Source organism: Podarcis raffonei, chromosome 6, assembly GCF_027172205.1.
Source record: "Podarcis raffonei isolate rPodRaf1 chromosome 6, rPodRaf1.pri, whole genome shotgun sequence".
NCBI lineage: Eukaryota > Metazoa > Chordata > Lepidosauria > Squamata > Lacertidae > Podarcis > Podarcis raffonei.
In genome coordinates, this window is record NC_070607.1 from 85,241,675 (window position 1) to 85,313,020 (window position 71,346).

The following is a 71,346-nucleotide window of genomic DNA, read 5'->3' on the forward strand; positions in this document are numbered from 1 at the left end:
ACTTAATAGTCAAGGAAGCAGTCAAAAGTGGGAAAAACTTTAGTATTTTTGGCTGCTCAAACCTCCCAATAATACCAAACAACCTGGTGTTTTGGCCAAAGAAGTGTGTGTGTGTGTGTGTGTGTGTGTGACTGAGAGAGAGAGAACAAGAACTGGAAATAGAAAGGAGATACTTGTAAATATGCAGTTTTATTACTCTGGGATGCTTAGAAAGTTGGAGTCTGTTAGCTAAGACTCGATTGCTAATAATTTGTTAGCTAGCCCGACTGAAAGAGGGCAAGAGTGGTGAGGAGAGACTGAATAAAGAAATGTCTTACCACACAGGGATAGCTAGTGTGGTTCTCCCCACCCCCAAAACATTACGGACTACAACTCCCATAATTCCTATTGGGCATCCTGGCTGATGGGCATTGTAGTCCCTATCATCTGTGTTGACTACCCCTGCGGGGAAAGCTCAGATGGCTACTTACAGCTTTCCTTCCAATATCACCAGGTTAGCCCATGGCTTGGGCAGCGGGGTGGGGGCATTCACCTATATACGGGGGCGGGCACCAGGGGACGTATTGCCAAGGGTGCCCTTCAATCTGGAGCCTGCCCTTTCCTCCCCTACAAAGTGTTAGGACTGGTTCAGATGCAGGTCAGCACTCGAGACGAGCAGAGAAGTTAACTCTTTATTCAAGGAAACACCATACAAGGCAGCAATCCCTACAAACAGGGCTGTCCCCTAGGAAACAGCTGCCAGGACTGATGGTCTTCGTCTGCTGTTTTCCTCTGAGTCTCCTGACCTGCTGCATGTTTTCCAAGCAGCTTCAAATTATGTGGGGTTGGGATGGGGAGGGAATCTGTGCCACTTGTTCTGTGACACACATAGCCCTCCCTGTCCTTGGAGACAAGGGGGCAGAGGAGCTTAGTACAGTAGGACCAGCAAGCTCCTGGGATGCTTCTGCAGCCTCCTTTCCCTCCTCCTCTGCTTCATCTCCTGAGTCTGAACTGCTTTCTGCACCTGGCTCCTCTTGCTCACTAAAGCCTGTTGCTTCTTCAGCATCCAACCACTCCTCCCTCCTTCTCCCTCTGACCTGTGCTCAGTGTGCCACCACCACTCCCCGGCCTCTGAGCCTTCCTCCTATGAGGCTTCCTTAGGGGGTTCCCCAACTGGTGCCTCCCACCACTCCTTGTCATCCAGCTAGTCCGTGACACAAAGTTATGGTTGTATACTACCATGGCTTCACTCAAAGAGTCCTGGGAATTGGGCTCTTAAATTCTCTTCACTTCTGAGACATCCCCACCCCTCTCCTTGGGACCCTTCCCCCTATTCCATTATCATTTCTTTGCTTGTTCCACCAAACAGCCTGCTCAGGAAAGCGAACCAGGCTTTGCTTGATATGGGATTCCGTAAATTAACTTACAAAGTTTAAATTGGGGTTGAGACTTCTTACAGCCTGAAGTCCGCTTTCCGTTCTGGTAAACTTTCTGGGGTCTGCATGCCAGTCATGACTGGGTCCAGAAGCAAAAGCGGAAATGCGAATATTACCCTTTATGCAGTAGACTAGTTTTTACACACGAACTCACACACACTCCATCCAGGCAGAAAAAAAGAAGCATTATCAGAGTTCAAAGACACATACTTAGGAGAGTGCAAAGGAGGCTGGTGCAGGCTGTGACCTAGGGAGGGGAGGCATGGCTGATGAGAGTCCTAAGGGCCAGGCAGAGCGGTTTGGAGGGCCACGTTAGGTTCCTGAGCCAGATGTCCCTCACCCATGCAGTGTTTCTCAACCTTGGGTCCCCAGCTGTTGTTGGACTACAACTCCCATCATCCCAGACCCCGGATCCTGCAAGTTAGGGATGATGGGAGTTGTAGTCCAACAACAGCTGAGGACCCAAATTTGAGAAACACAGGCACTTTAAAGCAATGACCAGGGAAGCAGCTTCCTTTTCCTCCAATTGATGCTCCCAAGTGCTCTAACCACCCTCACACTTCTCCGCCTCTCTTTTCCTCAGGGGGCCAACTTCTGAAGACCATGAAGGTCCTCTCCAGCAGCAAGAGACTGTGGAAGGAGTCGCTGCTGCTCAGAGGCCGCAAGAAGCTCTCCAGCATGCGCTTCCGCTGCATCGTGGACCCCGTCAAAGTCACGGTGAAGATGAGCAGCCTGCAGGAGCCCAAAGCGTGCTGCTCGCAGGGCGGCCGCAAGAGCAAGGCCTACTACTCCGGCGAGTGGTCCAGCCACCACGACACAGACGACAAGAAGGCCAGTTGGTGCAGGAGCCCGCAACGCCGTCGAAGCAGCCAATGCAGCTCCCATCCCTCAGACACCGAAACCCCCCAGCCGGCGTGCCCCGCCGGGTCCGTCGCCTCCTGGGTGCGTTTCAACTTCAGCCCCCCGCAGCGTGCCGCTGAGGCCGCAAGCAGCTCGGCCCGCTGCGGGGCCCACGCGCGGAGCCACCAAAGAGCCACCGGCGACAAGCAGCACAGCTCAGACATCACCAGGGAGGGTGCCCAGGGCCAGAGGTTCCTGCAGCACTCGGTGGGCATGAACACCGAGGAGCCTGCTCCCCGCTGCCCGGAACCCCCTCACGAGCACTTCAACCGCCAGTCCAGCGAGACAAATTTCATCCCCAGCCCCATCTTGCCGGGCCCTAGGCGGGTGGTGTACTCTGCCCTGGCTTCGGATGCGGCGTCCAGGACCCACCTCAACGGCGAGGAGTACCCCTACCCGCATTCCCCAAGAGGGCCGCGGCACCGCCTCGGGCCAGAGTGGCAGCAGCGCTTGCCCGCGGCGCAGCAGGCCGAAGTGTATGTTTACCTGGTCAGCCCTCCGCTGCCCAGCCCGGAACACAACCCCGACCAGCCCAACCACCCCTTCTCCGCATCCCAAGGCATCTCCAGAAAGGACGTTCTGGCCAACAGGATGTCCCTCAGCCACAGCAGGGGCAGTTCCAGCCAGGGACCAGCAGGGCAGGGGGGCAGCGACCCCCACAAGCAGCGCAAGAGCATCTGGGAGAGGAAGCACCAGCAGAGGTCCCTGCAGCCGAATCCGGACTACGAGAAGCTGGCAGCAGGCAGCGGTGGCGCCAGCCTGGGCCACCACGATCCCTTCTCCCACAATCCCCCTCTCTTGGCGGACAGGGGGAGGGGAGGGCTTGATGCAACACCACCCGCCATTGCCGCTTGAAGGTGCCTTTAAGTGGGGACGGACTCCTGAAGGGAGCAAACCGTAACCTCTCCCGTTTCGTTGAATACCCTTTGAGCGTGCTCGGGTCAATAAAAATTGAAGGCAAGGCATGAACATTTCTGTATGGAGATTATTGGAAGTGTCTCAGAGTTTGCGACTGGTTATTAAGTAAAAGAAATTGCTGTCTCCCTAGATCTAAACACATGGCAGAATACTATGGTAGAGAGAGTCCCAGAAGAGGTGTCAAAACACAAAACATGCAGCAAAGTGAAGCATGGGAATATAACAACAACAATAACAACAACAACAATTTTTATTTGTACGTTGCCCATCTGACTAGGTTGCCCCAGGCACTCTGGGTGGCTTCCAACATACAGTGGTACCTTGGTACTTGAACGGCTTGGCTCATGAACAAATTGGCTCCTGAACGCCACAAGCCCGGAAATAAGTGTTCCGGTTCGCAAACGTTTTTCGGAAGCCAAACATCCGACCCGGCTTCCGCTTGAGTGCAGGAAACTCCTGCAGCCAACCAGAAGCCGCACCTTGGTTTTCAAATGGTTTCGAGAGTCGAACGGACTCCCAGAACGGATTAAGTTCGAGAACCAAGATACCACTGTATATAAAAACATAATAAGGCATTAAACATTAAAAAGCTTCCCTATACAGTAGTACCTCGGGTTACAGAAGCTTCAGGTTACAGACTCTGCTAACCCAGAAATAGTACCTCGGGTTAAGAACTTTGCTTCAGGATGAGAACAGAAATCGTGTGGTGGTGGCAGTGCCTCACGGACCTCCAGAACAAATTAAGTTCTTAACCCGAGGTACCACTGTACAGGGTTGCCTTCAGATGTCTTCTAAAGGTTACATATAGGCTTAGACCTGTTAAATATTTTGTTCTAAGTCATAGAATCATAGTACGAAAAGGAGAGATATAGTATAACACAATGAGTATAATCAGTTACATTTCCATACATATATACAGTATATACCCAGATATTCATAAAAGGTTATTCAGAAGAAGCACGGCTGAGCAAAGGCAAGATTATGAACTTTTTCTGCTCTCATAATTCACTAACCACAATGTGTGTGCGTGTTTGTGTTTTTAAAAGAGGCTCATTATTTATAGCAGCAGCGCTGAGATCTAAAAGGCCACAGTGCGTTCAGGGTAATCGGAAAATGCAGAGACAAAGGAAGAGACCTTTGGATACAGCATGATCACTGCTACAAACGAAAAAGGATTTAGGGCATCTCCTCCCAGGATGCTTCACAGCCTCAAAGGGTGGCAAGCATCCAGATCTGGCATTAGCAAAGCCAACAAGCCTAACTATTCCCACAGTACTGTACAAGCTTTCAGAGAGCGGATGGAGGCTACAGTCTACAAGCCACAGTCCAAAAGAGATGCCTTTTCTATCCCCAGCCCGGCAACTCGAGAGCTTAATACCTGCCCTGGAATTGGGGTTTTATTCCATGGAATGCAGGCACCCCACTATAGTCTCAGGTAACAAGCAAAAAAAAAAAAAGGTGTTTTGGTCTGGTCCTACCATTAGGCAGATTGTGGCAGCTGCCTCAATTTGGCGGTGGATGCTGAGAGGTGCAGAGCAGTAATGAGGCGTTGCCGAACACAACGCTGTATGCCATGTGGTCTTCCCTGCAAGGCTTAAGGCAGCCTACTGTGAGGTGGAAGATGTTGTAAAATTCAGTTGCCAAGCTGGTTGGGTTTTGGATACGCAGGCAGTGGTGGTGGGGAAGACCATATTGTCTTTGCCTCAGGCAGCAAAACGTCTGTCCCAGGTTTAACTCATGTCCAAGCAGAGGGGGAGAAGTCTGACTATCCTATTTTTTGGCCTGATCTACACTAACAGTGGATGAGGGAGGGACACTGAGAGTCATAGCTGTCAACCTTCCCTTTTTTTTGCGGGAAATTCCCTTATTCCAGCGCCGTTTCCCCGCTGCTATCCCGGATTGTTGGATATCCCGTAGACTGTCCCTGGGACAGGTGAGGCTGCTGATCCCTTATTTTCAAATCTGAAAGTTGACAGCTATGCTGAGAGTAGAGGCCCCAATTCCCCTCACAGAGCTGCAACTCACAGGATAACCTCACAATCAATCCTTCTTTCCAGGCAATTCTTGAAATTGTAGCTCTGTGAAGGAGAAAGAGTTTCCTAACAGCTTTCAGAACCCTTAACAAACCACAGCTCCCAGGATTCATGGGTTGTTTTTTCGCCATGAAGTGGTATGATACTGCTGTAAATATATAGTGCAGACAGGGCCTTATTTTGGTCCATCTAACAGGTTGCCTGTTCTTGATGGGGTTCCACTCCCTTTGAAGGAGCAGGTATACAGCTTGTGGGTACTTTTGGATGCTTTGCTTGTCACTTGAGGCTCTGGTGGCCTCAGTAACACGGAGGGCCTTCCACCAGCTTTGGCTGGTGGTCCAGGTGCACCCCTAACTACTGTTGTCTATGCTCTGGTAACCTCTAGGTTAGATTATTGCAATGCGTTGTATGTAGGGTTGCCTCTGAAGACGAGTTGGAAACTTTAAGCGGCACAGAATTTGGTGGCCAGGTTGCTCATCGGGGCAAGACTGATCCTGGCACAACTAATAAAAAAGGTAAAGGTAAAGGTACCCCTGCCCGTACGGGCCAGTCTTGCCAGACTCTAGGGTTGTGCGCTCATCTCACTCTATAGGCCGGGAGCCAGCGCTGTCCGGAGACACTTCCAGGTCACGTGGCCAGTGTGACAAAGCTGCATCTGGCAAGCCAGCGCAGCACACGGAACACCGTTTACCTTCCCGCTGGTAAGCGGTCCCTATTTATCTACTTGCACCCGGAGGTGCTTTCGAACTGCTAGGTTAGCAGGCGCTGGGACCGAACGACGGGAGCGCACCCCGCTGCGGGGATTCGAACCGCCGACCATGCGATCGGCAAGTCCTAGGCGCTGAGGTTTTACCCACAGCGCCACCCGCGTCCCTGGCACAACTAATAACTGAGCTCAATTCAAAGTGCTGGTTTTGACTTATAAAGCCTTAAAAAGCTCAGGACCGCAATACCTCAAGGACCGCCTCTTTCCATATAAGCTGACTCAGACCTTGAGATAATCTAAGACCCTTCTTTGTGTGCTTCCTCCAGAGGTCCTGAGGGTGGCAACACGAGAACAGGCCTTTTCTGCATTGGCACCCTGTTTGTGGAATGCTCTCCCCAGGGAGGCACCAGGCAAAAACATTCCTTTATAATCAAGCCTTTGGGTGATATTATTACCTTTTAAATGTGCTTCTGGAAGGGGCTTATTGATTTGTTTTTTGTTTGTTTTGTTACATATTTTCTGTTTTTATTTTGTACTGTATTTTTATGTTGTGAATCACCATGATCTTCAGATCAAGGGTGGTATACAGATTTAATAGTAATAAAAAAGTATCGCCCACAGAGAGCAACTAATTTTTTTTGTAGGGGGCCGAAGCCCCCACAGCTCCTAGGAGCCGGCTCTTATGTGCATGATTTTTTATTTAAGTGTTTGCTCTTTCCTTCCTCTTCCCAAAGGCGCAGCTTCGTAAACATCTGCGGCCACAAAACGCATTAAAACCAAGGAGGGACGGAGGCTCCCCGCCCGATGACCTTCTCCAAATGCCAGCACTTGCAATTATTTGCAATCGGGATTCCTGCAAAGTTCAACATTTAAAAAACAGGCGCGCGCGCTGTTAGGCGGCTTTCTCTGGCGGGCTTCTCGGCACAAAGATTTGCTTTGCAAACTTGCATTTCTTAGTCAAATCCAGCGCTCCTTTCTGCCGCCTCTCGCCACCCCTATGCAAATCGACCGTCCGTTTGCAACGAGCGGCAATATTCTCCAGGGTGGGGAGGGGAGGAGGAAGAGGCTCCCGCAGTGCCTGCTGGGGGATGTAGTTTCAGTGGGAAGCAGAAGCGGCAGGCTTGGAGAGGGTAGTGCTCGCTCCCTGCAAAAGCCACTGTTTGGGATGGGTAAATCCACCAGCAAATGTATCTCAGAAGCGCACAAATACCCCATGCCCAGTTATCAGGACTGAGTTTCAAGAAGCCTTTGACAAAAGTCCCTCACCAAAGGCTCCTAAATATTAGCTTAACAAATTCAGTTCAGCTGTAAAAGTCATGCATGTTGGTGCAAAAGCAAGCAAGCAAACAAAACAAAAGAACACTTAGTTTCACATATACGATCAAGGCGTCTGAACTGGAGATGACTGACCAGGAACAAAACCTTGGGGTCATTGTAGATAGCTCAATGAAGATAGGGATCCGCTGTGTGGAAGCTGTGAAAAGGGGTGAACTCCATGTTACGGATCATTAGGGAAAGGATATTTTAGATGTGGAAAAAGTTCAGAAATAGGCTACCAAAATGAACAAGGAGCTGGAAAAGTAACAACATTTAAATCTTATATTCTAGGGGGGGGGGAATAGCTGCAAGGGGGCATTAGTAAAGTAAAGGGACCCCTGACCATTAGGTCCAGTCATGGCTGACTCTGGGTTTGTGCGTTCATCTCGCTTTATTGCCCAAGGGAGCCGGCGTACAGCTCCCGGGTCATGTGGCCAGCATGACTAAGCCGCTTCTGGTGAACCAGAGCAGCACATGGAAACGCCGTTTACCTTCCCGCTGGAGCGGTACCTATTTATCTACTAGCACTTTGATGTGCTTTTGAATTGCTAGGTTGGCAGGAGCTGGGACCGAGCAATGGGAGCTCACCCCGTCACAGGGATTCGAACCGCCAACCTTCTGATTGGCAAGTCCTAGGCTCTGTGGTTTAATCCACAGCGCCACCCATGTCCCATAAGGGGGCATTACAGAGGTGTAAAAGATTGTGTATGGAGTTGAGAAAGTGAATAAAGTGTTTTCCTCCCTCTCTATATACTATATTTACTTACTATATTTAAATCCCATCTTTCTGCCAAGGCACCCAATACCCAGGACCATCCAATGATGCTGAATGTTGGAAAATTCAAGAAAGAACTTCACACAGCACATAGCACGTTGTTAAACTATGGCATTTGCTCCCACAAATTCCCAGTGGCTAACCAAATGCTTCTGGGAATCTTACAAACAGAGCATGACGGCAACAAACGTCTTCTGCTGTTGGTTTCCCAGAGAGTGGTGTTGCGTGGGTACATTGCTTCTCAACAGGGAGATATCTTTCAGCTATCTCATAACCTAAGTGTTGAATTTAGTGGTTAACTAACAAGTAGATTAAACTTGTATTCTGCAAATCCAACAGAAGCATGGGAGGGGAGAGGTGCGCTGATGCGCTCGCCATGAGAAACTACACGTTTGGTGCGTTTGGTGTAACGTACACATAGTTGGTTACTTGGCCAGATCAGTTCTCTGTTCTCTGACAGCCAGTGGGCAAGTGGCTACTAGGAAAACAGTCTTTTCTGTGGTTGCACATCAGCTGATATGCTCTCCCACAAGTTGACTTACCTGGTCCCTTCTTTGTTGTATCTAAGACCAGGCTTAGCCAAATACTGATGCTTTTCAGACATTGGACTCCAACTCCCATCAACCCCGGCTAGGGCCTGGGGGACTAAAGGTCAGGGATGGTTGTAGCCTAGCAACAACTGAAGGGCCACAGGTACCTCACACTCACTTTAGCCTCTAGGCAAAACATGTTCAGTTTCAATGGGCTTTGACAATTTAATTCAGGTGTGTTTATTACGTTGGGCTTAATTTTGATAGGCTTATGTTCACCTTCTGGCAGTACAGTCGTACCTGGGATCCTGAACGCCTTGTGAGTCAAACGTTTTGGCTCCCGAACGCCACAAACCCGGAAGCGAGTGTTCTGGTTTGTGAATGTTCTTTGGAACCCGAACGTCCAACGTGACTTCCGCAGCTTCCAATTGGCTGCAGGAGCCTTGGTTTCCGAGCGTTTTGGAAGTCGAAAGGACTTCCAGAACGGATTCTGTTCAACTTCTGAGTTACCACTGTATAATATTTGAATCACTGCTTTTTGTTTGCATCTCCTGTATTCTTTGGCTGCACTGCAAAGGGTTTTGGAATTCAATCTCTAGGATTCTACACTTGATTTTCTGGAATGCTTCTAACTGTGGGAGCATAAGCAGCGACTCTAGTGATAGGCAACAGGTTCTGATTTTGCTCTCAGTGCAAGCTAGCCATTTGGAGTGGTGGGATTCTGCCAGCGTGTGGAAAGTTAAAGATGACAGATCAGACATGAAATGTAGGCAGAGCCAGAATTTTATAGTGGTGAGCCACATTTTGGTTTCCAGCAGCCTTTGTCCAGTTTCCAGACACATGGCTGCGTATGGCACACAATTTGGCAGCCACAGGATTTTGCGCTGAAATTTGGATTGGATGCGATCCAACGATTGGTTAACTGCACCAATCCACAATGGAATGCCATACAGGAGTTTTGGGGCTACTTTGGAGTTAAAGACCTTTAGTACTTTTTAAAAAATGTATGTATTAAAAGACGGCTTGGGAATTTTGTAAGTGTGCGCGCGAATGGGAAGGTGGAATTTAAGTTTTTAAAATCAAAAAGCAATATTCTCCACAGGACTTCATTCATCTAAGCAGAAATAGGCTCCGGCTCCGGTAGTCCACGGACGCTTCTGCCGAGAGACAGGTCTTGCTACTACGTGCGATCCCGTCTACTCAGAAGTAAGCCTCGCCAACGAGCTCCGCGTGACTTATTCCCAGACCCCACGGGATTGCACGATCAGGCTTCGAAGCGCCTCGAAAGTCCGCGTCGCCGTCCTCGTTTTTGCACTGCCCCAACGGACGAGGCGTCGGCGGCGAAGAACTACGAAGCCCAGGGGCCTCTGCGGCCGGCCAGGCTCGACGTTTCCCCCAACCCGGCGGCGGGGAGGCGTGGCTGGAGCCCGGCCTTGGAAGGGGCGGAGAGGGAAGGATGGGTACAAAGGCGCGCGAGCGCTGGGGAGCACTGTCACGCTCCGCGGCTCCAGGCGAGAGGTCGTGCTGCTGCTGCTGCTCGACGGGGCGGGGGGCTGGCAGCGCTTTGGGAAGGCGGAGCGCTCTCATTGCCCCCTGCCGTCGATGCTGCGGTTGCTTTAGCCGCTGGAGCTGCTGCATGGGGCGCGGAGCTGCTGCTGCTGCTCCTGTGGTCGCTGAGTCGCTGTTGCTCGGGGGAGCGGGCTCCCCCGGTCTTCTCCTCCTTCCTCCTCCTGCTCCTCCTCGCCCGTGGACCGCTCGCTGGGTCGCGCGGTGACCTAGGCGGAGTAGGGCATCTCCTTCCTTCCACCCTGGACGTCTTTCCTCGCGCCTCGTCTCGCCCTTTCCTCCTTTTGGATGCTTATTCCAGCCTCTCCCACTCTCCGCCGCCCTCCTCGTCCTCGTCGCCCTTCTCCTCCTGCTCTCCAACTAGCAGCTGCGGCCATCGCCGTCGGGGCTGCTCCGGCGCCATGCACACGGTGCAGAAGGACACTACCTTCACGAAGATCTTCGTCGGGGGGCTGCCCTACCACACCACGGACTCCTCGCTGAGGAAGTACTTCGAGGTGTTCGGCGACATCGAGGAAGCCGTCGTCATCACGGACCGGCAGACGGGAAAATCCCGGGGATATGGCTTCGTAAGTGCGGATTTGGGGGGCGGGGGGGTCGCTTTTCGGGAAGGGCTGGGAGGGGCTGTTCTCGTCACCTGACGTCGGGGCACCTCGCCAAAGGACCTCGCCACCCCGCCTCTTGCAGGTCTTGCCAATGAATTCGGAGTAGTCGACACGTCGGGGCGCTCACCTGCAATAGGAGTCTTCCGTTTTCTGCCTTAAGCCTGCGTGGAAAGGTTAAAATTTCAGCGGCCGAAAAGGGAGACGGGCCGTGGGGAAACCGTACAGTATTTTTAGCTCCCTCTTTCTCGAACTTGGTGATCCCTTTGAGCCATAACCAGTCTGTATTGAATGAGATAGTAATAAAATTGTAGAGCTGAAAGGGACCCTGAGGGTCATCTAGTCCAGCCCCCTGCAATGTAGGAATCTCAACTAAAGCATGACAGATGGCCACCCACCCTCTGCTTAAAATCCTCCAAGGAAGGAGAGTCCACAACCTCCATTCCACTGTCAAACAGCTCTTTGTCAGAAAGTTCTTCCTGATGTTTAGTTAGAATCTCCTTTCCTGTAACTTGAATCCATCGGTTTTGGTCCTACCCTCCAGAGCAGGAGGAAACAAGCCTGTTCCCTATGTGACAGCCCTTTCGATGTTTGAAGATGGCTACTGCATCTCCTCTTAATCTCAGGCTAAGCATATCCAGCTCCTTCAACCATTCCTCATCAGGCTTCGTTTCCAGACTCTAGAGCATGTTGAGTTTGATGCCCCTCTGTTATATAAACTTGCAAGGAAATACGGGGAGGGGGGATTAAGGAGGTGGGGTGCAATTTGATGGCTTAGGGAAGCAGCCCACAGACCTGCAATTGCTTCTTCAGGCTTATGAAACTGGAGGAGCCACATCTAGAGGGACTTCGTTGGTTCCAAAGGTGGTTTGGGAGTCTGGTAGCTTAGAGTTGGGGTGCTATGTGGGTGGAGGGAGCAGAAAGTGGGTAGTCACTCCTAGGGGAAGAGATGGAAGCCATTGGCTGGAGTCAGAGGATGTTGCTTCTAGAATGGTCCTTGGAGTTGGGGTGTCCAGTTCAAGATTACTCTGCAGAGCTGAAAACTAGGTTCCAAAGGGGCTGGAGAGCTCTTTGCATTGAAGTGAAGTGTTCTGCTTAATTGGCGTTTGTGTGCTCTTGTGGGGTATGTCGTTGTTAACAGTACTGTAATAGTAAAAACAATGTATTTGGTAAAGGAGAAGAGACTCCTTGCAGACATATAGCTGGGAGGTGGAGACTCTGCTTGGATTATCTGCTCAGTGTGTTTCTGGGGAAATGGGGTTTTGGGTCGCACGAACTCTTTGCTGTAGTATTTACGGCATCTCTTCCGTGCGTGTGTGTCTTGTGTTGTCTCCCTCATCCTTTCATACTGGGTGTGGGGAGTGGGGCAACCTCCGAAATTGTCTCCCATCAAGGAATCCGTTCTAGTGGTTCTACGGTGGTCCTGATCCGTAGGGAATTTGCAGCAGAGTGGCAGAAGTGCCGTGCGGGTCCGGAAGTGGAGGGTGTCTCTTGGAAAAGGAATCGGGCTTAACTGTTGCAGGAGCTATTGCGTGAGCAGAGGTTTTTGCAGGTTGCGTTACTTCCTGCTGCTTTCTGACTTTGTGACCTCTAATCGGTGTAGAACGGCAACACTTAGCCTGGTACTTTTTCCCTCACCCTGTCAAATGAAGGGTACTCAACTCTGTGGGGGGGGGGAATGGTTTTGTATCCTAGTGTACTGCTGCCCCACTGCCTTTGATCCTTGTTGTGTTGTTCCCAGTTCACAAAAATCAGGGTGGGAATATTATCCTGTCACGTTCCCCTCCCCCTCTTCCAAATACTCCCCCACTGTTCATGCTGTGGTAGATTTGGAGTATTACATGGGCTCCTTTTTGCAGTTCCTACGCATGTCTTCCAACAATTTTTCAAAGACAGTTGCTGGGTGAGGAGATGGAGGAAATTGCATCTTCTCTTTGCCTTCCAGACTTTTGAAGGGATTGCATGCTAAGTGCAGGAGAGGTGAATAGCGAACTCAGTTATCCGAATAGGGATATTCACACAGCCAAAACAGCAACACACACACACACACGGTGTTGGCAAGTTGAAGAGAATCCAGAGGTTTGCAGAAGTGCAGAAAAGAAAATTTAAATGTGCATTCACACACACAATTTTCAGGGTGGGTGGGGGAGGAGTAACCTCTCTAGAACATCTCAGTAAGGACTGAGCATCTATTGGGTGCGTGGGTGTGGAAAAAGGCATGGCTGACCAGAACTGATGAGGAGCACTTTGTGCTGCAACATTTTGTTGCAGGCGCCGCTTAAGTAGAAGCTCCTTAACTTGCTGCTGCCGCAAAATGCAGGGATAGCTTTAAAAAGGGATTGGACAAATTCATAGAGGTATGGAGAAGTACCAGTAATGGTGGCTGTACACTATCTCCATAGCACCGCCCACGTCCCTAAACCATTGAGCCTCTTGGGCTTGCTGATTGGAAGGTTGGTGGTTCGAATCCGCTCAACGGGGTGAGCTCTGTCCCAGCTTCTGCCCACCTAGCAGTTCTGAAGTACGCCAGTGCAAGTAGATAAATAGGTACCAGTCTGGTGGGAAGGTAAACAGAATTTCCGTGCGCTCTGGCTTCCGTCATGGTGTCCCATTGTGCCAGAAGCGGTTTCGTCATGCTGGCCACATGACCCGGAAAGCTGTCTGTGGACAAACGCCGGCTCCCTTGGCCTGAAAGCAAGATGAGCGCCACACCCCATAGTCACCTTTGACTGGATTTAACTGTCCAGGAGTCCTTTACCTTTTACCTCTGCTATCTCCAGGATCAGAGATGGGATGGCTCTGAATGCTGGTTGCGGTGGAGAGTACAGTTGCCCTGCAGTCCTGCTTGTGAGCTTCCCAGAGGTATCTGATGGGCTGCTTTGAGAACTCGTCTTGCATTCGGGACATGGGAAGCTGCCTAGTTGATCCCTCTTGCCCATTCTACACAGGCTGGCATCTGTTCTCTCAAGTTCTTCAGCAGATGCTTTCGTAGTCTTACCCAGAGAAGCTGAGGATTGCACCTGGGATCTCTACCGTTTCCTTTCCCAGCTTCTTAAATTTCTTCTTAAAGAGGATTCTTGTTGGAAGTGACAGGAGGCTTTCTCTAACCAATAACTGACCTTTCACTTCATTGTTGGGCATCTTGAGGATGCATCTCAGCAGGACATTTTCATCACCGCCTCCCAGATGCTTTGCATTTTTATCATTAGAATAAAAAGTCAATGAACTTGTGCAGCCCAGGAATGATTTTATGCAGTGTATTCTTAGCATTATTTCAAAGCCGAGACAACTGTGGTCAGTCTTAGCTATGGTTTATGGTAACAAGCCAGATTCAGATATGGTTTATGAAGTTGACTTGTTGCAATAAACCACAGTTAAGACTAACCACAGTTTACGGGGTTGTGCCTAATGTTAAATCGCCGTTGAAAATGGAAGCAAAAAGCTTCTGATCTCGGTACCTGCACTGGAGAGTTCGGTGTGGGGAGCTGACAAACCCAAGGCTCTTTCATGTAACACTAAGCCAGAGTTTAGTGTTGCATCCCAACCATGACAATTATTTCCAGTGATGTAGGAATGTCACATTTAGCCGGAGTCTTTAAAATAGAATTTGCATGATCTACATATACGAAGCATGTTAATTTTCCCCTGGAGACAACTTTGCGTTTAGCAGTTTTGTCATGCATTGAAATAAACCCTACAGACTTGTTAACGGTGTACAGACAGGAGTGCCTCCTGCCTTCTCAAGCTTCAGTAATGCAATTCCACACTTTCAAAAAGGGGAAGCTGTTCATTTCTGTGCTATTCTTGCTGCTGGTTAGGTGGGGCTGCGCTGCTTGGGTTTCTGTTTGCTTTGTGGTGAGAAGAAAAGGAAAAGCTACCACCTGATATTCCCTAACAGTGCCAAAAGGAGAGGGGGGCGCAATGTGTTGTTTTTAAAAAAGAGGAAACAAAAATAGTAGCTACTCTGAACTTATCTGCCTGCAGTTTATAGCATTCTCCCTTGAGTGCTCTTTTGCTTTGGGATGCTTCTATCTACTGCTGGCTTTTCCATTGTAAATCACGTTCTGAAGGGCAAACTTTGCAGTGCTTGGAAGGTACTTCAGCCATAAAGCTGCCTCCGTGAGTGTACCGGAGTTCAAGGGATCTTGAATCTTAAAACGGCATCTTCGCCTGCCTCCGCCTCTGCTTGGCTGCCTGATATTCAGCCTGCCTGGTCTTTTTTACTTGTGATGTCAAAACAGGAAACAAAGGGGGATATAGGTGGAGATGATGAGGCTTCCTCTCTCCAGAGCTACATAACGGATTATCCCCTCTTAACAGCTTTTCAAGTGAGATTCAAGGAGAGTTCTTAACTTTGTTGTGTGGAAGTGCTTGCTAGAAAGGAGGGGAGGAAAAACACCCACTTGGTGGTGTTCCAGGTCGCTTACAAACGCAGTCTGCCTGCTTCTTTCCAGGTGACCATGGCTGACAGATCTGCGGCCGAAAGGGCTTGCAAGGATCCCAACCCCATCATTGACGGCCGGAAAGCAAACGTCAACCTTGCCTATCTGGGAGCAAAACCAAGGAGTATTCAAACTGGTGAGACAAACTGTCCCCACTCCCCTCTCTCTTCTCTCTCTCTCTCTCTCTCTCTCTCTCTCTCTCTCTCTCTAAATTGGCTCAATATCTTTCTAGGTTTGAATAGGACAATAAAAATAAAGCTGTGTGTTTTCTGCACCCAGGAAGCTCATTCCACCATCCAAATAAACTCTGCATGCTGAGCTTATTTTGTGCGATTTGTTTCTGCTGCCAAGAATGGAGTTTTCAACGCCACTGACAATCTCTTGGCAAGTGATGCAGGAGCTGGAGCAGAGAGACCATGCAACTATGCATGCTCCAGTTCCCAAGGAACAGGGACCGTGTGTTTTTGGGACAGTCGTGCTCAAGTGACATGTGCAGGCCCTCCCCTTCTTGTGTATGCATTTCCCTTTCCTGGTTTGTTCTAACCCTAGTTTACCATGATGTCCACATCTGGCAAACTGTGGCTGAGGCTGAATATTATTATTATTATTATTATTATTATTATTATTATTTTATTTTATTTTATACCCCGTCCATCTGGCTGGGTTTCCCCAGCCACCCTGGGCGACTTCCAACAAAATATTAAAATACAGTAGGCCATCAAACATTAAAAGCTTCCCTAAACAGGGCTGCCTTCAGATGTCTTGTAAAAGTCTGGTAGTTGTTGTTCTCTTTGACATCTGGAGGGAGGGCATTCCACAGGGCAGGTACCACTACCGAGAAGGTCCTCTGCCTGGTTCCCTGTAACCTGGTTTCTCAGCGCTGGACCTCAGTGTCCAGGTAGAATGATGGGGGTGGAGACGCACGTTCTAAAGAAGAAAGTGGGGGATGAAATTGGTATATAAAGGAGCATATGATATGCTCAAACTTGCAGGGTACAGTGGTACCTTGGTTTACAACCATAATCCGTTCTGGAGGTCTGTTTGTAAACCAAAACAGGTTTTCACTTTTGCCAATGGGGCCTCCAAAATTTTTTTGTTCGTAATAAAAAAAAGGGGGGGGGGTTGTAATTCAAAAAAAGGTTGCAAACTGGGACACGCACTTCTGGGTTTGACGTGTATGTAATCCAAAACGTATGCAAAACAAGGTACCCCTGTACTCTGGTTGTCAGACCAGGTGATTGGCCTCTGTGACATTGAAATTGAGCCATTATAAGGCAAATCTTTAGAACATCTGTGTTTAGCTCAAAGCTTACAGTAAACAGGTTGGGGTGTGGGGGTTTTTTTGTTGAAAAAATATAATTCAAGAAAAATCATAGGTGTCTTTCTGTAGCTTGCTGGCTCACTTGAGCCATCATAGATGCCTCTGCCCTTCTTATTGCTCTCCTTTGAAAAGTTCTGCATGCTTTTGAGGACAGGCAACTACAGCTGAAGCCCTGGATTCCTTCATTTGTGTTCTTTTTCATCAGCTCCAGAAACTATAGGCTGTGCAATATAGTCATTTGATGTTGTGACCCGAGAGCCTTGCAGATTCAAAGAAAGAAAAACAGACAAATTATCTTAAACATGACAATGTGTATATATCTTGAGTTTCTGAGCATGCACTGGAGAATAAATGTGCTGGAAGCAAAGTAGGGGAAGATGGGGATTTGTGCAAAGAAAAGAATGCTGGGGAACTTTGCCCAAGGATTAGTATAGTTGGCTTGAGATTGTATATAATCTGCAGCCAACTGTTCACAGCTGCAGTAAACTTTGTGTGTGTTGGAGAATGGTTGCAGATTGAAGCAGAGGCGAATGTCTGAGACCAAGGGGAAAGGTTGACAGCAATATGGCAGGTGCAGCAGTCTAGGGAGAAGGCAGAATTATACGAACTCGGAAAAGGATGCTGTGAAAGGGAGATGGAAGCATTTTACCTCTAAGGAAGCAAAAAAGAGAAGATAGCAGATGGACATGACAATGGGCCCAAGTAAGGAGGGTCCCCGTTAATGAAAGTCAAAATAAATTGTAGATGCTTTCATAAATGAAAAACTGGAGCTTTGAACACAAACATGAGTCAAGTGGAAAACTAGCTGTCTAGAAAAGAGAGAAGTTTGAGACTTGGAATTAATAGAATGTAGCAGAGTGTGGGTGATAGAAGAGTATATTATATTAACAGTATATTAAAAACTGGGAAAATTAAATAGTGGGGAACTTGCTTGTGTAGTTACACAAACATCCTGAGATGGTGGGGAGGGGGGCGAGTGGGAAGTTGACACGACACATTTTTAGAAGTTTATTAAAATAGTTAATAGAATATATTGCAGTCATCTGGTTCAAAAAGAATACCAAACCATAGTTTGACATAACACGAGGCTGTGAACAAACTTTGTTCTCCTTCTGTCCTCTCGTCTGCTCCAATTCAGTAAGTTGCTTCCTGTGTAGTACAAACGTAGTCTGCAGTTAGAATCCAAACCAGCAAACCGGTTTGTTCTTGCCTTGCAAAACATGCCCAAACCGTAGTTTGCAATCATGGTTTGGAGGGACAGGCAAACCATAGTTTGCTAGTTTGTATGTAACTGCAAACTATGACTTGCGCTGTATGAAGTAGCTGCACATGGGAGTGGATGAAGTGTTGAGAAGTGTTGAGAGGTCTGGAAGCATAACTAGTTTTAATGTCAAGGCTAAACTAATAATAATAATAATAATAATAATAATAATAATAATAATAATAATATATCCTGCCCAATTCCAAGGGAGCCACAGGAAGGAAACAATGTCTGAAGGGGGTCATGATCGGAAAAAAGTTGGAAAACACTGGGCTAAAACATGCACTCTGAAATGTGGTAATATACAGTACAGGAGAAACATTGGCCAGTTCAAGTTAAGTCGCCAACTGTTGGTAACAATTCAGAGCAGAGTTAGAGAGATGCCTGAGGACAGGATAATGTTTCCTGCACTCCACAAAAGCTGATGCTGTATTTGTTAGCCTTAAAGGTGCCACAAAACTGCTCGCTGCAACAGACTTCGCAAGACTACTCTCCGGAATTCATCAGATAATGTTGTCATAGAGAAAGTAAACACAAAAATTGTTTGTACTAAAGAGTAAGGATTAAGATAGCTACAATGCACGAAGCAAAACTGTAAATCCCGCCGCAGACAGCGGCACTTAGCTCTAAGTAAGCAGGCCTAGGCACAAGCTGCACTTCTGAATACACGATAACATTGCACAGCCGGATCTAATACTGCGTTTTGCAAACATTTTTCTAGGTTTCACCTTAGGGGTGCAGCAGCTACATCCAGCTCTTATCCAGAGACCTTATGGGTAAGTCGAATTCTGTTGCTTCTTATAAATTTCATTAGCGACTTAAAGGTAAAACTAGCAAATTGTCTCGAAGAAGGGAAATAAACTCCTATGTTGCAGCAAAACCTCCTGGAAATCTACGGCAAAGCTTTTTAATCTTTGTGTTTGGATCACCCCTTTCGGTTTATTTTCATGGGCGTTGCATTTGCCATCAGCAAATTACAATCTTTGGAAATGGCCCTCTTTCCTTGGGTTGCACATGAAGGGGCTCAGCAGAGCCTTTCTTCTCCCTTAAGTTTCACCTCCCCACTCCACCTCTCAGGGTGCCCCAGAGTTGTTCAGGAGAAGGGAGGTGTGTGCGCAGCACCCATGACCCTCAAGCCGTCTCCCTTTGCTCGATCATCTTACATGAGCTTGTGTGCTGGAGGGTGACAGAGGAAGATAGGACTACAGTGTCCTTCTGCGGACCATGGCCATAATCATGTTACCTGCTCTACTGATGGGTACAGAAAACTCTTGAGAATACAGTGGTACCTTGGTTCTTGAACTTAATCTGTTCCAAAAGCCCGTTTGTCTCCCGAAACCGTTATAAAATCAAGCCGCGGCTTCTGATTGGCGGCAGGAGCTTCCAAGAAACATTCACAAACCGGAACACTTACTTCCAGGTTTGCAGCGTTCAGGAGCCGATTTGTTCAGGAGCCAAGCTGTTTGAGTACCAAGGTACCACAGTATCCCATTTCTTCCGTCCCTTTGTCCTATCTGAAGAGTCAGAAGCCGTTCCATAGTATGTTTCTCCAATCTTTAATTCCCCCATGGGATACATTGCACCGGGAAGTTCTCCTGCACAGGCTCTGCTGAAATAAATGGGGGCTGTGCAGGAGCGTGGCATTTCTGGGTTTGTGAATGCCCTTAGGTTCGTACAACCTAAGCAAGGTCTTTTTTGTGAGTTTTTATTTTTGCATAGCATTAATTTGAATTTGCTACATGTAGTTGCCTCATTGCTTTGTGCTCTGTGTAACAATCCTGGCCCAGAAGACAAGCTGCAAAGTCTTAATAGTCAATGAAAGGAACATTAGGTCAGAAATTGATTCTGGACAGATGTTATACGGGGCTTGAGGAGCCTACAGAAGCAAGCCATTGTCTGCTGTTTTCAATAGCATATCCCATTCCTCCCCGGTCCAGAACATCCTCTTTTTATGCATCTAATAGGATCTGGCAGCTGCTCTGGAAAAGACAAGTGTGCTGCTAGAGAACAATAGCAACTGTCATACTACCTTCATTTAACTGTTTAATGATTGATGCCATTCCTTTTTTTCTTTTTTCAGGACTGTGTTTTTCAGAAAGTGCATGTTGGGTGCTGTGTGTGTGTGTGACCTTGGGAAGGCTTCTGGTTTTATGGGACAACGCATTGTCTTTTTTTCTTTGCCAAGAATAATTAATATTTAATCTTTTCCCCCCTGTCCTCTGCAAATCTGATGCTTTTTTCCCAAACCTCCCCACCCCCACAAGGAAGCCTTCCTGCTCTGGGTTTTGCCAACTGCATTGATGTTAAAGATTTATTGGTGTGAGAGGTCGTGTTGTCACAATAGCGACTTCACCACCTCGGTGTGTGTTGTTGAAACAAATTGCTTTTTTCACATTCAAATGCCCGTTTTGGGTTTAGGGCGCTGCCTTCAAATAAGGAATATTTGCTCTTGTTCTTAATAGCTCAGGGAAAAAAGAGCATCGGGTTGTGTGTGGGTTTCTACTTTTTCTTTAAGGCTCGGTTCGGGGAGGGGGTTGTTGTCCTCGTAGAGGGTGGTGATAGCATGAACCCTGTTGAATTCAGCGTGGCATTTTCTGAGCTGAAGCATTCCCCAACTGCAGTTACCTGCAGATGGCCTGGATGTGCATTCGCAGAACTGATCTAATAAGTAGACTCTCCGCAGCTTCCCCACCACACTCTCCGAATACTGAATTTTGCCGTCATGTAAATCTGCACTAAAATAAGGAGGAATTTCCCACTGTTTGCTAGGTGCTCTGTGGAAAAGAGAAATGGCTCTGTGCCAGTTCAGAGAACTCGGACCCAACCATAGGTCCCCAGAGCTGCATCTCTTTTCTCTGACCAATGGCCGTGTTAGCTGGGGATGACGTAGGTTGTGGTCCAAAAACATGGGGCAGCAATGGATGGGTATAGCCAGAATGAATTATAGAATGGGTAGCGTAATACGAGGGACGCGGGTGGCGCTGTGGGTTAAATCACAGAGCCTAGAACTTGCCGATCAGAAGGTCGGCGGTTCGAATCCCCGTGACGGGGTGAGCTCCCGTTGCTCAGTCCCTGCTCCTGCCAACCTAGCAGTTCGAAAGCACGTCAAAGTGCAAGTAGATAAATAGGTACCGCTCCGGCGGGAAGGTAAACAGCGTTTCCGTGCACTGCTCTGGTTCGCCAGAAGCGGCTTAGTCATGCTGGCCACATGACCTGGAAGCTGTACGCCGGCTCCCTCGGCCAATAAAGCGAGATGAGTGTCGCAACCCCAGAGTCGGTCACAACTGGACCTAATGGTCAGGGATCCCTTTACCTAGTGTAATAAGAGGAGGAAACGTATGTCAAAGTAGTCTTAATCTTCTAATTGACTTATCAAACAAGGAGGCTAGAAACTGACCCTTGCCATCATTGTACATGTCTGTGTACTCAGTGCATATAAGTGAAGAGGTCTACAGTCTACATTCATCCTGACAGTTCAATCAGACCTCCACATACAGGAGCAGTATACCTTGGAATGCCTTATGCTAGGCACAGATATGGGATGGTTGTCTTTATACCTACCTTGTGAGCTTCTGGATGCCTCCACTTGGAAACAGAAGGCTAGACTAGATGGACCAGATTCTTCGTATCTGTGCAAAATGTGGGGATATCTGTGCACATTTAGCTTCAGCTATGTATGTGGGAAAGCTGGTGTGTGGGTGAAAGCTTTTTCCAACTCTTGTGTGCTTTGTCTTCATGCACTATGGAATATGGGACTCTTCATGCATGTGTGCCTTGCAATCTAAGCAGTCAGCGTTCCAGTTCTTCGGCATTGGGTTTTGTCAGCCGAGAAACCATTGGGGTTGCATGCGGTGTATATATGGCAATGAATGTCAGAAATTATTTGTTGGTTGCCAAGAGACGGGAACTGGGAGGCCAAGAGAGTCAGGGAAACAGGGAGCGAGATATGCATGCCTATATCTTGTTTGTTAGCATCACTAAACAAGAATTTCGCTGCATTCTGCTCCAGCAGTGATTCAATCGCGGGAGATGTAGGCTGGCAAGACGGAGAGACGTTTGCCCAAGTGATCGTGGTTAGCCCTGTAGCCTTGCTCCTAAGCAGAGTGTTGGGAGTTCTCCTGGGCAACACATGTTTGGCAGCTGCCTCTGTTATTGTCCTGCTGGAACAATAGGCAAAGAAAGTTTCAGTGCTGGATCCAGCATTCCTTGAGCACCCAAGGCTTCAGACGCCTTTGGAAGGAAGAACTAAAATGGTAGTGTTTGTGGCCCCTGATATTTTCTGGGAGTGATTCAAACTTGATCTGTTACAAGCTGTGCCCTGGAGTGTTACATCCTCTGACTTCATTGTGTGTGGGCTTAAATCTCTTTTGTGGATCAGTATCCAACATGTCAGGGACACGGGTGGCGCTGTAAGTTAAACCACAGAGCCTAGGACTTGCCAATCAGAAGGTTGGTGGTTCGAATCCCCGCAACGGGGTGAGCTCCCGTTAATCGGTCCCTGCTCCTGCCAACCTAGCAGTTTGAAAGCACGCCAAAGCGCAAGTAGATAAATAGGTACCGCTCCGGTGGGAAGGTAAACGGCGTTTCCGTGTGCTGCTCTGGTTCGCCAGAAGCAGCTTAGTCATGGTGGCCACATGACCCGGAAGCTGTACGCCGGCTCCCTCGGCCAGTAAAGCGAGATGAGCGCCACAACCCCAGAGTCAGTCACTGCTGGACATAATGGTCAGGGGTCCCTTTACCTTTACCTTATCCAACATGTCAAGTTCTTGGGCCGTGTACACACCATGGGCAGAAGTGCAGAAGCCCTGCGTAAGGACTTGCGGAATGGGGCTTCCCACCTTCTCCCTTTTTGACCCCCAACATAGCTCATAGTTTTGGGGGGACGACCCAGAACAGCATACAGCCGGGGGAGGAAAGCTGGGGATTGTTCTTTCTGTTGATCTGCATCGATTGTGCGGACGGAATGTTTGTAATAGTGTGACACTAAATTCCACCTCGTACTTTAAATAATAATCCTGAGAGCTGTACTTGGTGAAAGTTCTTGGAATCATAGATCTGAGGGGGAGATTGCAGTTCCAAGGATTCTGAGCGGGTGGGTGTGCTTTAAATGCATGGTGTGTACGAAGACTGGCTTTAGGGCTTCACGGGAAAGGTTTTGACCAGAGCAACTCGCTGGATTTCTCTCCTTCCCTGGCAGAAATGCTCGTGGCAATTCATTTATTACTTCGGGAGACGTTCCTGGGGGGTGGTTGAGGGAAATGTTGTTGCGGTAACCACAGACAACAGACCCTGCAGTTAGCAGTGTTGAAATTTTTATTGCAGGTCTCATGAGAACTAGACGTTCTCTCTTTGAAGTGCAGTAGATGTGAAGTTTCTCTCGCTCTCTGCCTGTAGTCAGGAAAAGAGATTGCAAAAAAAAAAAAGTTGGGGAAAGGGCCTAGCTCTGTGGCAAGACACCTGCTTCGCAAGCAGGAAGGTCCCAGATTCAAATTCTGCCACCTCCAGTTAAAAGGAATCCAACGTAGCCCGACTCCCTCTCTCTGAAACCCTAGAGTGCCGCTGCCAGTTGGAATAGCAGTGGAATACAAATAGTAGACCAATAGTTGGTCTTGGTATTAAGGCAGCTGCTTGTAATCCAGTCTACTGGATTGTAGAGAAGAGTTTGAGGATGGGAGGGTTGTCTGGAAAGGTAAAGAAAATGGAACAACAGAGTGACTTTTCTCCTAGAGTGTCTTACAATGAGACATGTAGAGCTGCCGAATCTTTTGAAGAATTTTTCATGCTGTAATTTCAAGCTGCTGAGAGGTCTGGTTGTTGGTGTGGTTTAATGCTAACAGGGAGAGTTCCTAAATGGGTGCTGTTACCTACAGAGTACTTCCTGGACATGTGATAGATGCTGGTCTGTTTCAGATTCTTGTCTGATATTATTTGAGTGGGTGGGTCTTATGTAGACAGTGTTATGAACTTAGGTACAGTGGTACCTCGGGTTACAGTTGCTTCAGGTTACATAAGCTTCAGGTTACAGACTCCGCTAACCCAGAAATAGTGCTTCAGGTTAAGAACTTTGCTTCAGGATGAGAACAGAAATTGTGCAGCGGCGGTGCAGCGGCAGCAGGAGGCCCCATTAGCTAAAGTGATGCTTCAGGTTAAGAACAGTTTTAGGTTAAGAACAGACCTCCAGAACGAATTAAGTACTTAACCCGAGGTACCACTGTATATAAGCTAGGCGCCAAATGGCACCTTAAACCTAGGTTACGGTTGCCACAACGGAACGTCTATTCATCAGGGGGTTGGACTGGATGACCCCCAAGGTCCCTTACAGTGCTACGATTCTGTGATTCTACGATCTCAGCTACATAGCTTGACCGTAGCTTGCCCTTACAACAATTCACTTGTCCCAATATGCAAAGAGAAACACACACAGTGGAAATGGAAAAGCATTAACTATGGACTAAGGCAGAAGTTTCTAAACTGTTAGTCGCCAACATGGCACCCAGAAATCTCCACGTAGTTGCAACTGGACCCATGCCAGTGCCTGGCTAATTTCTAACACTGTAGGTAGGTGCCCATGTATGTGGGGAACTGAACCATGCGACCTCTTCCTGCCTCACCCCTTTGAGGGGGAAGAATTATATGATGCACATATAATACAGCTGTCCACGTGTACATGCTGCAAGTCAGGTGTGATTTAGGATGCTTGGGTATTCCCCTCCCTTGCCACATCAGAATCTGTAGTAAACATCTGGACCAGTCAGTTGAGTTACGACCCCTCTGTAGAGGATCACTTGGCTACCCATCACACCATAAGGCCTGTAACAGTGTCCTGATTTCTCTTCCCCCATACTCTGAGCAAAGCTTCTCCTGGAAGGAGGAACTTCATGGAGCGGGAACAGATTCCTTTCTATAGCTTTTTTTGTGGTGGAAAGTACAGATTTAGGCACGTATTGGCTCTTCGCAACCAGCGTGGTATGGGTTCAGCTTGTACTTTCTGAGTCTCTATATATTAGTACCAAATGTAACACGGATACATCTCCCCTCAAGATTCCTGCATATGGAGACGTTTGGCTGGGAGTTAGAGTGCTGTTGTAGGTAGGACTTTTGAGCTCAGATTGAGAAACCAGAGTTTAAATTCCCAACTGGAGACAACATGTTCTATAGAGAGAGTCTGGCTACAAAAAAATCCTCCTCTGATTTGGTGCCCTCCCAGTGTTTCAGGGAGCCGTTCCAATCTGGGTTGGTGGGCTCATAATCCAAAACATCTGGAGGGCACCAGGTTGCAGAAGGCTACCAGGCAACCTCACCAAGAGCGTTTCACTCTCTTGCAGCCTTAGCCATAGGGCTGTTGAGAGGATTACAAGGATGCTGCAGGCTCGTTTAGGCAGGCTCGTTTAGGTGTAAAGAAATACAGTGAACAATTGCAAACGTAGAGAAAGTTGTCATGAACAATAAGTGAACCATAAATCATATTAAGATCTTAAATAAAGATGCAAAAATTAATATCAATAACGGCAACAACCCCTCAAAAAACCTCCCCAAAACAATACCCCAGGCCAAGAGTCTTTTCAGCAGCCTCAGCTTTTGTAGCTGGAGTCAATCAGGGCCCTGTTCTCCCAGAATAGCTAGAAGGGTAGGACTCGAACCAATGGCTTCAAGTTACAAGAAAGGAGATTCCAACTGAACATGAGGGAAAGCTTTCTGATGGTAATAACTGTTTGACAGTGGAACAGACTCCCTTAGAAGGTGGACTCTCCTTCCCTGGAGGTTTTTAAGCAGAGTTTGGATGGCCATCTGTCATGGATGCTTTAGCTGAGATTCCTGCATTGCAGGGGGTCAGACTAGATGACCCTTGGCTCCCTTCCAACTCTCTGATTCTATGAAAAATGCCTATAAGACAGGGAACAGGTCTTCCTGGAAGCACAGCCAAGATGGTATACCTTGTCCTTGACATTTCTGTGCCTTAACCAGTGGGAGGAAATCTAAGCACAGTTCATCTTCCTTCAATTCCTAGCTTAAATCAAACAAACAGAACTCGGTTTCTAACTTTTGTGGCTCCCGGACGTGTTAACGCTTGGAGTTTTTAGCATTTTGCTTGATCAGCACCAGCCTTGGCCATTGGAGCTGGTACAATTCAGGCTTGGTGAGGAATCCTCCTTGTATGACAATGTTCACATGGTGGAGAGGGCAGGGAGTTTGTTGAAGAAAGCAAACCTGAATTAAGTCTTGCTGCTGCATTCTGGGTTTTTTCTTTCAGTCATACAGGCATTTAGTTTCTGGGGCAAATTCAGAGTTCAGCTGCAATACTCAGGACATTGCAGGAAAGAGCTGCAAGTAAGGTGAAAGGGACTAACTTACTGGTAATTTAAGCTGCTTCTCCGTGAAGCAAAAACAAAAAGGTCATTAGGTGACTATCTGTTGGCTTAGCTCAGCATAAGATGGAAGGAACCTGATGCATACATGGAGGTCAGAGGAAGAAGACCAGGATAACTTAAAAGGGATATCGTTTGTTCCATCACAGCAGTTTTTCTTCACTGCGGAATATCCTTCTGAAGGATGCTTGCAGTGGTGAGGATGAACCATGGGCCATTAATAGCTACAGAATCCTATGAAAATGAGTTTCAGGCGATTTAAGGCCGGCCGCTTCATTATCCTGAGCACTATGTAAAGTAAGGACTCAAATTGGAACCTATACTGTAGCGTAAATGTTCCTGTACAGCGTTCCTGTTTCCATGGATGCATTTGCAGTAATTTGCAAGATGCAATGTAGCTCCTGTTCCTTTGATAGAAAAGAAGGGGAAAGCAGCTGCCAGGTTCCTAGCTAGGAAGAAACTCTGCCATCGACAATCTGAACAGCGTGAGCTTCAAGCTGTTTCACATAACTTTTAAGAGGAGGTCAGGACTTGGTAGGACAGGATGTATGTCTATCCTCAGTTTTATATGTATTTAGCAAATATTGGATTTAAGGACTAGAGCAATCTGTGTCCTGGGGAATTGCAAGGTTCTGATGGATTACCTTTCCCGGTACTTTTGGTCATCCCCTCCAGCGCGTTGCTGCAGAAGAATGTTGGGTGTGTTGTACGTAGGGTAGACACTTGTTTCATATTGGGTGATTATCCTCTGCCCTGTTTTGCAGACGTGCAGGGGTTCCTGGTTTATAATTAAGTGTTACTGTAGTTTAGAAAGAAACACATGAAGCTGTGTCCTATTGGAACTGGTGGCCCATTTAGACCCAGAAGCCGCTGACTGGGCAGGAAAGAGCCACTACACAAACTCTGCGGCAGGCGGGTTGCTGTTGCTTATTAGGAGGAAGAAGAACAGGGGAGGTTGACGCAGTGCTAATGCACTGGCAGGAGTCCTGCATTGGCTCTGCTGGTGAGTTTGCACTGGGCTGACCTCTCGGCTGCCTCTTCCTCCTGGAAAGCAAAAGGGACTTGCCTCCTGGGAAATTAGTGCAGCAGCTCCATACCATCTGGTGAGCTGCTTCTGTTTAGACCTGTTCTCTCTAGGAAGAAGTTCTGTAGGGTCTTGGGCAGAGGCCTTCCCCAGTCCTGTTTCCAAAGGCCCATTTAGCTGGTGATCTGACATTGGAAGTTAACACAAGTAAAGCATTACCATACGGATGAGCAATAGTCCCTCTCTAGCAGTGTGGAGTTGTCTCCTCCATTCCCTGCTTAGAGGATTCGTCTGGGTTTCAAGTTGGTGTTACTGTTTCCCCCTTGTCTTAAAATGACAAAAGGAGTAGCTTTATAAACTTGCAGAGATGCTGTATGTTGTAAGGATTTCTCCTTGGGCAATGGAACTTTTCTCCCATGTACCCCCAAATCTGTTCTGGGGGTTCCCTCAACCCTCTGGGGCAGATTTGGGGATGGTAGGAGAGAGGGGAGATTGCACTGTGCTGGTGGTAACCCTTGTGATCAGAGTTATTTAGTTCAGCCCTGCTGATATGAAAAGTGAAAGAAAACCTAAATCTTCATTTCTCTTTCCTCCCTCCCTGCAGTACTGTTGTTTTTGTGGAAAACAATAGTTAACAGATTTAGCAGCTGCAATGGCAAAGAACTGAAACAGCCCCATCTCCCTGCCCCCTGGCATCATAACTCCAATCTGCCCCAGACCTCCCCCCCCCACCCTGCTTGCCTTTTGTGAAACACAACCCACCAAAGTATGTGAAAATGACTGCATTCAGACAGCACCTTATTCCATTTTCTCCACCTGATATTTTAAGGGTTTTTCCTGTGTGATCTTTCACATAGCGTTTAGAGTAGCTTCTGGAAACCAGGGGACTCTAGTGGAAGTTCAGCACTAATTTCTGTGTTTCCAAGGCGGGAATGGGACAACCATTTGCAACTTTGTTAACTCAGAGGAGTTTTGCAGTGTAATTAAATGTGATGGATTTTTTTGGGGGGGGGGTATCCTGGCATATGGTTCTTTCCTGCTGTTTAGAATTTAGCATGACATGGGTGTATGTTGATCAAAAAGCCAGAGTTCCATTATGCAGCAGGTAATGCAGCGTAAAAGGAACATTACAATCTTGGACAGAAACACCAGTCCGATAATCCCCACACCTGTCCCATCTACCTTGGACCTTCCAGGTGTCTCCTAGAGCTCACTTTACACTCTTGCAATTCTGGATTGCAATGGAAGAGCAGTTGTGGGCAAGCTATCTTTCAGGGCAGGTTTCGTTATTGATTTCTTTTGCCGCAATTGGATTTTTTTCACTAGAGGAACTCTGATAATCTCGTAGAAAACTCCAGGGCTATGTTTGAAACCCCTTTCTTTGTTTAAAGACCACATACTCAATTGTGTTATATTAAAAAAGGTAAAGGTAAAGGACCCCTGACAGTTAAGTCCAGTTGCAGGATTCGAACCACCGATCTTTCGATCGGCAAGCCCAGTGGTTCAGACCACAGCGCCATCCGCGTCCCTCTGCTATATTAGGGTTGCCATATTTCAAGAAGTAAAAATCCGGACGCAAAAAGTTTTCCGTCCTTGGAATCCCGGACATGGGACATTGGAACTTGACGGATTGGCTTAGTCAACAGATTCATAGCTAAGCGTGCCCAGTTCTTCCAATCTGTAGAAGCAAAAGCAGGTTTTCCTTCTAATCTAATGGATTTTACTTGTTTTGTGTGAAAGAGACTATGAGTAATTTTCTTTCTTTCTGCAGCTTGGCAGATGCAGAGGCTGAAAAGATTTCTCTGTTGTCCTCATGTAAATTCCCTCCCCCACCCACCCACCACACAGGGAGATTGTATCTTCAGCTCTTTTGCCTGACAACCTGTTTTTGTGCGCCTGCCCATAAATATTTTTGTTTCTTCCAGCTTTGTGGGGTTGCTGGTTGTGGCAGTGGCCAGATCAGATCTAGCAACAAGGCTCTGGATCTGCTTAGCTTGAGTTGCAAAAGGTCTCTCTTTGTTCTTCTTCCAGCTAAGATAGGGGGTTGTTGTCTTCCTACTTTGCATTACCACCTCTTTTACACTTTCCTGCTGTTTTTAGGAAGCTATTGTTAAAAAACAAAAAAATAAGTTGCCTGTATTACGTGTACCCTAACAATCTATATTGCTGTTGGAGCTGGTGGGGGAATTCTAGTGCTTAGGGCAGCCTCCCCACCCCCCAAGGAAACAGGGTAAACTGTTGTGGGCACCACACGCGAATTCCACAACCAAGCACGCACCACAGCCTATTCTACTACCTTTGCTGTAAACCGCTTGCAGGTGTTTAATTTGAGAAAGTGGTATATACATTTCTAGAGAGGGTGCAAAGTGGGGCTGGTGAGGATTATTATTATTATTATTATTATTATTATTATTATTATTATACCCCACCCATCTGGCTGGGTTTCCCCAGCCACTCAGGGCGGCTTCCAGCACAATATTAAAATACGATTCATCAAATATTAAAAGCTTCCCTGAACAGGGCTGCCTTCAGATGTCTTCTAAAAGTCAGATAGTTGTTTATTTCTTTGACATCTGGTGGGAGGGCTTTCCACAGGGCGGGCGCCATTACCAAGAAGGCCCTCTGCCTGGTTCCCTGTAACTTCACTTCTCACAGTGAGGGAACCGCCAGAAGGCCCCTGGAGCTGGACCTCAGTGTCTGGGCAGAACGATGGGGGTGGAGACGCTCCTTCAGGTATACTGGGTCGAGGCCATTTAGGGCTTTAAAAGTCAGCACCAACACTTTGAATTGTGCCCGGAAACATACTGGGAGCCAATGTAGGTCTTTCAGGACTGGTGTTATGTGGTCTCGGCGGCCGCTCCCAGTCACCAGTCTAGCTGCCGCATTCTGGATTGGTTGTAGTTTCCATGTCACATTGAAAGGTAGCCCCACGTAGAGCGCATTGCAGTAGTCCAAGTGGGCGATAACTAGAGCATGCACCACTCTGGCGAGACAGTCTGTTGGCAGGGAGGGTCTCAGCCTGCGTACCAGATGGAGCTGGTAAACAGCTGCCCTGGACACAGAATTGACCTGTGCCTCCATGGACAGCTGTGAGTCCAAAGTGGCTCCCAGGCTGCGCACCTGGTCCTTCAGGGGCACAGTTACCCCATTCAGGACCAGGGAGTCCTCCACACCTGCCCGCCTCCCGCCCCCTGTCCCCTAGAAACAGTACTTCTGTCTTGTCAGGATTCAACCTCAATCTGTTAGCCGCCATCCATCCTCCAACCGCCGAATGAGGCCTTGGAGCTTGGGAGACCCAATGGCCTGATGGAGAAGTCTACAGGGGTTGCATTTGACACACAAGCTTTGAGTTTCTTGCACGGTGGGAAGTGTCCATTCAGACTTGCTGGTTTGATGGTCCGTACTAGCCAGTTTGGGTCACTTGAGCACACAGGATTGGGTGAACAGAAGAAAGAGTGTTTGTACCAAACAGGCCACCTTTAGATGTCTTTTCAAAGTTATGTTATCCTATATACACACAGAGCTTCCTGTGATACAGAACGGCCATCTTGCCTTCTCCATGCATGCCCACTGAGGATAAGTGCAAGTGGTATTGATTCTTTGTGGTTCATAGCAGGGAGAAATATATATAAATATTTGTGTCATGTTTATGTTCAGTTTTACCTCTGTCTTTGGGAGGCATTCTTGTGTACTTGGAAGTTCCATGTTCACCTGTGTAAAGTACACCTAGATAATGTTGTTTGTGGACATACTTTGAATACCTCGTTGCTTGAGGTGGGATTGACTGTAACTGCATGCAGATGTCATAACTGATGAAAGAATTAGACACCCAGGGTGTGTGTGGGTGTGTATCACACACACACACACTGGTACCTCGGTTTTTGAGCTTCTCAGAAGCCGAATGTTTTGGAACCCAAACGCCGAAAACCTGGAAGTAAATGCTTCCATTTTCGAATGCGTCTCAGAAGTTGAACGGTTTCCGCTGCGTTTTTTTTTCAATTTTCCTCATTGATTTTGCAGACTGCCCTTTGCACCTCGGTTGTCGAATGTTTCGGAAGTCAAACGCTCTTCCAGAACGGATTACGTTCAACAACCGAGGTACCACTGTATATATAGTTTTTAAAATGTTGCAGTATTAATTGTATTAGGCTTGACTTTGTGTGCCTGCATTTGATGACTCCTGCATTGCATTCCTTCCCTTTCTGACCCGGAAAGTGGCACAAATTGTCACCTGGGATGCTTTGCGTTGTCTGCTTTGAGTTAGCACCAGGGCGAAATCCAGCGTCTCCTTGATAGGTTCCAAGGAACAGATAGGGACAGCAATGTCAACAACCCTGTCAATGGGCTGATCGCTAAGGAAACAATGACAAAGTAGGACATTTGAGACCCAAATGGCCTGAGCAGTTAGGGGCACCCCAAGGTAGTTGTGGGGTTGAAGTCGCCGGTATGGAACCAATGAATGTTTTACTTCTCATAACCTGTAACCTTTCTTAATGTACGTAGAAGGATGTTTGTGCTTTAAGAATGTTCAGATGTTTTATGGCTCTTCGTGTGCTGTGCCTATAAACCCTTGTGGCAGCAGACCTTAAGCGGCCATTCGGCTAGAACAACTTCATTAAGTTGAGCTCTGTCCTATTCCAATAGTCTCCAATAAACTCCAGGTCCTTAACTAGATCTGCTGAAGTTTGCTGTAATGCGCTTGGTTCCGTGTTTTATTTAAAAGCTGCTCTGTCACCTGGGCAACAAACAGGTGTTGTAGAAGTAAATTCTTACCACGTTAACTGTCACTTGGTGTTCACCTAAATAGTCTGTCCAAGATTTCAGGCAGGGAGTCCCCCTCTCCGGCCTACTTCAAGATGTTAGGAATTTAAACAGGCACCTTCTGGTCCATTTAGGAGGAGTGCTGGAGCCAGCCTGTATCTATTCATGCTTATTTATTTATTTATTTATTTTAAAAAGTTTATGTATATTAGCATAATAGTCACAACAGTAAACAATACCTAGGGTTAGCAGTAACTAAACAAAATGCTTTGAAAATCTAGGAAATTGCCAGCCAAAGGACTTTTTAAATAGCCATCTTTAGTTGTAAGAGCCTAGGGTCTTAAAAAGAGAGTACGCAGTTGCATTTTGGCCTCATTCAGCGGGGTCATTTTTAGGCGTGGGTTGAAGTGGCTGTAACATTAACCGCTCTCGAGTTGACACTAGATGCAGTCTGCTTGCTTTTATATTATCTGTCCTTTTGCCTCCCGTAGATCTGCATATAACCTTTTCTGTGTTTTGCCTTGGGTCTCGTTAATGTTGGTTGTGGCGTCGTGCCACGTAGCTAGGATAGCACCTCGATCCTGACCGCGATCCTTTCTCCGCCTGTCTTGGGCCCAAGGTACCAAGCGACACCCGACACAACTCTCTGCAAGAAACGTCAGTGGTTCTAATTTTAGGTTTGACCAAGTTCTCTTTGCCGTGTTTCCCAATTGTTTGTGGTTTCAGCCAGTGATTAATCAGTAATGCCATGAAGCAGCTCATGAGTTGCCATTCACAGGGTGAATTTGATGTGTGATGACAGCTTGAGGATCACTTGATTGATATTTTTATAATCACGTTTCCGATGAAGTTTCCTTCTGGCATTAAGATAAAATTATTCGGGCCTTGTTTTGGATTCCCTTACAGTTTAAACGGAGCAGCAAATATTTTTGACTTGAGTTGTTAAATCTTTATCCCTCTTTCTCTTCTTCTCCCTTCTAAATAAATACAACAGTTTTAAAAATCTGCTTTCAGTTTTAGAAAAAGAAAAACTTTTATATGCAAAAACACAGCCAGGAGATAACTTCATCCCATTGTACTTTGTGTGTGCTTCCTTTATAGCTGATAATCAAAACTTAACCTACCTGATGTTTTATTACTATTAATGTGTTTAATAATATATCCGTTGCTGTTACTGCTGTTTTTCATAAATCTTTATTTTATCTTTTGTCCTTTCATGGTTTTCAGTAAACGAATCTTAGGACCAAATCTTTTTTTTTTATTTACATTGTGAATTTCTAAGAAGTCTTGCCAGAAGAAGGAAGGGATACTTTATGGCATGGTTTTATTATAATAATTTGGATTATTATTATTATTATTATTATTATTATTATTATTATTATTAAAGAGACTTGTCTTAGAGAAGATTGGAAAACATTTATTGAATATATGGGAAATAATTGTGTACAGCTGAAAAAGCTGGCAGCATTCAACAGTGTAAATAAGTTTTGATGGATTCAGTAATGAAATATTGAATGGTATTATTTTATGTAAAATATGCAGGAATTTATGATAAGTAAAATGAACCATGGAAAGAGAAGAAGGGAAGTCATTGATATCTTAAGGATGTAAAAATGAGTATTTTAAATTGTAAAACAGAAAATTTAGTAAGAATTACATACAAAAAAAGAGAGGGGGGATAGATATTCCCCCCCCAATCCCCTCCATCTGCAGCTACAGCACCTAAAAATTTTTTTTTTGCATTTTAAGATTGGGGCGTTCTTAAGAGAGTTGTAAGATCTTTCTATAAATGGGTTGTCTGAGTAAGTATCGGGGTTTTCTTTTTCTATGTTTTTAGTGGTTCTCATTTTTGTGCAGGCAACCCCCCACCCCGTTCACACGGGGGTTGCAATCCGAGGCACTGTGCGTGTCTGTGAAATTGCATATAATTGAAACCCATTGGGAAAACCCCAGCAAACGCCCTGTCTTTATGGTGTTTCTGGGTCACTTCCAGGTTCGGCTCAATGCAGATATTGAATGCATGTAAACAAGGTGCTTGCCTGTATGTAAATACCACCTTGAGACCTGTCAGGGAAAAAGATGGGGTGGGTATGTATGTATGTATGTATGTATGTATGTATGAATGGTTGGTTGCTTAAAAAGTTGTCTTCGCCATCCCAGCATGAGGTGCTGTTGCTTGCACAAGCTGTTTTTTGTGCATGCAAAGCATTATGGTCTGCAAAGGGTGTGTGTATGTGTGGGTGGGTGGGTATAAACTCTATAAAGTTGAGAAAGTTGACCCTTTCATTGCAGTTGCCTCAGTTTCTTGGTAAATTCTGGCTGTAGGAAAACCGAAGCCCCAAACCTAGCCCCACCCCCCATCCCCAAAGACTAAAAAAACTCATGTCATCAACACGGGATTTCTTCAATTGAATTTGCAACGGTCATAGTTTTTTTCCTGCGAAAAGTGCAATTATGCGGAACAATATATACTGGGATACCTAGCAAGAAAAAGGATGTGGTTGTTTCGGTGCTGGAAATTATTTAAATGCCTGTCAGACGATGACAGGCTATGATTAAATTCCACGTCAGGACATGGGTTAAAGTGGCCTCATGTTCTAAATAATAATAATAATAATAATAATAATAATATAAATATAAATATAAATATAAATATAAATATAAATATAAATATAAATAAATAATTTATTTATTTATACCCTGCCCATCTGGCTGAGTTTCCCCAGCCTCTCTGGGTGGCTTCCAACAGAATATTAAAATACAATAGTCTAAATAACGTAATGGTAAGTATCGGGAATGATACAGCTTGTGGAACACAGTATGTCTTGGTGGAAAAACAGTTACCCAGTTTAAGAAAGTGTTCGCTGGTTAATCCATATGTGTTTTTAATATGTATACAGCAGCAACACTACTTTTCAAAGAAATAAGCCTGCTTTCTTTGGTTTTTTATGCTTTTAGATACTGCATCTGTTGCAACAGGTCCCATCTAGGAAGTGGCGTGTCCCTGTCTGAGAGAAAAGGGGAAGTGTTTCTTCCATGGTGGGGCCAGCTACCCATGGCTTTTCTAAGAACCATTAAAAAAATAAATCCCTCATATTTCTTTCCAAATCTGAGGTCACCATTGGTAGTCCTCATCCAAGTGTCACTGCCAAGGCAGATCCTGTGGGTGCCTATGGGATGTGTTGCTAGTGTGTGAAAACAGTCCAGATCCAAGGATTCCCCAGGCATGCACCTCCCAATCAGGTGCTATCCTGGCGCCTGCGCATCTTCACTTGGTCGCAAGTGGCCGATAGCCAGCTGCAAAATGCGCCTGGTGCCTGGCTAATTGTGAACGCTGCTTTCCAGAGAAGCTCACCTGCTGCTAATTTAGATAGGGTTGGGCAAAGACTTTAACATAAGTTGAAGCTTTCACTTTCTAAAGGTTTCAGTTTTATTGATTAATGTACGTTGTGGTGCATTTTGTAGTGTACATAATACCTCCTTATGGTTCAGATTGTGTATGTTTAGCATGCCGTCCAGGGAACTTCGGTAGCAGAGCGGCATAGAAATTACATTAATACATAACTTCTGCTGCCCAGTTTAATCAGAGACACCTTTTTTTAATGGACTGGAAACTCTTTTAGTAGATTAGACTAACCAATGAATTGAACCAAATGTTCAGCCCTGACTAAGTCATTGTGGAAGGCTTAGGCCATCAAAAATAAGACCATAAGCCATGGGCGTAGCCAGGATTTATGTTGGATTTAAGTATTTTTTATTGATTTACTTGATTTGAGGAGGGGGAGCTGCTCCCCAGGACTGCTTGCATCAAACAGAGCACGTTTCCAACTCTAGCAAAACGTTTTTAATGGCAATCTTCTTCTTTCTCTAAAGAAATTTTCAGGAAAAAAATTCCTTCCTTGAAGGAGGAGTACAAATGGGAGCACAAAGCAGTTCACTCGTGTCAGCAGATATTTTCTTTCTTTCTTTCTTTCATCCAGGGTCCCAGATAAGTGAATTTTCTGCCGAAACCAGCACAAGTCTCAGCCTGTTAAGGAAATGGGGGAGTTTGTTTGCATGGCAACTTCAAGGAAATCTGAATAGGGTGTGAGAGAGGAAGGGAGAAAGAGTAAAGAGTGCAAGCGCCTTGTGTTTTTACAACAAACGCCTCATAATCGCTGCCAGAAAAAGAGAGGAGCCTTCGCTATTGTGGCAATACAGGTTTAAACATGGAGTCAGTGACAACAGGCTGGAATGTTAAACAAAACCTGAAAAGGCCTTTACTCTAATTATAGCTAGAAGCAACCGGCCAGTACCTTGGAGATGCAGTGATGAGGAGAGCCTTAATGAAATTGCCTCACAGGCATGGCTGAGGTGGACAGAGGACTCTGTTTTGACAATAGCACTTGTTTTGTGGAAATCTTGACCAGAAGCGTTGAGTTCTTTAAACAAATTTTATTAAATAAAGATATTGTATATCATTAAGCTCAACTTCAGCAGATCACTGGCTTCTTGTGAAAAGCCTTGACTAAGCAAAAGCTAGACCACAAACTTGACATGAGCCAACAGTGTGACGCAGCAGCTAAAAAAGCCAATGCAATTCTGGGCTGCATCAATAGGAGTATAGCATCTAGATCAAGGGAAGTAATAGTGCCACTGTATTCTGCTCTGGTCAGACCTCACCTGGAGTACTGTGTCCAGTTCTGGGCACCACAGTTCAAGAAGGACACTGACAAACTGGAACGTGTCCAGAGGAGGGCAACCAAAATGGTCAAAGGCCTGGAAACGATGCCTTATGAGGAACGGCTAAGGGAGCTGGGCATGTTTAGCCTGGAGAAGAGGAGGTTAAGGGGTGATATGATAGCCATGTTCAAATAGATAAAAGGATGTCACATAGAGGAGGGAGAAAGGTTGTTTTCTGCTGCTCCAGAGAAGCGGACACGGAGCAATGGATCCAAACTACAAGAAAGCAGATTCCACCTAAACATTAGGAAGAACTTCCTGACAGTAAGAGCTGTTTGACAGTGGAATTTGCTGCCAAGGAGTGTGGTGGAGTCTCCTTCTTTGGAGGTCTTTAAGCAGAGGCTTGACAACCATATGTCAGGAGTGCTCTGATGGTGTTTCCTGCTTGGCAGGGGGTTGGACTCGATGGCCCTTGTGGTTTCTTCCAACTCTATGATTCTATGATTCTATGATTCTAGACATGCTCTGCAGTCTGAGTGGGAGTGCTGAAAGGATTATTGATTGATTGATTATTGACTACGTCTGAAGGTGATGTGCAGTGTTGTTGTTTAGTCGTTTAGTCGTGTCCGACTCTTCGTGACCCCGTGGACCAGAGCACGCCAGGCACTCCTGTCCTCCATTGCCTCACGCAGTTTGGTCAAACTCATGCTGGTAGCTTTGAGAACACTGTCCAACCATCTTGTCCTGTCGTCCCCTTCTCCTTGTGCCCTCCATCTTTCCCAACATCAGGGTCTTTTCCAGGGAGTCTTCTCTTCTCATGAGGTGGCCAAAGTCTTGGAGCCTCAGCTTCAGGATCTGTCCTTCCAGTGAGCACTCAGGGCTAATTTCCTTAAGAATGGATGCGTTTGATCAACTTGCAGTACAAACCCAAGAGTGCAGTACAATCAATTAAAAGCTGTTAAGCGCGCGCGCACACACACACACACACACACGGAACATAAATGAAATCAGTGCGATTTTTCTAGAAAAAGAGGTGCCAGAACTTGCCATGAACACCTCCCTCATTCTCTTATAATGGCAGTGGCGCCAACCTGAAAGGTGCCAGAATTGAATGCCCTGAATGACACCATATAGAGCAGGCACTTATGGCAAAGGCCCATTTATCCAGCTGGGAAAGCCTGCCAGAACAAAAATGCCTTCTTGCTAAGCTTTTTATGATAGACAGTATAATGAAATGTATCACAAGACATATGTGGCAAAAAAGTGGACGGTAAATAATAGAAGCTTCTTGTTCCTGCGCTTGGTCTTTTAACCACAACTCCAGACATTTTTATGACACCCATCCGCACTGTGCTTGATTTTAAAAGAGCTGATATGCAGTAGAATTATTGAGGAAGAAAAATCGCACTTGGCATAGACCAGTTGGTTCCCAACATTTTTTGGCCCCACCTAAGCATCTCTAAAATCCTGATGCCCGCTCCCTGTGACATATAATTCTTATTGTTCAAAAACTGAACTCCTGTTCACATGGAGGAAGCCTAAAAGGCCATTCACTGTTAATAACTCATTCTCTAATTGCCCCCCTTAAAAAACAAATTGCCCCCCCCGTGGGGCATGTGCCCCACGTTGCGAACCATGGGCATAGACAGTACCTTCCCACAGACGTGGGCGACTGTGGCTCACACTTGGAATCCCACTGGTAAATCTTACGTTGATACTTCAAGTGTCAGAACCTAGGTGCCAAATGGCTCCCAAAGTCAAGGTTGCAGTCGCCAAAACAAAGTCTAGTTGCCATTTGGGGGCAAGACGGCTCTAAAGTCTTATTTTTCAAATGATGGACTGACTGTGATTGATTCTAAGTTAAACATCTGGCTAGTTCAGGTGACACCTTTGAGCTAGGTCAGGCACCCCCAAACTCAGCCCTCCAGATGTTTTGGGACTGCACTTTCCATCATCCCTGACCACTGGTCCTGTCAGCTAGGGATGGTGGGAGTTGTAGTCCCAAAACATCTGGAGGGCCGAGTTTGGGGGTGCCTGAGCTAGGTTAAGAACTTTGAGAACTTAATGGTGACTGCTCCTGCTCAGGCTGCACAGAGAAAGCATTTTGGTTCCAGATACTCATTCCAATGGTGCAGATAAAATATAACGGATAGAATTCTACAGGATGTGTTGCTAGTGTGTGAAAACAGTCAAGATCCAAAGATCCCTCAGGTATATGCACCTGGTGGAGACATTAGGCACCATTCCGGCACCCAGGCATTCCAGCATCGGTCACAAGTGGCCGATATGCAGGTGCAAAATGCACCTGGACCCTTGCGAATTTTGAATGCTGGGTATTCCCAGAATTCATATCCCTTCTCTGCCATGAATCTCACTGGGTGTCCTTGGGCCAGTCTTCAAGCTTTAGCTTAACCTACCTCATAGGGTTGTTGAGAGGTTACTATAGAGAGGGGAAGACCCATCCCTGCCACCCTGAGCTTCTTGGAAGAAAGTTGGGATATAAGTACAAGAAACAAGTAATTAGACGATAACGGTTTATAAATAATAAACAGTGCAAATAAACACTTGGCAACTGCTTTGCATGCTTCTCTAGATAACCAGGAGACAATAGACAAGCATAGTGGCAGCTTCTAGAATATCTAGGTATTTCCTAATGTCTTTAGAATCGTGCAAGCAGGAGTGTTTGACTGGCTTCTCGCCTGCTGGCTGGCTCCATCTCCATGTCTGACTCATCCCTTCACATGGCAGAAGGAAGGCAGGGCCAGGACATCCCTGCTCACCCTCAGGTGATTCTAATAACATGGGGAGGGGGATTGAATGCCCAAAGATGGTCTATGAGAAGTAGGTGGCAGAGAAGTGACTTGTGTTAGCCCTCCTGGTGCTGCAGGTTGACCAAAAGGCAGTCGATTGCAGCTCGGCGGCTGGTTTTGCTCGGCAGCTTACCAGCCATTGCAGAAGACAATTTTCCTGTCTTAGATGTTGTGACGTGTGCAGATGGCAAGCACAGACCACAGAAGCTGATCAGATCTTAGCTTCCCTATCCAAAAACTGTACACTGAGGACACCTGAAAAAAGAAAAGAAAAGAAAAGGGATGGTGCATATTAGGAGTGAGAAACACAGGACTTTGGAGCAACTAAATGTGGTATGGAAATTAGGAATGCAGTAGGAACCTTAAGGAAGGGTGTGTGTGAAAATGTGTTGGCTTCTCAATTCAGCCAAGGGAGATGGTGTTAAATGTTCCATAGTCCACATAAGTGCTTTCCTTCCTTCCACAGATGATGTTGGGTTACAGCACCCCTCAACCCTGATTTTTGGCTAAGCTGGCTGTGGATGATGGGAGTTGGAGGCCAACAGTATCTGGGTACTCGAGGTTGAATTGGAAGCCCAGCTTTAGAGGGAGGAGAGTGTTCACGTCTGTCCTCTCAAACTGCAGAATGCAGTCAGTATGGCCGATATATTAGTAGTAAGTAGGTTATTCCTGTCTGCTTCTATGGAAGAGGAAGTACTTAGCTGCTGGAATAAACTTCAGCCATGTCGTTTGTCATCTCAGTAGGTGAGAATGCGCCAAATGAACAGGAGTACTTTTTTCCTGGCTGTAAACTGTTCTGAGAGAGTTAAGTTCAAAGGTAGCCTAAGCCCATTCCCCACAACAGATTGAATAAACCTCTGCAGCTGAGGTGACCTCTGTCAAAAGTGCTAGGTGCCATTGGAGGTGGCTGTCGCTATTCATCACCATTTTGTGAACATCCAGGAGCCATCTAGCTGGCTGGTGGTTGAAATGCAGTGCTGGACTAGATGAATTATTGCATGCTATTGTGTGTACAGACTAATCATTAACTTTCTGAGTGTGGATCCTGATGTGGTCAAAACAGATCAAGATAGGAGGTGATCAGCAGGCAACACAAACACACAAAATGCACTTTTAGAAAAACAAAACTCTACTCCCAAAACAGTCTGATGAGGATTGAGCATGCTCAGTGGGCACTGAATGTTGACTGGCTGTTTTGGAGACGAGACAGAATGGTATGTCATTGTCTTGGAAGAAGCTGGTTGGAAGCCTAAACCAACCCATGGGCCTCTGTTGTTTGTCTGCTGGTTTAAGCCTTCCCAATTTTTTTGCTTTGCTTTTTATTTCACTGGTCCTTCTCTCTATCTGCTTTCTGGTTCCCATAGCCCAGTGATGGTTTGGCTCTCCTGCTCCCAACTATTCGCTGCTCTCCTGTGTGAAGAATCTTGACTGTGTCTTCTGTCTGTCTTTAACCTCACAGGTTCGCTCACCACTTCATTTACCCTCAAGCCATCGTCCAGCCCAGCGTGGTCATCCCGACCCCCGTACAGTCGATGACATCTCCCTACATAGACTACGCAACGGCGACCCAGGCCTACTCGCAGTTCACCACCACCGCTGCCTACGACCAGTATCCGTACGCTGCCTCTCCCGCTGCTGGCTACATGGGATATGGCTACACGGGGGCTGTCCAACCACCTCTCACCGCCTCCAATCCTGCAGTAGCCGCTTCCACCGCCTTCATGCAGTATCCAGCCACACAACTGCAACCCGACCGTATGCAGTAGATGATGACGGCAGCATCACCTCCATCCTTTCGGAGAAGGACTATTTCTTTCTTCCCATGATGGAGTGGAAATATATATTTTTTTCTTTAGTGGGTGGGGATTGGGGTCGGAATCCGTGAGACGAAAGAGGAAAGCAGTTCGAAAATAAATAAATAAACCGGGCGTTTCTTAAAAGACTTTTTAGGAAGAATGCATATCAATACCTAAGCTATTTATAGTGTTACAGGCAAGCTTTGCAAAGGAAAAGGAAAAAAGAAAAGACATTCATAACAAACGAACTTTCGTAAGCTCTCTCTCTTTTAATGAAGACAAATAATTGTTGCAGAGGTGGACTGTAAGCGACTTAAAGAGGAAAACTGCAGGTCTGCGCACACTTAAATCAGTCTGCTTCCACCGGCCATCATTTTCTCACTCCCTGCTCCTGCTTTTATGCACTACTTAACTCTGTTGAACTCTGAAGGCTGGCCATTTGCTCTTGCCACAGAAGGTACCCAGAGAATACAGTAATGAAAAAAAAACCCAACCTTTTTCTTTTTGGCTCATCTTAAAAACTTTGTAATATTCAAGATGCCTTACGGAGGAAAGAAAGAAAGAAAGAACCTATTTTAATATTTATTGTGATCTTTTTTATTATTATTATTCACGGGAGCTGTGAAGTGCAGGTGGAAGAATAGCAATATCTGCCTTGTTTAATTCTCAACTAAATTATTGTATGTAGGTGAAGAAAAAAAACGTTCCTAAGTAACGCTAAATCACTTTCAACATGCAAAAAAAAGGGAATATTGGCTCGAAGGACGTTGGAATATTCCTTTAGTCAACGCACTGTAATTTTCTCTCTTCTTTTTCTTGTAATTGTTACTCTTTTAAGATTATCTCAAAAGTTTTAGGTATATTTTTTAAAGGAAAAAAAAGGAAGGAAAAAAAAAGAATACTGAACATATTGTCTACTTTGATAGATCTTTTGTTTATAATGCTGCAAAGCCTAGAGAAATTTTACAGTATTTATATAAAAAGCTAAGCATGGGCCCGTGGGCCTGTCAGTGCTTAGGAGAATGTCAGGAATGGATCAGAGTTTTTAAAAGGTGTTTCACACTTGAACAAAGAAAGGGTTTAAAACGTGACATTTTTTATACCCAATGGTACAAACTGCTGATTTAAGCAAAAGACACGGTGTAAGTAAAGTGCATTTTTACAAAAGAAGAGCAATAAACTATTTTGATTTTTAAAACGACGTCACATTGTCTCTTGAAGCCCTGTAGCAGATGGGGATGTGGGCTGTGGCATAGTTGACCCGGGTTGGTAGACAATGGGCTGCTGTGGCCTGTTATTTGCAAGGGCCCTGGGAGAAGGAAAGCCTGAAAGGGCATGCCAGTCAGTGAAGTCCAAGTCATCTGCTCTGAGGAAAGGCAGACATGGTTAGCAGGTTACTGACAGAATACCATGCACTCAGATTCAGTACAAACTTTGAATTAGTGACACCTAACTTGTAAGCTATTAGGGACGCGGGTGGCGCTGTAGGTTAAACCACAGAGCCTAGGACTTGCCGATCAGAAGGTCGGCGGTTTGAATCCCCATGACGGGGTGAGCTCCCGTTGCTCGGTCCCTGCTCCTGCCAACCTAGCAGTTCGAAAGCACGTCATAGTGCAAGTAGATAAATAGGTACCGCTCCAGCGGGAAGGTAAACAGCGTTTCCGTGCGCTGCTCTGGTTCGCCAGAAGTGGCTTAGTTATGCTGGCCACATGACCTGGAAGCGGTACGCCGGCTCCCTCGGCCAGTAAAGCGAGACGAGCGCCGCAACCCCAGGGTCAGTCACAACTGGACCTAATGGTCAGGGGTCCCTTTACCTTTAACTTGCAACCTAAGAGGATTTTAAATAAATTATATAACTTAGCTGGTGAGTGGGTTACATCTAGAATTCAACAGAAGTGAGAATGCAGTTTAATTAGGTAGTTGTCATTTGATACGTGGTGTTGGGTTTGGAAGCATGGAACCATACCAGGTTCTCGGTATGAACTTCAGGAAAGAGTGGTTGTTGTTTTTTTGCAAAATCTTGTTCCGATGGTATCTAGCCCCACTTCTGCTTAATAAAATGTATTCAGGGCTTGTTGGAGCTGTAATCTTTCCTAGGGCAGATGTGTTGCACAACTTTTGGTCATGCCTTAAAATAAAAACAACAGAGAGTCTTGTGGCACTTTTTAAAAAGACGAACAAATGTATTATGGCATAAGCTTTCCTGAACTGGAGCCCACTTCGTCAGATGTGAGAATGTAAAATAATGCATTAGATTTCTGTCGTAAACGAAACTGAAAATATAAGACGTCATACACTACTATTGGATGCTGAAGTAAAGTTGCTGTATCATAGTAACCGCTGTGCCATGCTATAATATAGTATCAGTATACTGAGACAAGGATTCATGTATCGACAGCTGCATGTTTAGCCTTACGTTTTAAATGGAAAAAGGTCAACACTCCTCCTCCTTCGGATTCACTGGTTCTTGAAAATATGGGATACAGGCTGTAAACTTACCTTTTTGTCAACAGCTTTGAGGTTGTTGGGCTGTTGTTGTTTTTTAAAAAATACAATCTAGTGAACTATAACTTTTTGATGAAAGAAATAAATAACCAATAACATTGTCAGAGTGAGAGGAGGAAGGTTACGAGGTAATCGATTCATTGCGAGATGGAGATTATATATCCTGTGCTGGAATAATAAAAGTACAAAATGCAGCACGTAGGATACCCTCTCCTGGGAATATTATAAAAAAGCTAAGGTAGTTTAAGTTCATCACCATTTGCTAAAACAAGTATATGTATTCGCAGCATAATGCTTTTTGATAGTTGTTATCTATTTTTTAAAAGAGAGGTCTACCATTGGCTATTAAGAACGTGAGAGCTGATGGAATTTCCAAGTGTCCAGTTGGCTAGAGGCCAAGGGATCTGGGTGAGCTTCTGTCTTTCATGGCCTGTTTAGTGGGCTTCCTGAGGCCATTCAGAAACAGGATGCTGGATTACATGGACCTTTGATCCAGCAGGGCTCTTACATCCATGAGTTACAGCTGGGCCAGATGGCTGTGCTCTTTCCAGGTTGGTGGAGTCCTCTTCTGTCTTTCAACCCTCAGAGTTGTGTAATATTTGAGGATTATACTAGGATATGGGACGCGGGTGGCGCTGTGGGTTAAACCACAGAGCCTAGGACTTGCCGATCAGAAGGTCAGCGGTTCGAATCCCCGTGACGGGATGAGCTCCCATTGCTCGGTCCCTGCTCCTGCCAACCTAGCAGTTCGAAAGCACATCAAAGTGCAAGTAGATAAATAGGTACCGCTCCGGCGGGAAGGTAAACGGCGTTTCCGTGCGCTGCTCTGGTTCGCCAGAAGCGGCTTAGTCATGCTGGCCACATGACCCGGAAGCTGTATGCCGGCTCCCTCGGCCAATAAAGCGAGATGAGCGTCGCAACCCCAGAGTCAGCCATGACTGGACCTAATGGTCAGGGGTACCTTTACCTTTACTATACTTGTATATAAGAATTATGGGCAGAGGATAGTGTTTTTCTGAGGTCTATATTGCAAGTGACAGGCAGACATCTGATTGCAACTTTCCCCGCATCTCCCTCGTAATGCGTAGTTGGGAGCAAACACGTGATGTGAAGACATTATGTTAGCATTTTCCTGTACCTTGTTCTGCTTCGTTGGGTGTTTCTTGTAGACATGGGGAAACACCAACACAATGTCACCATGTTACACTGCCATCTTTTTCTTCAACTTCACATGACAGGGGCATCAAAGGTTGAAGGGGCCCTCGCCTTCCACAAAGCATGTAGTTCTGCTGGAGGATGGCGTTTTAACCACCTCCATTTTGCAGTCTTTCTCATTTCGCCTCTTTTCATTTTATCCACGACAGGCAAGCAACCGAACCAGAGCTATTTATTTCAAGCAACGGCTCATCACACAGGATTTCCACTAATCCATCATTCTCAATAGGCTTTTAATGACATGACTGGTTTCTTTTTGTCTGGTTAAATCCTTGCCTTCCCAAGCCAAGTCACACTGTTTCATCTGACCTAAAACTGGGCATGGGCTTTGCCCTGAGTACACACACATCACAGTGCCCAAATGCTGAGATAATGGCAAAATTGCTCTGCCTCGAAGGATGCATGATTGTGTCTCTTGTGGGGCATTTGAAGTCCTGGGTCTGTTTCCTAATTTGCGAGAGGCGCCAGTGGGTACACTTCGGTAGTTTCAGATTCTGGACTTGGTATGGTGGGTGGGTGTTAAATCTCTTTACATCAGGCTTGGGGAACCTTTGGCCCTGCAGATGTTGCTGAACTACAGTTCCCATCATCCTTTGTCATCAGTCATGGTGGCTGGGATGGATGGAAGTTGTAGTTCAGCAACATCTGGAAGGAGTCCACATCCTACAGCATGGTCATTTCAAGAGGGGCTTGTCCCCCACAGCAGTGCAGCCCAAGGCATCTCTCCCAGTCAGCCTGCAGCCAACCTGCCCAAGATGGATCCCAGTCTTTTTTCTCTTCCTTTCTTCTACCCAGAAACCTTTGCTCAAAACTCTCTTTCCATGTCACCTCACACCCAGTTACCCTGGCAACCTTCCACACACACCCCGGGTCTCTGTTCAAATCCCAAGACAAGGGGGGAGGACAGTTCTCTTGTACAGTGGTACCTTGGGTTACAAACACTTCAGGTTACAGACGCTTCAGGTTACAGACTCCCCTAACCCAGAAATAATACCTCGGGTTAAGAACTTTGCTTCAGGATGAGAACAGAAATCACGTAGCGGCAACGGGAGGCCCCATTAGCTAAAGTGGTACCTCAGGTTAAGAACAGTTTGAGGTTAAGAACGGACCTCTGGAACGAATTAAGTTCTTAACCAGAGGTACCGCTGTAATCAAAATCCTACCATTTATTACTTTCTAGGGCTTAGGGGGTTCCCCCAATCTATAACAGTATTAATAGAAAAGTGTCTGTATACTTAACCCCATCTCTTAAATACCAATCCACTTTTTTTTATAAAAAAGTATTTTGATTGCTTCATTGGGCTTCGGTGAGTACTTGAGGAAAGGGAGTTTCACTACCCTAGAGCAGTCAAGGGGAACGTTTCTCAATGTGCTTTGCCTGGGACCTCTTGATGGATGGAATTGTCAAGAGCTCATTCACGACAAACGGGTAAGCTGGCGTTAGAATGAAAGGAATGAGGCAGTGCAAATGCTTATCGGGCAATAAAAGGGCATCCTGAGTAGAAGCAGGCCCAGCAATTTGAAGCCTGCCTTGCCTCGGCAAGAGAGAGCAGCTTGTGTCACTCAGAAGCAGTTTGTCAGCGTTGCTCCAAGTCACTTCTTTCCAACAGCTGCATGGAGACTGCATCTCCAACACTGCCTTAAGATGGCAAACTCTTGGTAGCCTTCCCACGATGGAGCCTTTAAAGTAGGTGCTTGGATCAGTCAATCTCTCTCCCTTCATCAAGATGTTCCAGTCTGGAGCACAAACAAAAAATGAGTGAAGCTAGCAAAAGGTTGGCCTGTGGACTGCTGGTCCTGCTATCTTTCCGGATAACCCATTCCTTCCAGATGCTGTTGGATTCCAGCTTATATCGTTGCCATTGCCATTTTATTTATAAGCCACATTGTCCACAAACAAATCTGCACTTAAATATCTAAACCCAACTACGAAAATAGCACCACGATGCCGTATAATATCACAGCAACATAATACTGAAAAAGTAATAATCAGCAATTTTTTGACATATACAGTGGTACCTCGGGTTACAGATGCTTCAGGTTACAGACTCCACTAACCCAGAAATAGTACCTCAGGTTAAGAACTTTGCTTCAGGATGAGAACAGAAATCGTGCTCTGGCAGCGCGGTGGCAGCGGGAAGCCCCATTAGCTAAAGTGGTGCCTCAGGTTAAGAACAGTTTCAGGTTAAGAATGGACCTCCAGAACGAATTAAGTTCTTAACCCGAGGTACCACTGTATAAACATTCACCCATAAAAATACTCAAATATTGTTATTTCATAAAACATGCCAAAACAGTTTCTGTTGGTATCCATCTGTCTCAGGAGACATGTCTTTTTCCAGCCCTTTCTCAAAGTCCCACAGTCCTAATTGTCTACAGAAGCATTTCCTTTTTTCTGTCCTTAACCTACTGTCAATCAGTTATGTGAATGCCACTGCCACCCTGTACCAATGTTGAGTATTACAAGAGAGAAAAATGCTTTTCTGTCCAACCCGATAATTCTTGGAAACTCAGTAATGCACCCCACATTTAAAAAACCAAAAAGACTAAAGAAAAGCTCAGATCTTTAACCTTTCTTGATAGGGAAGGTGTTCCAATCAAGGATCAAACATGGAATATCAATATATCCTCTCTTTTCCACCAACATCATTTGGATCCAAAGAATCAGTCTTCTGTTGAAACACTTGTTTTCTAATGTATTCTGTGTCTGAGGTCAGAGAGGTTATCCAGTGACACAGGTTATCCAGTGAGCGAGTCATTAAAACATTTGCTATGGCTGATAAGCTGCAAGGCGAAGGAAGAGATGGCGAGGGGAAGGGACACAGTGCCCTCAACGGAGTTTATCTAGCTCAAACACTTGAAGTGGCTTCAGTATTTCCTGCTGGACAGAGAGTTTGTGCATGCTTTTTTTAAAGTAAGTCAGTCAGGCATTTCTGAAGAAAGTTAGAGCATAAAAGTGGGAGGCAGTGCTAATGTTTCAGCCCTCAGCAGGCAGCTCCTTTGCTAAGGACATTTAATCACTTGATCACTGCTGATAAGCAGCCATAGGATGGAATGTCGATATTCCCATCTGGGATTTGAGTATATTTTTCATTCGCTCCCCCTTTTATATTTGCAACAGGTGTATGAAGTTGGCTAGGTTAAATTACCGTAATACATGTACATAAGCAGCAGTTCTTGTCAAATAGATTGCAGGCCCAATCCACACACAGTGTAACAGACCCAGGAAATCCTGTTGGCTTCCCTGGCTCTCTACACCTTTAATAGCCACATGTGGCAAGAAAAACAATTCATTGATTGTATTATGCATTTTGCTGTTTTATGTAATTATCGTATTTATGTATCTAAGCCTATATCAGATTTAATAAAGTTTGTAAAAAAAAATGGGGGGGGGGGAGAAGTGAGGGTAGGGTTATAGTCCTAAACTCTTTTGCAACTTATTTCTAATATGCTTGTTTCTCATATCTGAGAACTAACCCTGAAGTGCAGCCAATAATCTATATAAACGATTCAGAGACTTCATGGCAATGGAAGATGACAAGGCCTTTTCTATTTGCATCCTCTGCTTTGGCTCTTGTAATCTAATTTCCCCACCCAATTACCAACAACCCCATGTACTTCCAATAGGCTTGATTGAAATAGACATTAATTATTTTCTGCTGCAGAGGTAAGTTGCCTTAATAGTTTCCTGTGGTGTTGATTCCATGCTCATTCCTTATAACTTCCCACAACCGAAAGAGGAAAATGAAAAATAGACAATAATAGTAGCCAGAGGCGGAGCTAGCTGCTCTGGCACCTGGAGCGGTGCACATGCTGTGCACCCATGGGGCGGGCTGCACCCACCGCACCCCCCTTCCTCCGCCAGTGGTAGTAGCTTGTCAATACTAATACTGATGGGGCCACCTGTATTGCAGCAGGGAGATCACTTCACAACCCTGAGGCCACCAGTGGAAAAGACTACCTCCAAGTTACCACAAGCCAATAATCTCATGTTGTGTTGCATGAGCTAGTTTGGGGACTCAGCTACATTAGTCAAAGTACAGAGTTTTGAATGCGTTATAAATATGCAACACCAGATGGCTCTGGAGAGCATTAAAAATTATTTGCAATTTTTCTTTTGTTATAACGATTTAATTTCTGATTTATTTATAGTGGTTTTCCCCCTGTGTGTAGATCCACCCTGGAACAGGGTTATCCAATGTATTCTGCAGATATTATTTGACTACAGCTCCCATGGGTGGCATCCGTCTCTCTTGGGAGACAATGGAAGAGTGCACCTTCGAGGTTGAAGTCAAACTGTTGGGCAGTTACAGCGCCTGCTGTGGCTGTAGAGACCAATATGGGAGAGACCCGTTTCATTGCAGCTGGAGCAGATGAAGGTGTCCAGTTTTGCTGCTACAGGTGCGCCATGGCGTTTCTTCTGTCTGCGCTCCTCCAAGCAGCCATTCCTCCTCTGGTCCTTGCTGTGGATGCACAACCTGACTGTCTCCAGGCTCTGCGGTCATCTGCGAGGAATTCCCTCATGGCAGGCTTGATGTTGCCAGCCTTCATTTCTCATTTGCAGGCATATTTGTGACACAGTGTTGGTCTGCCAATTGGCCGGAGGCCTGAAGCCAGATCCCCATAGAGCACGTCCTTGGGGGTCCTGCCATCTTCCATTCTGTGGAGATGACGAAGCAAGCATAGAAGTTGCTGAGTCAGGAGTGTGAACATGTGGCAAATGTGGGCTTAGGAAAGCGCATCTTTGCTTGAGACTCTGTCCTGCCATGTGGCACCCAAAACCTTCCTGACACAGCTCCCGTAATCCCTGGCTAACAATTGCTGAGGCTGATGAGAGTTGTAGCAACATATTAGACCGCCATTTTAGCATAGCTGTCAACCATCCCTTATTTGGCGGGAAAGTCCCTTATCCAAGCGCCATGTCCCGCTGCTGTCCCTTATTGATGATGTCCCTTAAATGTCCCGGGTTTCAAAGGAAGCAGTTCCTCTCCCTCCCTGCCTGCCGGCCAGGGAGGAGGAAGGCTCCAACTGTGTTGCTTGGCTGCGTTGCTCACCCAATAAGGAGTCTAAGAATGACTGGGGTGGGTGGAGCTTGCATGCCTTGTGCCGATCAAATTGGCCGCGTTGCCTGGGGACTCGCCTTTGCTCAGCGCTTCCCAGCAGAGAGGTGACGGTGGTTTCCCTTGCTGCATCCCCTTTGCTGGGTTGCTGTGCTGTGGGAACCACCGCTTGAGGCTTCGTTTGGCTGCTGGCTGGGCTTTCTGTTTGGAAAATCCCTTATTTTGGCTGCTGATTCCTTATTTTTGAGGCTGCTAGTCCCTTATTTTCAAATCTGTAAGTTGACAGCTATGCATTTTAGCTGTCACTGGGTTAGAGTGCGTAAACAAGGGAGATCAGGGTTCAAATCCCTGCTGAGCCACAAAGCTTACTGGATGACCTTGAGCCAGCCACTCTCTTACAGACGAATCTACCTCTTAGGGTTCTTGTGAAGATAATTGGCGGCAGGGGGGGTGGGGGGAGGGAATGAGACATCGTATTTCTCTCTGGGCAATTTTTGCGGCAGGGTGAGATACTAATCCAATAGGCAGATTCTCGTACATACTTTCTCTTTGGTTTGAAAAGCTTATACTAACATTCATTGCATTAGTAAACAGAAAATGCTAACAAAGTGCTCTGTCTCTCTCTCTTTGTGTCCTGCACAATTCTGCCAGCCAAGTGATTTGCTTGCTGCAAAGCTCCCACTACTGCATTAAAAAAAAAGAATAAAAACTCAACCCTAGCTACTGAAATAGTTTGAATAACAAAATCAACTGATGCCTAAATGACTGTCTCGTTGTGAAGGAAGGGGGAGGAATCGCGTGTGCACAACCAGATCATTTTCCTGGAAAAGTTTCTGTTCCCTGAGATAGAATGCTTTCTGCTGTTATCTCACCACTCAACGCTCAGCTGGATGTATTGAGCTGCGCCTGATCAAATGCTGCAACAAGAGTAGATGGCTCCCTTTGTTTAATAAATTAAGGGAATAAAACCCACAAATGTGAGCATTGGTTGCAATGAAATAATTTTTTTAAGGATCGTTTTATAAAGTACGTATGTATAACATTATCATTCAAGTTCAGGGGTCCTTTTTAAGAACAGTAATGATTATTAGAAAGCAACATTTCTGTACCACGTTTCCGCTAGAATAAATGCCATTTTCAAGGTAGTCTCCTATCGATAACTTTAAAAAATTCAGTATAACATTTACAAGCAATGAACCAATCCTATATGCACTTAGAAGATTCATATTTCAGTTTCCTATAGTCCACAACCCATGATATTGTTCATATTCTATGGCATCTTTAGCATTTCTGATAGCATTTATTTTCTGCTATTGGAAATTGGCATGCGTATATATTTATTTCTGACTCTGTCTATGCAGAAATCAGGTCTGTCAGAGTATATATATTATAAGAAAGAGACCTCAAGCAAAAGGTTGAGATGCCAAAAATGCACCAATGTCACAGTGGGCTCTTCTGAGTGTTCAGATTCACCACTTGTTGCTATTGGGACTTTAATACGATGATAAAGATCTGCCCTTTCTCCATTAATCCAGATGTGGCACCTCTGTTGCGGCAGAGGTGCTTGCACTGGCTTCCTGGTAAGGCGGTTCATTTTTGCTTATTGAGAGGGGCAAGGTAGCAGGGAAGTCAGCACAGCAGAGACACGCCAGTGGCACCGATCGGGTACTGCTCCTGGTGTGTTTGCACCATGCCCACCTCCCTGGCACCCAGTCCCCCTCCTTCCCGGTTAGCTAGGGAGCCAACTTCTGCATTAATCTGCAGCAGCCATGACATCAGCCTATAGGAAAAGGGAGAGAAGTGGGACTGTAGAGCCTCTCCACCCACTCAGCAGAAGGAGCCGCAACATTTGCCTCCTTGAAATATTTGAAATATTTGCATTCCAGCTGGTCATTACAAGACTTCTGAAAGTTTTTAAGTGCCCAAGTTTGCTTTTCCCCTCCTCCCTCCGGATCCCTTTTCCTTTTGTGCTCTGTCTTTTAGATTGTAAACCTGAGAACAAGAAGTGTCTTGGCACTGACATTCCCACCCCACCCCCCAGCCTTTTGGTTGACTGAATAGTGGGATAAGAATTCTTTCAATAGACAAAATAAGAAATAAAATCATCTAAACTGGCTTAGTGCAACCAGCAATAGAAAATGAGAAAGGGGCCATTTCTGCAGAGAGCAAAATAGGGGCAGTGAAAAAAACGACACCGGCCTTAAAGATATCACAGCTGCTTTTCTTACATGCTCCTCTGTCGCTTTTAGTGAATGGAGGATGCCAGGCTGCAGCTCTCAAGTTGCCAGAATGATAAGAGCAGCTTCCTAATCTCAGAAGCCAGGAGCTGACAGGGTGGCAGTGATAATAAGCATAGGCTCTGGTGCTACGCAGGGCTAGCACACAGAGTAATATTTCCCAAACTTTTGATATGCTGCTTTTTCCGAATTAAAACTGGAGGTGCACTGCAATTTTTGTCTTTGTCATTTTTCTGTTTTTTCTAAAGTGATTTGTGTTTTGTCCCCCGCCAAAACCCAGCAACTTCTTTGCAACTAAAGAATTGCCCTGCGCTTAGTTTCCCTGCCCTTTGCTCAGTCAAGCCCAAGGTTCTGTGGGGCTGGGGATGTTTTGGGGGTCCATGTCAGCTGTAGCATCAGGGAATCTGAGGCCCAAGCTGCAGGTGCTACAGGTGATGTATGATAGGATCTCTCTACATCATCTTCTTTAACTGATTAAAAGCAGCTGTGCATTTGTGTGTACTTCTGCCTAGTCCTTTGCCCTGTACTTATTTTTACCTGCTAGGATCACCCTCCGGCTGCTTTTTCGCCCAAGATGAAAATGTGCCATTGTGTATTGTGTCAAATACAATACAAAAGGCTTACGCCATCCTCCAGGCTTGTACCATAACCAGGAAATTCCTGGAACACCTACTTATACTCTGCATAGAAAGAGCTTTGATTTCTCTGATTCTAGCTGAAATGAATGGTTCCTCTCCTTTTGCCACCTCTCAGGAACCTGCACGTCCCAGTTCTATTATCTGAATGCAGCAGAGCAAGCGCTGCATTTGCATGACCCTCAACAGCTTAGGTGCAGGAATAGCAGCTGATGGTTTCTTCCGCCTGTCTCCACCAGTGGAGGAAAAGGGAGACAGCGCGTTGACTGCTCAGTAGTATGACGTCTGCTTTGCATGCAGAAGGTCACAGGTTCTACCTCCAGGTAAGGATGAGGCAGAACCCTGTCTGGACAACTGTGGCCACACCTATGCATCCCCTCCCCTCCCCCCACTCCCAAAAAAGGATATGCATACTTTAAAGAGGGCGAAAGTGGACATGTTTGCATAGAATTTACGCATGCTATTTTAAATGTAAAGGTGCAAATTTAGAAAGAATTGCTGTGATCTAAATAGAAATACATCTCACCCTAATGGGGAAGACTGTGAGCAGGAAAGATGTGTGCTTGCTCAGTCCAGTCATAGGAACCAACTCCTAGGGGGCCAATGTCCCTTTGTACGCCACCAATGGAAGGTTTTAAGGGTGCATTTGAAACTATTATTATTATTATTATTATTATTAATATTTATTTATTTATTTATTTATTTATTATTTATATACCGCCCTATACCCAGAGGTCTCATGGCAATTCACAGAATGAAATCAAAATATAAAACCACAAAATACATAATAAAAATAGCAACAACAACAACCCAATAACCTCTGCCCCCCCAAAAGAAAACACTGGGATCAAATTAGAAACCAGGATGGCTTCTCTAAATCAGGGATGTCCCTGAAAAGTAGAGACACTGTAGAACACAATGCCCATTGAGATACAACACGTGATGACTATCTGCACTTTGAAGACATGTTTGTTCCAAAAACCTTTTCCAGGTGGGTAAATAGGTCTCTGACATGGGAGTCTGCTTGATATTGCCTTTAAATTTATCCACCACTGTTTTCTGAGCTGCTTTTAACTGTTTCCTAGCTGTTTTTATTGGATTTCACACAACACCTTGAAGCTTGTGTGTAGAAGGTGGAAAATAAATAATAAATATTTTGCCTCGTTTCCTAATGTGAAGCTTTTGGGTTTTTCAAAAGCTCTCTGGTTTAAGATTCCCTGGCCACCTCACCACCAAGTCCTTGGCTCAGAAAAAACCCCTGCAAGAGCCTTTGCCTCTCTCCCTGCCCACTAGCTGAACATGGCTGCCCATGTCTTGTGTGCGTCCTGTAATCAAGTTTGCAGGGTGGGGCTTACCTGACTCCCCCCCATATTTTATTCACGTTGGCACCCCTGTGTGCAGGTGCTAAACATTGTGCACCTTTAAAGCACCTTTTTTTCTCTTAGGGTTCTTGAACTGGACTTGGACTGAAATTCGCATCAAGGACTTTCCTTCAAAGAGAGGGCTACTCTCTGAAAGCCCTTCAAATAGAGAACTGTCCTCTCCAAAGTAGGACACAAGGCTGCACTAATCTAAACCCCCGGAGAGCTTCTGTCAACATAGACAACCCTGAGCTAGGTGCATCCATAGACCAATTTAGTAAAAGACAGCTTCGCATGTTCGCTTCCAAAAAAGGCCTGGCAACTTATAGTGGTTGTGCATTTGTGAATAGCAACTTGCTATCTGCCAGAGATAAAAAGGCAATAGCCATGGTGCAATCTTAATGGCACTTTCCTCCATTACTTCTCAAGGGGGGTTGATAAAATGGATGTGTAGCAGGGCTTGTTTGCAACTCTAGTGAGATAAGTCTAAGAATAGCACCTTGGTCCTTAAAATTTTTCCAGGCTACTAAAGATGGCAACAATTCCCTGGCAAGGCAGAGACTACGGAGCAGACCTTAGCTGTCAAGCAAGGGTGTCTTGACTCTGAGAAGAATGTTGCCTTCGTTTACGCTGACCTTTCCTGGCAGCTCAAATTACCGATGGATAAAAGTTTGGCACATTTTAATGGGACACATTTCAGTCCATCTCCAGCCACTGTTGAATCAAATGTAGGCCATCATGGTGCTTGTGGAATCTTCCTTCTTCCTTTAAGTGCTCAAAGCAAATAAAGGTTCGAAACTCCTTCCAGTTCTGGGACCTATTCTAGGAAAATTCCCAGTGTACAAATTTGTGCAGCACCTCAGAAACTCTTCTCTGTGCCAAGTGGCTGACAACACTTCCCTGGGAGTAAGATTAAGTCAACTCTGTGGGCCTTGCTTCTGAGCAGACACATTCTCAGTTGCATGCAGTACCTATTGTGTTGGTAAGGTAAAAAAGGTAAAGATAGCCCTGACCATTAGGTCCAGTCACGGATGACTCTGGAGTTGCAGCGCTCATCTCACTCTATAGGCTGAGGGAGTTGGCGTTTGTCCACAGACAGCTTCCAGGTCATGTGGCCAGCATGACTAAGCCGCTTCTGGCAAACCAGAGCAGTGCACAGAAATGCCGTTTACCTTCCTGCAGGAGCGGTACCTATTTATCTACTTGCATCCTAGGCTCAGTGGTTTTGACCACAGTGCCACCCGAGTCCTGTTGGTAAGGTAGGGTTGCCATATTTCAAAAAGTGAAAATCCAGCTTTAACTGTAAAATCAGAGAGAGAGAGAGAGAGAGAGAGAGAGAGAGAGAGAGAGAGAGAGAGAGAGTTTTTGAGCTATTTTTAATGAAATCTGCCAAAATCTACACTTTCGAAATGGGCTGAAATACGTCCGGATCTTCCCAGACATTTCAGTGATTTCCGCCCAGACACTGTTTATGGGGGCTGAAGAAGAAGAAGAGTTTGGATTTGATATCCCGCTTTATCACTACACAAAGGAGTCTCAAAGCGGCTAACATTCTCCTTTCCCTTCCTCCCCCACAACAAACACTCTGTGAGGTGAGTGGGGCTGAGAGACTTCAAAGAAGTGTGACTGGCCCAAGGTCACCCAGCAGCTGCATGTGGAGGAGCGGAGATGCAAACCTGGTTCATCAGATTACGAGTCTACCGCTCTTAACCACTACACCACACTGGCTGAATACTGGCTATGTCTGATAGGGAATCTTTTAAAAGTGGAGAGCCACGACCCTTTGAGGGAAAGTACAGCAGGGCATACAGCTTAACACCTTCCTAGCTCACACCACCTTTTCACCAGGCTGCCGCTAACTGCCATTTAATTTTTGCTGAGAGGTAGCATGATTCTAGGGCATTGTGGGAAATAAAAATGGCAGCTACATCCAGCCACCCAGTGCTGCTTGGAGCACTGTTGCTTCTACTACTGCTGCCCACTGCAACCTGCCATTGTCTCCAGGTAAGCCCACCCATGAGCCCCTGACAGAGGAAGGGGCTCGCAAAGGCGCCCCGCAAATTTGGAGAGGACCTGGTAAGGTGTTGGTCCTGGGAAAGGGACAGTGGTCATGGGGAGAATGCCATTTGGTCTCCACTCTTGGCGGCAGTGTATCTTTGTATCTCTTTTATTCTCCCAAATATTGGAGTTTATGCAACGTAGCAACCTTCTAAATATCCAGGTGAGATCACTGGTCCATCTAGCACAGCACTGTCTATACCAGTGTTTCCCAAAATGCTTCACGAAGAGATTGCAAAGAAAAATAAATACATGCCTTTGGCATAAGGGCAATGATAGTTCTCCACGACCAATTTCTCTCCTAAAAAGTGCTCCGCGACTCAAAAAGTTTGGGAACTGCTGGTCTACACTGACTAACAGTGGCTTTCCAAGGTTTCAGGTAAAGGATATTCCCTGGCCAAAGTTGGGGATGGTGGGGATTTGAACCCAGGACCTTCTGCACGAGAAGCAGATGCTCTACTCCTGAGCTACAGCTCCTGGTGGACTCACCAGGTATCCAGACTAATGTCTGCAGGGGAATGTTTTGGTCCCAGCAGTCCAAGGTCTACCAGAACTGGCACCTGCAAAAAGGAAACTAGGACTCTGGTCTACTGCCTAATGCCATTTGGCTACTTTCACAGGAGCAGAACAAAAGCATTTGGCAAAGAGAGCAAGCCGGTCCCAGAGGCTGCAGCGAGGGAAGTGAAAACAAAGACTGAAAGAAGCGGCGTTCAAAGAAAATAAAAATGTTTTTACAAAAGGCAAAAACCGCTCCTGCTTTCCTCTGTTTTATGTATGCCCATATTGACACTCTCTTAGCAACCGTGTTTTCCGTTTGCTAGGGTGAATTGTGCAAGATTTGTCCCGTCACATCAGTTAAGCAGCAGATGCTGGATGCCAACTGAGAAGAATGCAGAAGGAAAGAATCCAGCCTCTCTTCTCTGAAAGGCCACAGCCAGCTTGCTTGTAGGCAGGCAACACAATTTTTAACCTTTCTGTTGCCAGTGAAGTTGAAGCAGTCAATTTGTCTCACAGTCAATTTTGCTTTCAGACAGCTGTAGTTCATAACTAGGGCCTTGTTTTTCTGTGCGCACTTAACTGTGGGGTACGCTTGCAGTGTTTTAGGTGTGCACCTGAAAATGTAAAGCATGAATAAAAATAATGGATAATAATTATAAATGTGTAGCGCTTTCAAGCGTTCAAAGTGCTTCACGCATATTAACTAGTTGTAATCCCATAAGGCGGGTGTGGGGAGGAATCACTGACCACTGGCCAGGCCACCTGGATCTGATGGAGTCCAACAACATCTGGAGGTAAATCAGTATATACTTACCTGCTATACTGCAGATGGAACTGAGTGACAGTGCCTTGCTTAGGACTACCTCCTAGTGCAGGCACGGTCAAACTCGGCCCTCCAGATGTTTTGGGACTACAACTCCCATCATACCTAGCTAACAGGACCAGTGGTCAGGTATGATGGAAATTGTAGTCCCAAAACATCTGGAGGGCTGAGTTTGGGGATGACTGACCTAGTGTATTCATGGCAAAGAGAGAGAGATGAACTGGGGACTTTCTGATTTGTAGTTCAGTCTCCTAGATGCTATGCTGCACCAACTCTCTGAATTTTCATCCCTGGACATTGAAGTCCAGCTCTGAGGGTCTTCTGGTGGTTCCCTAACTGTGAGAAGTGAAGCTTGCATCAGCCCCAGGTAGCATGGCCAACAGTGAGGGATGATGGGAGTTGTAGTCCAACAACATCTGGAAGGCCACAGGTTTTCCGCACATGATCAAGGGCCAAGAGTTCTTCACTCCCACACAATCTATGAAATAGCCCTATCTTCCCACATCTCAAAGACCTGGGATGGATTTGCTGAGCTTTGCCAATGCCAAATGCTGTTATTTGAGAGAATACTTAACCAGGGAGCTTTGCCTGGATATCTAGATGTCCTCCTCCGCAATATTCAGGCCTGTTAGTATTTGACCTAAGAGAATTGACCAAAATCTCTTGTTCCTTTTTTGAAAACACCCACCCACTCACCCCTCAAGTTCTGCCTGTCTCTCAGTCTTCACATCCATTCTGTAAAACGGAGAACAGTATCCCAACTCACAGGAACATCATAACAATTTGCCACTGGCAACTTGGAGAATGGGAGCCATTCATTCTGCTCAAAGACGGTTGTGTAGTCTTTGCTTTCCTGTCAGTTATGCCCAGGTTGTTTCATTTGCAGTCAGTCGCTTACTCTCCATTAACTGTGTTGTTGTTGCAAGGACAACCAAGAGAAAAGCTGTAAGATACACGGTATTTTAAAATGGTCCCGGGGTGAAGAGTAGCAACTTAAGTCCTATCACTTCCTACAATGTCCTCCCCCCCCCCCACATTTATTTGGAGATAGCATTTTATCACAGGCAGCCCTTTCCCGAGCCCTGCTATTTTTATTCCTTTCGCTTCTAACAATGTTTCTTGTCTCAGGTGACTAAGCTGCAAGGCCAATGTAATAAAAAGGACACCATGCTCCACTGCAATAACTGTACATCAGCCTTGGAAGTATTGATCACGTGACATCCATGATAGACAATGGTGGCCCAGGGTGGCAAAGTGGGGTGGGTGGGGGTGTTTAAAAGAATATTCAATGCAAGGGGATATGGAATTTTCCAAAGCCCCTATCTTTCTGTAATGAAAGCTGCACTTGAATGTTTCCATTTGCACTCAGCTGTAAATAGCACAAAGATCACAACCCAAAGCTATACAGGCTGCAATTATGTACAATACACTTACTGTTGTTTTTTTTAAAAAATAAATTAGTTTTTATTTTAAAAAATCCTTGTGTTACAAAGCAAATAAACAAGGAAAAGTACATATAGCACCTCCATTTTTGATTCATAGAGACTATTTCACAGTTCGTTTGCCTTCAGTAGGAGACACTATTGTCATAGACATCATGTAGTTGAGGGGAAAGAGAAAGGAGGGAGGTGGGGGGGGGTTAATGTGATTTCATTCTATGGCATAGCGTTTACAGGATACTTCCTGTTGTGAGCACCCCAATCCTCAGGTTACCAGATTTTTTTCAATGAATCCGGGGACACTTTTCAACTTCAATGGATTTTGTATGGGGACTGATTTGTAAATCTGGGGACTGTCCCCAGGAAACGGGGGCGTCTGGTAACCTTACCCAGTCCCCGAGCAGTGAGAGACTACAGGGGTTCCAGCACTTATCCAGGGTTTGTTTCCTTGGATTGAAGGTCAATGGAGACTGTGGTGTATTTAGGATATGTGGTTTTATATAATCTGAGCATAGGATGGAGGGACTCAGAGCATCAACACTACAGTAGATCTTCCCTCTGTGGAAACACCAAAGCCACAGTTTGAGGTCCAGCGCAGAGCGAGAAAAGCCTCTGTCTCCAGCTTCCAGCTTCAGCCAAAACACACTTTTCCCCACTCCCCACTTTGCCTCTCTCACATGCAGCCCTCATTGGCCATCCCAGGATGACAGTGGCATCCAGCCAGATGATGTTGCAGAAGGCCCACCCATTCGTGTCTATGGCAACAGAGCAACCTCTTTGGGCATGTAAGCGGCGGTACTTTACTGACCAGCTAAGGCCATGACCTTAACAAAAGAACTGGCTTAGCTGGTTCAGCAGGTTTTCCTTTATAGAGTCTAACCTCACAGGTATAGGATCACAGGTTTGGAATTGGCTGCATGGCTATCATCCAGGCCCCCAAACCCATAAGAATACTTCCCTAGAATTAAGTCTCATTGAACACAAAATGGATTTACTTTTGTGTAGGCGTTCTTAAGGCTGTCCTGTTAGGTTTCCCTTAAGATGTACACAGCCAGCCGGTTTTAGAGGCTAGGGGTGCTTCCAGACTGTCGCTGCTTTTGGGTGGGGTTCAGTCACATACCTGTGGATTCAGGTTCCACAGTTGAAGCTTCCACAAAAGATGGGACATTTTGTGATAAGGAATGTGACTAAGAAATGCATTTGCTTGAAGCATTTGCTAGGCTCTCTGCAATAGAATCAGGGTCAGATTTAGGTTTGATGAGGCCCTACGATGCTGAAGGTAATGGGACGCTTTATATGACCAGCTGTCCTTTGTCAACAACAAATTGTCGCTGTTTTTTGTGTTGAACATATGCTATATGGTAATTTATGGATCTAATAGGTATCTAAAGCCATTTGCACATAACAAAATATGTATTTTATCAAAGTAATTGTTGAACTGAAATACAATTAAGAAGAAGTATATTAACAGTGAAATAATTATTAAGCTCTAACTTAAAATGTTAGAGGGGACACGGGTGGCGCTGTGGGTAAAACCTCAGCGCCTAGGATTTGCCGATCGCATGGTCGGCGGTTCGAATCCCCGCAGCGGGGTGAGCTCCCGTCGTTCGGTCCCAGCGCCTGCCAACCTAGCAGTTCGAAAGCACCCCCGTGTGCAAGTAGATAAATAGGGACCGCTTACCAGTGGGAAGGTAAACGGCGTTCCGTGTGCTGCTCTGGTTCGCCAGAAGCAGCTTAGTCACGCTGGCCACATGACCCGGAAGTGTCTGCGGACAGCGCTGGCTCCCGGCCTATAGAGTAAGATGAGCGCACAACCCTAGAGTCTGTCAAGACTGGCCTGTACGGGCAGGGGTACCTTTACCTTTACCTAACTTAAAATGATTTTTTATTCATAACAAACTTAAGAATGCAAACACATTTGGCAATAAGAAAAGTTCCTTTAGAAACACAATTTACAAAGACTCATAATTTTTTGGGGGGGCCAAGAGAGTGGGGCCCTAAGTTATAGCTTGTTTAGCTTATACATAAATCCGGCACTGAATAGAATGAACGCTCAATAAACAGATTGTCCAGAAGTGACCTAGGAAGTGGCATCCCCCATGTTACAGAAGCACAACCTGCCTCCATTGGGAGCTAGGCATTTACTGTTTCCAGTCCTGTTCTGTGGAGCACTCTTCCAGCTGAGATTCAGCAGGCATGCATGCTTCTGAATTTCAATCTTTTCTTGAAGACTCTTTTAATCCCGAGAGGCCTCGGCAGTTGTCTAAAACGTCCCTTGAGCAGCCAGTCATTTGCATGATTGCTCTGTATTCCTCTTAAATGTCTTTTTTTGTTGCTGTACGCCACTCTGATTTGGTACATAAATGTTTTTATAAATAAATGAATTGCAAAACTGCTGGTGAGGCTCTAGGGACAAAGTGCCCATCACACATTGTACCACTGTACCACTGGACTGTACCACTTCAGACTGGAGTGCAGACAGTCACATGACTCTCTTCCCTGCTATGCAGTCAGTAAATCATGAGACTCCTAATCCCGGGGTCTTGGGTTCAAGCCCCACGTTGGGCAAAAGAGTCCTGCATTGCAAGGGGTTGGACTAGATGACCTGCGTGGTCCCTCCCAACTCAACAATTTTATTTGTTTTATTTCTTTATTTTGACATTCACGTATTCTGCTTTTGTTCAAAGGGAACCACAGTGACTAAGAATAATAATTTTGCAGGGGGTGGTGGTGGTGGATGCAAAGGAATTTACTTGTGCTTTTTAGTCCCGCTGGAATTAACTAACTTCCTCTGCATCCAGTCCATAATAATCAAAACAACAAAATCGCATCTGTCAGAATATCACTGTAAAACAAATAAACAATTTTTTTTTATTAAAAAAAAAGCAGCAGCAAAAAATATAGAAGCAATCAGCAGAAAGGCAAGAACTTCCAATATAATCCAACAGCAGAGATCAAAGCCAGTGAAGTTCTTCTTGCAAAGTGCCCAATTCTAAAAAAAGTGACGGGGCTAGTAGAGCTTCCCCGGGGACATAGATAAATACCATATTTTTCACTCTATAAGACGCACCAGACCACAAGACACACCTAGTTTTTGGAGGAGAAAAGCAAGAAAAAAAATATTCTGAATCCCAGAAGCCAGAACAGCAAGAGGGATCTCTGCACAGCGAAAGCAGCAATCCCTCTTGCTGTTCTGGCTTCTGGGATAGCTGCGCAGCCTGCATTCGCTCCATAAGACGCACACACATTTCCCCTTACTTTTTAGGAGTGGAAAAAGTGAGTCTTATAGAGCAAAAAATATGGTAGTTACAGCCCAGTCCTTGCCTGTCACACTCAATTTCTGATGGGAGCCGTCGCCCGTGCAATGCCCCACCTGCATTCTGAAACCGCAGAATGGCCTGACTGTGTGATGAGCTGTTGTTGTCCAGAGAGGCTCTCCATGTTGGCTGTACATACCTTATGGTGGCGTGTCAACCCATGATCAATGGTCTAACCTGTTCTGCAGGTATGCATGGTGCTTTGAGCTGTATTTTGGGGAAGCAGATAAAATCCCTAGGATAAAAAAAACCCCAGCACTAGAGGTGTGCGCATTTTGATATAACTCAGGAGCCTGCCGGAAGTTAACGCCCATATACACTGTTCTAACTCAAGAGCAGTCTGGCAACTTCCTTTTTTAAAAGGGCTTTGTTTCCAGGGCTGCCCACCTATTAAATAATTTTGAGCTGAATAATCAGCTGAAATAAACAGTGCAGGTTTCTGCATGCTTACTCAGAAGTCTGACTCCTTTTTTAAAAATCAGTTGTAATCAATAGGCTTTATTCATAGGTATGCAGCCCAGATTAAGCAAGTTCACATACTAGCAAACTCCCAAATGGTGCTTTATAAAAAGGACACTGAAGAAGGAAGCACTATTTTATAGATATGCAATAAAACTCCAATATTTCTCTAACAGTTACCATTTACCAAACATAGCCTTTTTTCTGACGTCTTTTGCAAATCCCTGGCCGCAACAGAATGATGCACTAAACCAAATGGATATCCTGGCTCCCAAGGAGGAGATCGTGGGCACTGGGTTCTTCGGTCGATATAACAACTAACTTCTGTCCTACGACAAGTTTTGTCCTGTGATTACAAGATGTGGTAAAGGAGGAGAAACTCACGTGAAGCAAAGCGATTGCAATCTCCTAAATATTTATGTGCTCATGGTAAGCCATTTTCTAGCTTACCGTGTTGTACAAACCACACCACTACCCCATTTTGTCCAGACCAGGGATTGCTCTGGGTTGGAGTGGGCTTCAATCAGTATCAGTACTGGGAGGCCAGTGACATTGCAGAAAAGCTTTCTGTTTCTGTCACCCATTGCAAACCCACTGCAGCCAGTTGTTCAGAAAAGACATCTCTTTTCTTTTCTTTTTGATGATAAAAAAGGAGAGAAAAGTCGGTGTGTGTATATATATATATATATATATATATATATATATATATATATCCCGCCCATCTGGCTGGGTCCCCCCCGCCCACTCTGGGCGGCTTCCAACAAAACACTAAAATACAATAACCTATTAAACATTAAAAGCTTCCCTAAACAGGGCTGCCTTTAGATGTCTTCTAAAAGTTTGGTAGTTGTTTATCTCTTTGACATCTGATGGGAGGGCGTTCCACAGGGCGGGCGCCACTACCGAGAAGGCCCTCTAACTTTTATGCTTTCTGTCATTGTGCATACAGTGGTACCTCAGGTTACAGACGCTTTAGGTTACAGACGCTTCAGGTTACAGTCTCTGCTAACCCAGAAATAGTACCTCATATTATGAACTTTACCTTAGGATGAGAACAGAAATTGCTTGCCAGCAGCGCGGCGGCAGCAGGACATCCCATTAGCTAAAGTGGTACCTCAGGTTAAGAACAGTTGCAGGTTAAGAACGGACCACTGTGCTTGTGAGGGGGCTAAAACGAGAAATTAAAAGAAACAGCAACAAACTCCTGGTTTTTTCTCTTTCCTGTGCTGATAGTAAGCCAGGACTGGGTTGCAGGAGCCTGGGGGAAAAGGATAAAGATGGACTTGGGCAAGGTTACAAATTTGTTATCTGCAAGGGGAATGAGAAGCTGAAAGGCAGTCTGGAAATGGTGCTGGAGAAGTCAAAGTCCTGGCAAATGGCGCCTCTCTATTGTCTGCACCTGCTGTATGTGGCAGGGTTTTCCTCAGCATGGAGCTGTTTGCTTTGATCTGATGGCAGATGAGCGTACCAGGTTCTTCATCTCTGAGCAAAATTGATGGAGCATGAGGTGCTTGAGCGAGCCCTGCTATTTCTGGAGGCTGATGTGTTTTCTGGAACCATTTCAGCTGGGCCTCAACTCTGGGCCTCAGAAGCAGCCAACCTCAGGTGCCCTGGCACTATCTTTCACCAAAGGCAGAGAATAGAAGGAGGGTGAACTTGGTTGCGTTGGGCATCTCAGCGGCTTTGGTTGGCACCTGGAACTGCACCACAAAATCACAGACTTGTGGAATTTGAAGGGACCCAGTGGGTCATCTAGACCAACCCAATGCAGTCGGAACAATTATATCAACTATGCCAACCATGCACTTTCCTGGGATTTCACTACCATCATTGGTGCCTTGGTAGCCATGCTTGTTTCTTTATGTTAAAATATTTCTAGGCCAACTTTCTGAGTGCCATTCTTAGTTGGACTGGCATTCGTCTGTCTTGGGAAGCAGTGCTCCTTTAGGAGTGAAGTGAAACTGTTGGAAGGTTGCAGCGCCTGAAGTGGCAGTAGAGCAGGGGTAGGCAACCTAAGGCCCGGGGGCCGGATGCGGCCTATTTGCCTACTCAATCTGGCCCGCGTACCATCCAGGAATCAGCATGTTTTTACATGAGTAGAACGTGTCCTTTTATTTAAAATGCATCTCTGGGTTATCTGTGGGGCATAAGAATTTGTTGATTCCCCCCCAAAAAAAAAATATAGTCTGGCCCACTACATAGTCTGAGGGATGGTGAACCAGCCTACGGCTGAGCCCTGCTGTAGAGGCTGATATGATAGAGAGAGAGAGAGAGAGAGAGAGAGAGAGAGAGAGAGAGAGAGAGATGTTTCATTGCATGTGCAGCAGATTGTACCATGGCATTCTTTCTCTCTGTGCTCCTCTGTGCTCCTCCCAGCAGTCATTCCTTCTCTGCAATTCTTAGTGGTTAGTGGTTCAGCAATAAAACTGCTAGGAGCGTTTGCAAAGCTAAGCAGGGTCCAGTATGGTTTCAAATCGGATGGGGCACCATGTGTTGAGATTCCTGCATTGCAGGAGGTTGGACTAGATAACCCTCGGGTCTCTCCCAACTCTAAGATTCTATGGCTGATTTACATGGAGTCACTTATACCCGAAACTGGTTTAGAAGCCAAAGTTTGCCTGTATGAATACGGGAGGATAACAAACCTGTCATTATTTTCAGGTTACGGAAAAACTCGTGACGCATAAGGGTTTGCTTCTTCCCATTTAAGCCTCTTTTTAATGCACTAACCTCTACTTCCCCTTTGACAGATAAGCATCTTGTTTTTAGAGTCAAATGGCCAAATGTGGATAAAGGGAGGAAAACAGCTTTTATTCATTCCTTTGGCTTTGCTTCCAAGTTTAGATTTATGGCATCGGAAATCTCTTCCTCTTTGCTCTCCTTTTCTCTGAAAGCGCTTCCTACCACACAGTAAGCCAAAGGGTGAAGCTTCACGTTTCCCACCTCGGCATGCGCTCTGCACATGGACGAACCTCTTTCAAAAATCACCAAGGCTGCTTAGTTGTCTCACAACATAAGATCGTAAGAAGAACTGTGCAGGATCAGGCCAGCGGCCCATCTAGTCCAGCAACCTGTTCTGACAGTGGCTAACCAGTTCACAACACAGCCACAGGGATCAGCCAGTCAAGAGTCAAGGGTGGATTTCATGCTCTTTATTCAGCTCATAGTGGTGAGGAGGAATGAAAGTTTCCCCAAAGTATCTGCTTTATATACATTATTTACACAATGGGCTGCACGTGATTGGCTAATTCCGGAATTCTCCTGTAGGCCAATCAGGTTGTGGATTCACTTCCATCTGGAGCTGGATTGGGTGGCTCCTGCAGTCCAATCATACTGCTGCATTGTTCTAGGACCAATCAGACTGCTGCATTTTGGATCCTATTCAACTCAGTACATAACAGCCACTGAAGAACCCAAGAACACATTTATTTTTTATCCTCCTCCTTATGTCTTCTACATGCTGAGCAGCATAGTAATAGCCAATGAAACGATCAAGAATGGTCTGTGATCAGTTTCCTTTTTAATATCTGACATGTTTTTAGTTCCTTTCCTTTACAGCAGTTGGTGTGCACAAATTTAGCGCTGGTCCAAATTTCCCCAAAGAGAACTTTGGGCTGAAGTGGGTGGGGAAGGATTTCATAAGTGTTTGGGGGCACCCAAAGCACCCCCAAACAAGGGGGCAAAAGCCACTAACACTTCTCTGTGCTCCTCCTGGATGGTGACTGCTTTGCTTGTTGGCTGAATATACGTTTGTGCAAACCGTGTGCAATTTCTTGTATATTCCTCCATCATTCTGTGTAGATGGCAACTTTTGCATTGTGAAGAGCTGTGCTGTTCCAGCCCAGCTTTGTCTTATGTCTCCCGGTTTTCATTATCTATTTATGCATATTCACGGCTGTCTCTTTTTGTAATTGTTACAAGAGGACTTGTCCCCAGTAAGCGCCGCAGATGAGCAACTATGTTTTCATTGCACCTGAGTGCTGTGACCTTGAGCCATGTCTCACCAGACAGAACTTCTGGCCTTCAGAGAATTGGGAGATTGCCAAAATGCATATGCACTGCATAGATAAACCCTAAGTGGATTGGGGAGCACTTCAAGCCACTCCATGTGGCAGCTGTTTCTGCTTCAGATGCTGATGCTGAATTGCAGGGCTGGCCCTCCCGTAGGGCAGAGTGAAGCAGCTGCCTCAGGTGACTCAGAACTGAGGACCTGGGAAGCTCCCATTTTCCCCGAGACCTCTAAACTAGTCTGCTTGCAGTCCTCTGCCAAAGTGGAGGGTCTGGGCCCACTGTCAATGTCGAAGTGAGATTCTACTTGCTGACCAGGTTAGTTTAGGAATATAGGACGCTTATACAGAGTCAGGCCCTTGATCCATCTAGCTCAGTATTTTCTACAACGGCTGACAGCAGCTCTACAGAGTTTTTGGGGAGGGAATATTCCTGGAGATGTTGGGGATTGAACCTTGGGACCTTTCTGCATGCAGAGCGGGCACTGTACCCCTGAGATACTGCCCAGGTCTATGTGGAATGTGGGGTCACAGCGGTGTCAGGCAAGGAATGTACAGAGTGAGGAATAAACTCTTTATTGTGCACTTGTTGTTGTTGTTTAGTCGTTTAGTCGTGTCCTCAATCTTTCCCAACATCAGGGTCTTTTCCAGGGAGTCTTCTCTTCTCATGAGGTGGCCAAAGTAGCCAATGAGGCAGTTGCCACAACAGAGAGAACCCACTCCCCACCCCGGCTTATGTACCTCCCCTATCCACAGGGGCGGAGCAAGATGGGGGCGGTTCACCCCGGGTGTCATCTCCGAGCAAGGTGACATTCGGCACACCGCCCGACACTCCCACCTACCGTGATCCATCTGGGGTATAGATTCCCCCCTTCCCCCTTTGTTTTGACATCCCTGCGTGCCCGGGGTGCTGGAGGAGGCATGCAGGCATGCAGGGAGAGGACGTGAAGGTGGAGGGAACTCTGGACCCAAACCCTGAAATCCCCAAAAAAGCTCAACAACTTTGGCCAACCCTCCCCTAATGGGTAGATCACAGGCAGTCTTTTTATACTGTGAGTAGATCACAGTCTCTTGGGAGTCCAACTAGATTTCAATGTGGGGGGGGGGGTGACAAGAAATTTTCCGCACCGGGTACCACCTCACTTTGCTACGCCACTGCCTAGCTGAGCTACACATAAGCAGATGGAGACTCCACCTGCATGTAACCTCTGCTCCTCCTGCTTCAGTCCTCCCGGGGAGACAGCGGGGCAGGAGGAGGATATGTGGAAGTCCTTGACTCTACACCAACCTAAGCTCTCTCTCTCTCCTCCCTGCACCTGCTCTTCACTCTCTAATCTTGCAGCTTCTCCCGCCTCTGGTTCTCGTCTCCTGGCTGATTGTGACAGGCTCCCTCAGGTACCTGATCCCTTCTTCTAAGCCAGTCCCCCAACCACCCTTCTCCTAGTGCCTTCTCACCAGTCTCCAGCCAGCGCTCCTCAGCACCCAGTCAGTCCCTGACATCTGAGGAGCATCTTCTCCTTGCCATTTCTGTAGTTTCTGCAAATATCTTCAGATTTGTCCTACCAATAAGCCTCTAAGCTTTAGCAAAGCAATGGCGACTTCAAGGCCATTGAAGTAGCATCAACAGTCACACTGGCCACCGGTCACGGTGCCTCATGGCTCTCACTGCCCATGAGCAAGGAGGAAGCGCTGGTAAGCACATCACTTACGTGGCCAGACTGGCTTGTGAAGAATACTCAGTTTTGTACAAGACGGGTGGTGCAGTCACAGCCCCGGGGTCATTCTCTGGGGCTCTTGCTGTGGAAAATAATAGAGCGCTTCAGCCTCCAAAGCATTCTTGGTTTAATTGTTCTATTTTGAAACGCCGCCTGTCCCTAGTTACGTGGACGCCTGCCAGAGAGGGAGAAAGACGATCATTTTCAGAAAGTTTAAACAATTTATATTGGGGTCTCTCCCTTCCTCCCAGCCCTGCTCTTTTTAAATATATATTTTTGGTACAGATTCTGAAGCTACATAAAGGGGAAGAGGAAGTTTTGAAACCGCATGTTACTTGCCACCAGCAGCCGCCTCCAGGATCGGGCCAAGCTTGTAGGAAGAGTATTTTTGCTTTCAAATACAGGCAACTCCCTGTTTACGTGAGGGTTATGTTCCAAGGCACTGCACATTCAAGTCAAATTGAGTATATTGGGAACACCATCGGAAAAGCCTGCAAACACCCTCTAAACTCCTGCAAACCCTCGAAAAACCATTTCAAAAACCAAAACCCCACCAAACTCCACTACAATCACTCCCTCTGAAAACTCCTTGCTCAAATTCCCGCTCAAAGGTCGGTGCAGAGGCTCCTGGGATTGCACGATGCTTTTATGGTTTGTGCATGTGGCCTAACACAGCAGAGTTCATTCAGCTATTAAATGCTGCTTGTGGGAGTGTGGGGAGGGGAGATGAAAGGTTTTGGACAGCAGCTGGCAGGTTTTCTGGTACCAAAAGATGGGGGGAGAGACACACTTGCTCCTTCAGGCAAGGTGGGTGTCTTCTCTTCCAGCATCAGCAAGAGCTTAATCCAGAAACTGAAAGATTTTAGTGAACATCTATTCACTCCAATAACTTGGCTTTTATGGTTTTAATTTTATGCCAGCCTCAAAAACTGGCCATTGGAGTCCAGGGCGTTTTTAATATTGTACAAAGAACCTTATTTTGAAATTTTAAAAAAGTACAGGCTCCCACAATGGCAGTAAGAGGACCAAAAGACTTCCTGGGACCCAGAAAACTTAGAGGCAGCCCTGAAGAGAAACCAGCCTCACGTAACAGTCTGTAGCTCAAGCAGAGGCCGAGACAACTCCCGAAGGAACCAAAGTCTCCTGACAATTATTTTACGACGTTGCCCCACCGAACAGAGAGGAAGATCCAGCCGCTTTTCATAACAGGCATCGCTTCTTTTCAACTGACGGAAGAAATAAATATTTCTCTCTCTATATTTAGATCCTTGCTTTGACGGCTTGGCCCTAGGGAGTTTGTGTAGCCATAATGGCCAGTGCCTTGTAAGTTTCTGCACTGTTGCCAGCTTGTTTAGCAGCAGCAGCAGTAGCAGCAGCTCCCTGTTTTGCATGCAGAGCCAAACAGCTGGATGGATGTCTTTGGTGAAGGACATCCCCCTGGCTGTTTTCTAAAACCAACTGATCAAGAGGTGGAAGGGAGCAGCAAAACAGAAAGAGAAAAGGCAGAGGCAAATGGAGGAAAAATGGGGGAGTGGGAATGTTGTTTAGTCGTTTAGTCGTGTCCGACTCTTCATGACCCCATGGACCAGAGCACGCCAGGCACTTCTGTCTTCCACTGCCTCCCGCAGTTTGGTCAAACTCATGCTGGTAGCTTCGAGAACACTGTCCAACCATCTCGTCCTCCGTCATCCCCTTCTCCTTGTGCCCTCCATCTTTCCCAACATCAGGGTCTTTTCCAGGGAGTCTTCTCTTCTCAAGAGGTGGCCAAAGTATTGGAGCCTCAGCTTCAGGATCTGTCCTTCCAGTGAGCACTCAGGGCTGATTTCCTTCAGAATGGAGAGGTTTGATCTTCTTGCAGTCCATGGGACTCTCAAGAGTCTCCTCCAGCACCATAATTCAAAAGCATCAATTCTTCGGCGATCAGCCTTCTTTATGGTCCAGCTCTCACTTCCATGCATCACTACTGGGAAATCCATAGCTTTAACTATATGGACCTTTGTTGGCAAGGTGATGTCTCTGCTTTTTAAGATGCTGTCTAGGAGTGGGAATACCATATGTATCTATAGACACACTAATTTTGTTAATGATTTAGTTATGGTTTTAATGTTGCCTCTGCCCCAAGACAGAGTAGTCTGTACTTTCCAAGGCAGCCTTCCTCAACCTTTCCAGATGTTTTGGACCACAACCAGGGCCAGCAACAGGAAATGGACATCTTGAAGCTCTCCAACTCCCGTTTGCCCTGACCTTTGGCCAGCAACATCTGGAGGGCCACAGGTTCTCATCCCTGTCCTACAATGGTATCTTACGCCTTTTGCATTTCCAGATGTTGGAATGTACAACAAACAACTCCTTCTGCACAAGAACCGATTCTGACCAATGTTAAATCAGCCGGCAGTTTCCCGATCTCATGCCAGACATCCATCACCCTGAATGTCACCATGGGTTTGGGGGGAGCTTTTAAGTGTTTGTTATCTACGCCGCTGGTTCATTTCCCAACGAAACTGGCACGTTTATTTCTCCACTGTTTGTGGAGACAAATGGGGCACCAGCCCTCTCTATTGTGGGCATGCCTCAGCTTGCCTCCCCTACAATAACCCGCCTCAGTTGAGTGGTTTCCCCCCTCCTCCCCTTTCATGTTTGCTATTCGTTTGACATTTATAGTCAAGAAACAATCAGCATATTTACCCAGAAGCAGAGTCAACATTTCTTTAATGGGAATTGAGCAATTTATCAGCGGCCAGCTGGAAACGGTTGCCTCTAGTGTAGGGCGAGTAGCTGCAGCAGTTTTAACTGCACTTGGATGGGGCCAGCT

At 46.0% G+C, this 71,346-nt stretch overlaps 2 protein-coding genes across 2 annotated transcripts in view; both read left to right on the top strand.

Moving 5' to 3' along the window:
* Positions 1-3,284, top strand: part of LOC128416496 (uncharacterized) — a 4,347-nt gene extending 1,063 nt beyond the window's left edge. Inside the window, exon 3 of the mRNA XM_053394335.1 lies at positions 1,999-3,284. Within this exon, the coding sequence (XP_053250310.1) occupies positions 1,999-3,170 (1,172 nt within the window). The 3' untranslated portion in view covers positions 3,171-3,284. The remainder of the gene's footprint in view (positions 1-1,998) is intronic.
* A 6,749-nt stretch (positions 3,285-10,033) lies between these two features.
* On the top strand, positions 10,034-42,403 carry RBM38 (RNA binding motif protein 38). The gene is made up of 4 exons (XM_053394336.1): positions 10,034-10,729; positions 15,217-15,340; positions 18,508-18,562; positions 40,869-42,403. The coding sequence occupies exons 1-4, from the start codon at positions 10,562-10,564 to the stop codon at positions 41,173-41,175; spliced, it is 654 nt and encodes a 217-aa protein (XP_053250311.1). The 5' UTR covers positions 10,034-10,561; the 3' UTR covers positions 41,176-42,403.
* Positions 42,404-71,346: the final 28,943 nt, after the last annotated feature.

What these genes read in the sequence shown, in the direction of transcription:
- RBM38 (XM_053394336.1), top strand. Translation starts at nt 10,562, where the DNA reads ATGCACACGGTGCAGAAGGACACTACCTTCACGAAGATCTTCGTCGGG. An exon ending in AATCCCGGGGATATGGCTTC is followed by an intron (nt 10,730 to 15,216) that starts GTAAGTGCGGAT and finishes GCTTCTTTCCAG; the next exon opens with GTGACCATGGCTGACAGATC. An exon ending in ACCAAGGAGTATTCAAACTG is followed by an intron (nt 15,341 to 18,507) that starts GTGAGACAAACT and finishes ACATTTTTCTAG; the next exon opens with GTTTCACCTTAGGGGTGCAG.